Raw genomic sequence first — 71864 nt, 5'->3', positions numbered from 1 at the left:
ACAACAACAGTGAGAATGTGACGGTAGACTTAATGATTATTCCACAAGGCTCAGAAAGTCCAGAGGGAATGAATCTTGTGACAATAGTTGAATTATTGATGAGCTTACCATGACGAAACTTTGCCATTGATCACAACAGCATTTCCCAAAGAACAGCCTGAGGGAAGTGACATCGCTGCAATAGGTCAGATTCCGGGAGAGAACTTCCAACAATGCATGCTTTTTTTTTCTGCCTTCATGATTCAGACTTCTGCTTTCTTTGTTTGGATTCTTCCTCAGCATATACACACGCACACATACACACATCCATGCATGCGTAAACACCCCCACCCACTAACACTGCCAAGATCACCTGTCAATCACGGCTTTAAAATAATACCTTTTCTGCACTTTTGCTGATTTATGGGCCGAACGTCAGATCTTTGCTTCTGACTATGAATATTAAGTAGTAATATGGATCACGCTCTAATTATATAATTGGACTTTACCGTATTTACTAAATCCAATATATGGCACTTGATCAAGCGGAATGCCAATACTTTTCAAAACATGGGTGGGGGTTATCGTTTGTTAAAATAAGACCGTGGCGACTCACCACTTATTTTTCTTCTGTGAGCTTGCGTTTACTGTCTATCAAAAATGTTTTACTTTTTTTTTTTTGCACTGATTACGTATCTGCCCTCATATCTGCATGCATGGCTTTACGCGGAGGCTATAAGGGGTGCTGTAAAACGCATCCGATCTCCGGCCAGGACACCCCCCCCCCTCGCACCCACCTTGACACTCCCCTGCAATTGATTTATTTATTTCAGTTTAAAAACATGAACAACTTCACAAATAAGTAGCTATTCGGTTCCAATGCAATTACCGTACTGTTCCTGTGCTTGTGCTGCAGCTGTGTATGTTTGTAAAGGCAGTTCGGGGCAGGCCGAGTCTTTTTGTGACTTACAAGTTTTCACACATCACTATGTTTGGATTTCTTTGAATCATTTTTGATAATGAATACAGAGGAGAGATTTGGCAGCTAAAATCATGTGCGGAAAAATGAACTTATATTATCCATAATGTAATCTTTTTGGATTCATTTTGTCAGTGTGTGTAAGACTGATGTATCCCCCCCCCCATTGCATTGGGTAATGGCATATGGCTGAGCTCTATGAAATCTGCCTCGCACAACGTTATGGTTAAAGCGAAATTTTAATTAAATCAGTTCATTTAAACATACTATCATTTCATTAGTATCTTTTTAGAAAAGTGTTTTTTCTTTAAACACCAATTTACAGTGTACTATATTTGTACATTTATACAAATATACATGTATATTTGTATATTTTCAATATTACCAATAATCCCATGCGGCTACTAGACTCTCGTGAGTTGTGTGGAGCCATTGTCAATACTTAAGCGACGTGACTACGTTTGGTTTCCTGACGGATAAAGGGTTAATATTCTTGTCATCGTTCAATGTAGACATTGAAGCATTCATGCATGCTGAGAACTAATCTAAATATTGACGTTAGCCGGATACAACCGAGAGGAGCTGACATGGCTGTTAAACAGGTAACGGCAAAGGACATGGAACCGGTGACCGTATCTGATTCGTTTATTCATTCATTTGTTTGATAAAGTGGTGCCTGTTGGGAGATAAAAACGGTGTGAATGTTTTAAATGTTGGTTCTTCTGCTGTTTGTGACAATTATGATGACCAACAGCTTTGGTCCGGGCTATTTGGAATCAATTTTTCAGTATTCTGGTTAAGGTGTGTGTGTGAGGAGTGGGGGGGGGGGGGGGGGGATTTTGGATCAATCATTGAGCTAAATTAATGGTGCATCCATGTGCACCATCATTACCATGTCTTAATGTGTTCTGCTCTATTGATTGGAGACGTTAATTGGCTGATTTTTTTTTTACATGCCCTCACAGGTCCTCAAATACATCACATTAATTGATGTCACATTGTTTGCACAGTAAAAGTAATGGTAGTGTTTGACTAGTAGTATGACAACTACTGCCACTGCTGCTTATTCCTCCTTCTTTTTATTTTATGGCAGACTGGATACATGTGGCACCTCACAGGTTAGTCGTAGTATTTCTTTGGACATCCTAAACACGTGTCATGTGCTGCATTGGTCATCTTGAGTAGACCACACACAAAAAGAGCAGAAGGAAAACATTTTTTTCCCCCTCGTCATGTGTGGAATCTGTCACAGTTAAAAAAAATTGGCTGGGATGTTGAAAATCATGTGTGTAGCCATCTTAACCTCCCCCTCCTGAAAATAACTGACAAATGTCAGTTGAAACACTAATTAGATAGGACCAATTGACTTATGTATGTTCTCTCACACTTTTTTTATTTATATTATTTATTTTCTTTTCATATATATTATATATTTTTTTTTCTCCCTTTGGCCAGAATCCACACGAACAGCTTAACTGCCACTTGAGGTATGCACCAGTCCAAAAAAAAAAAAAAAAAACCCCAAAAAACACCGCAATGAGCAGTTTAATTCCATTTTAATTACTGTACGCAATCCTTATAATCCCCAACAGCCTCTGCTTCCACTGTTTGTATTTTGTCCCCCCCTTCCGGGTACACTCACCATTAATTATTGCTCATCTGCACATAGCTTGAAGTGTACTTCTGAAAGCAGTGTGATTTTATTTGCGAATGTTCATCATCATTTTCGATAACGCTTAGCATGCTCTATCCCATCTGACATCAGTTGAGAGGCAAACTAAACCCCGGATCCACGAGAAACAACTCATAATACACACATTAAGCACTAGGAGCAGGAAATTAAAAGATGGTCATGATTGGGAATATTGTAAACACATTTTGAAGGGTTTTGTAACAACGGACTTCTGACAGGACACTCGGTGAATACTTGAAAAACGTAAGTAGGGTATGACTAATCCATTTGAATAAACATTAAGGGGTAACAAATATGGTCGCACTGGATACGAATTCAAGCAAGAAATTAGCACGTTCAGATGCTTCAGCTCCTTTTTATGCAAGATGATCAAGTGTTAGATAGCCTCCAGCAAGGGTCACCAAAGGGGTGCCCGTGGGCAGCAAGTAGCCCCCGAGGACCACATACAGTTAAGTAGCCCGCGGGCTAGTTCTGCAATGGAATATTTCCTTGGAATGTTGTAGAAGTGAGCATGTCTAAATATACCCCACCTTGTTTGATCATTGCACAAAATCATTCACGTGATCAGTGTCTTCACCTGCGTTAATATAATGACCAGTCGTAATAATTTATAATTGAGGAATATTTTAGGAAATTTGTTATGACGGAATTATGTATCAAACTTCACATTAACAGAAGCCTAGAAGTAGCTCTCAGTTCAAAAAAGTTGGTGACAGTTGGCCTCAAGTAACAGATAAATGCTAAGTCACTCAGTTGTCCAATCGGATTGGGCTAGTGACATCGGCAAACTGCTTGCAGCGAGAAAGGGGGGTCATAACACGATTACAAATTTTATTGTACAAAAAGAGGACTCAGTAAAATATGACAAAAACCAAATATGATTAAAATGAGGTGATTTTTTTGGATCCACCCGCCGAGCCATTATTTGCCATTTTTAATGCATTAGCCCATCCTTCAGAAAGTTCTTCATATTAGTTTCTTTTTTTAATTCCACTGTGGTTCATAGATACGCAGATGAAGCGAGAAAGGGAGTAAAGCAATACTTTTTCTGCATGCATGTTTCCTACACACAGGCATTTTTCATCCTCTTTTATTGCCTTCTAATGTAATAAAATACCACATTAGCCAGCAATGTACATAAGCAGCAGTCAGATTCCAATTTTGCCCACAGAGTAAATCACTATGAGAAGTGTTTCTGCCAAGCTTCCTCTGAATGATATTGCTGCAGAGGGTGATCCCGTTAAAAAATGGTTATACTGGCAAAGTGTGAAACACGTGTCAGCAAAATATCCCAAAACGAGAACCGGAGGAGGCATCTCGGTGTGAGAGGAGAATCCCCTCGGCCTGCGTGGAAATGACATTTTTATTTTTATGAAGAGCCATAAATCCAGTTTACTTCTGGAGTCCATCCTCTTTGCAGGTTTGGGGTGAGAAGCAGATGACACCTTAGGCTAGTTGCTAATCAATCACAGATTGTAAATGAGGCAAGTGGAAAATGTACCCAATGGCAGGATGAAGTGGGGCAGTTGACGAAACTGCGACACAACACAAACAAAAACCTCGAATTCCCCAAATGTTGAGTAGTTGCAAAAGATAAAAATGTGCCAACATCAGTCTACAGTGTAAAATTAAAACAAAATCCTTCTACAGTGGAAATTTTCCATTGAGCATTTTGAAGTATCAACAACTTGCAATTCCGCCACAAGTGAAATAACTTTTCTCAAAGTCGATCGACCAACAGATCAAAAATGGGCGTTGGGGTATTAGCTTTTCCTCCATTCCGTACAGGCCTTCATATGTATTTGCCCTTTTTTATGTGTGGAGGATGGCATCTTCACAGGTCAGCTTCGACTATATCACAAATCGGTACCGTTGACACACGGCAGTTAATCTCAATTCAACTCAACTGTATTTATAGAGCCCTTTAAAATAACCACTGCTGTATAAAGAGTGCTGTACGTGGAGCAAATGTAATTATATACAACAATAAACAATAAAACAATACATTAATAACGAAGACAGTAGACATCACAAAAACAGTAAAACAAAAAATTAAGTCTGAGTCATGATGAGTCAAAAGTCAAAGAATACAAATGAGCTTTGAGATGAGAATATCGACAATAGGACCTTAAAAAGAACTCTAAAATGTTTCGAGAGCCAGTGAAGGGATGCCAGAGTAGCTGTTATGTGCTCCCTCTTACGAGTACCGGTCAAGAGGCGAGCAGCAGCATTTTGGACCAACTGGAGACGCTTCATGGAGGATTGTCTGACTCCAAAGTCAAGTGCATTACAGTAATCCAGCCGGGATGTGGGGATGTGACGAAGGCACGAATTACTGTTTCAAAGTGCTCATGAGGAAGGAGAGGCTTTACTTTAGCCAGCTGCCTAAGACGAAAGAACTGTCAAACGGCAAAGACTTAGATGGCCTGTGTGGAAGAAATATTTCTATTCTCTCCTAAACCCCCCCACAGCGATTCTCGATGTAATTTTTTTCCCCAAGTTTTAGTTTTACCAGCAAGTTATTTGATCTTTTGCACATTCATGAGCTACAGTAAAATGCGGAAGCAGTTGATTCGAAACCACAGATATATTTGTGGGTAGAACACAAGTCACAATTTTAATCGTCTCTCCTTCAAATTTTGCGTGTCTGTAACAATACTCAAGGTCGCCCAACTATGGTGCAAATCTTGTTCTTCAATTTGGATAATGGCTTACATTTTCCCATGGACTCCTTATCATTTAATAATGTGCCCCTGGTGTACATTTTTGAAATAAATAAATCCAAAGGATCTTTTTTTTTTTCCCAGTGTATACATACCGGACAGTGGTGTTTGCCAATTTTAAATTAGCCAAGGAAGATCACAACAGTCTTACAGCAGCCCTTTAAAAACAACAATCCCCAAAAAGTACATGCAGGTATGCAGAAATAATAATGATCCTATCCTAATTTATACATGAATTTATACAAAAGGTCACATGCTTCACTTAAACTAAATATTGAAAATGAAATTGGTAGCGACCGGAGTGATTCTTTTTGGATTCACGGGAGACACTTGAGAATTAACGATGCATATTTTAAAATGTCAAATGAATTAGGTGAAATCTCCAGCTCATATTATGAGTCGCTTGCTAGTTTAAAGGGCGTGACCCAAAAGACACGCGAGTGTCAAGTAGCCGCCAATGTTTGTGGCACCTTACAAGAGGCGTTGTCATCCATCTTGAGTTCGAGGTGACAGCACGCTCTGAGCCTGAATGTTTGCATCTAATCCCTCCTCCTCACACCTCATCACTGTGGCTTCCACAGACCCCCCCCCCCCCCCCCCCCCGCTATGCTCATCCATCAAGGACATAATTTGTACATGTGACATTTCATCATGCCACCAACTTTACGATGGAGAATAAAAATATAAAGGACAGACGGGAAAATAATCAGTCTGACACGAAAGAATTTCACGTCAGTAAATTCTGCACTGTAAGTCTTAAACAAGCAGTTGGCATGCTTTGTATCTGGCCAATAACAAGCTTACAAGAATGACTGTTTGGGGTACTTGATGACGTCATTAAAGTACGAGATTGTCACCACACGCATTTTACAGAAATCGAATTGTGAAAATTTGAACAGTCTGCACTGGAATTGTGAGGAAAGGCAATTTCTACTATCGGGAAGTGCGTAATTTTCCAAAGAGTGAGGCGAGAAATAGCAATGAATGGATTTGAGCAAGCAAGACACCAACGGCAAAGAATCCATTTTAATCACACAGACACTAAACGGTTCAATATCAGGGCTGCAAGTAAATAGTAGATTCTTTTTATGAATCAATTAATCTGACAATTAACTTTTTGGGTTAGAAACATTTTTAATGTGCTTCCTTTTACTAAAAAAATAAGAAAACCTTTATTTGCCTCACAATGGAAAAATTGAAGGAGAGAAGTAGAAGGACAAAAAGTAGAGAATATAAATGATAAAATATGAATATAAGCATATTCAGAATGGGTGAGTGGGGGTGAGTCCAGGTTTTCAGGTCAGGTCTGTCTATTCAATAAATAGGACGTTATTTCAAAAACATGTTTTTTTTTTCCAAAAATTCAGTTAAGGATTTGTTTCACCACGTGTCACAAAATAGCATGATAACACATTTTATCCTTTGATTCCAAAAGCAGATGTTGCAAATGTCTTTGCCGAGATATCTCTGTTAACAGGCCATCTTTTACTTTATGGAGAATGATAGAAAGTAGGCGATAGGCAAGACAGAAAAGGGTCGACCATATTTACACTGCGGGGGTCGAGGTAATTGAAGTGCTGGCGGCTCAGACGTGACTCAAAAGACAAAAAAAGACAAATTAAATACCTCCATCCACATCGCATGGGAGGGTGATGGACTCTTCCTCACCAATTCACTAAATTTCCTCAAAAAAAAAAAAAAAAAAGCTTTTTTGTTTAATCAGATTGGTCAAGCCAATAACGATCAAATTGTTCGATGCTTCACTTGGTCAAGGCAACAAAGGATACCTCCAGTCCCTGAATGGTATTAAGTCTCATGCATTAAAGACATATCTATTAAAAAAAAAACAACAACAACAAAGTGCCTATTTCCACATTTAAGAGGCTCACCCTTGGCACACCATTCAACCATCTCATTGAAATTAGTTAGAGTTGTGTAGGCTTTGCATAATGCGGTGAACCAGAGTCACACAGATTGAAAACTCACATTGACTTGAAAACAGTACGTCGTCAAAGGATGTGTTCCCTCCCCTTTGTCAAGGCCATTCCATTTTTTCGCCTTCAAACGTGACGGCGTCAGTCTGTCTCTTTCCTTCCTTTCTCATTTAATTTAAAGTTTCAAAGCGAGCTCAACTTTTTCTTTCCTCTTTCCAACCATCTCTCATCCTTTCAAAATCCATCCATCCCAATCTGCACGCCTTGAAAGCACCTGCTGTTGTTCCCATGGTGAGAAGGGTCAGGGGGGCATGTGAGCATCTGTGTGTGTGTGTGTGTGGCCTATTTTTAACAATGTGCCGAAGACAACAACTGACAACCTCACCATCAGCAAACCTTATCGGAAATTCGTGTCAAAAGGTTTTCCCAAGGGGAAAACTAAACTTGGAAACATACTGTACATTTATTTGAAATCCAGCCATAGATTTCCTGTTGTGCTCAGCCTCATTAGGAATGAAAAAAAAAAAGCGCCAATCCCGCCTGAACTGGTCGCCAGTCACTCGTGTGGCACGTACAGGAAAAAAAAAAAATCAGACGTTAACAATCACACCCACGGATAAACTTCATAGTAAAAGAATTGTCCATGTTTTTGCATTGTGGGAGAAGATTGAGGAAAATTTAAACAGCTCGACTCATTTTTGAAACGTGAGCAACCACACACATCCATTTGCCAATCTGCTTTATCTTCACAAGGGTCGCGGCGGGTGCTGGAGCCTATTCCAGCTGTCTTTGCACAATAGGCGGGGGACACCTTGAACCGGTTGCAAGCACACAGAAACGAACAACCATCCGCGCTCACACTCACACCCAGGAACAATTTTGAGTGTTCAATCAGCCTGCCATGTATGTTTTGGGAATGTGGGAGGGAACCGGAGTACCCGGAGAAAACCCACGCAGGCCTGGGGAGAACATGCAAACTTCACACAAGAAGGCCGGAGCTGGAATCGAACCCGGTATCTCTGCATTGTGAGGTCGACGCGCTAACTACTCAATCACCGGGCCGCCCACCACACACATGAATAGGAGGGGAAAAAAACAGCATGCGTGTGCCTACTGCTCAGTGTTTTGTGTAGTCGAGAAAACCGACCTGGCACCCCACATATGTATTGAATAGCTACACCAACAAGTGAGTATCCTCCCGACAAAACCACGACAAACATATGAAGTTCATATAGAGTCAGAAATTATGTTGGGTGCCTGCAAAGTATATTGAAAGAAAAATAGCAAGTGCCTACATCCTGCGATGTAAAGTTCTTTTGTGTAGGAACTATGAAATCGATTTAAAGTAACTACAGACATGCAGACAAGATTCTGTGGATGAAACGAGGTTTGAACTCTTTTGGCTTCAATTTAAAACCGCACGTGTGGAGGAAATCAGGCACTGCTTTTTCCCTGCTCTCCTGCCGGCACACAAGAGAAGAGTCTCCTGGCTACTGTTGTACAATGACAGTGCAACCATTTAACTGATTTTATTCTTTTTCTATTGGGAGTGTGGAGGGGGGGTCAACTATGCTTGATTGTTTTTGTCAAGAAGGAATTGAGCAATACTGTACTGAGGAACATTCTAACGCTTCAATTGGTCTGAGCCTGAAAAAAAAAAGCAATGATATTTACCGGTATAATTTTTTTTTCACTCAGGAAATAAATCTTACAAGGACAGATTTTGACAACATTTTACTAGCATATATCATTGGCGTCAGCCGGAATACACGGAGGTACCAAAACTGTCAACTTGGAGCAAACGCAAGTGATATCGTGCATAAGGATGAGATTACAATTACTGCATCCCCGGTGCCCTCAAATTTGTCAGACTGCTTTTATGTTTTGCTCTCTCTATGACCAATAACATCACATAATGTGGAGACTGTAAAATAAAAAACTTTGCATCCTCCTGTATGCAAAATGTCAGTATAAAGGGAGCACTTAGCTTGAGTTAGGAATTTAAAGCATTTTGATGGAACCCGCCAGGCATTTCTAAAACTCTCTCAACCCCGAGAGGACCTCTTGTAAACATTCCAGAAAACATAGCCACAATCGTTCATAATAGAGAAAAAGAAACATCAATGGGTTTCCCCCAGACCTGAATCAGTGCTTTACAGGTGAAGAGAAGGAAAGAGTTTAACTTACCGACTTACTGCCAACAGCTTTAGATTAGATCCGGCAAAAAAAACATTTCATTTCCCTGCTGAAAGAGAAACGTCCTTGTCTATTATCAAAGCAGTCTGCCGGAGCAAGTCAAAGAGTTTCTTTTTTCTTTTTTTTTTCAGCGAGGTCTACAGCCCATTATAATGTCAAATACCCACCTTGCTTTTCGTTGCGTGCGCTGTGTCAAGGCTGATCTCACTCAATAGAGCGACATGAATAGCACTGTAGAAGATGACATTTAACTCGAAATTGAATTACAAAAAAAGTTATGTTTTTCCTTTCGCTCAAACTTAACCATGAAGGCAAGTGCAGGCATCAGTTTAATTTATGGCTTACTGCTATGGCCCGGAATCAAGTATTGATACACTCCAAAGGCTCTGTGGTCAAACAATTGATCGGAACTTGAAAATAAATGGTGAAAAGAGCTCAACGCAATAGCAGGACATGACAATTTACTTTGCTAAAAATTACAAAAACAAAAGCTTTGCAGTTGTTAAACATTGTTTGAAAGCTGATTTATCTTGATTGAGTCTACAGTGGATCCCCTGAAACACAATGTTTTTCCCCCCCCCATTAGTTTCAATAAATTTTGACACAATTCGGGAACGAACTGTGGCGATCGTATCCCGCAAATGTAGACTCAAACAAAAATATTCATTTCATAACAAAAGTGCACCGACCAAGTAAGTATAAAGGGAAACCGCTGGTCAAAAAAAAAAAATCCATTAACAAAAAGCGCTTACAAAGACAAGATGCTAGAGTCCAATTACATGATACAAAAACAAGAGTGAGAACAAAAGACAAAATAATATAAATACAAGCGAGAGACTAGAGAGCAAAAACGGCAATGGCGAGATCGAGAGGTCTAGAAAACAACACTTGAGCATGAGGACCAAACCACGTCAATAATCGAACAGAGACAAAGGATTTCCTTAAATACTTGGCTACCTTGATAACCAAATAGGCAGCAGGTGTGCATGCTGGAGGGAAGGCCCTCCACTGCCACCTGCTGGAGACACAAAAGAACAGGATCAGGACTTTTTTTTTCTTTTCAAACATGCTGTTTTCTTTTTTTTTTAAATTAGTTTTAGTATTATTATTTTTTGTCTAGTGTAAGAGTAAAGAAAAAGATCAGTAAGTATTGCATAATTAAGTAAACTTTCACTGTCAAGCGACTGTTTGACTTCCTTCTTCTAAAAGGATGTTTATCAAAAATGAAATAAAAGCATTTAAAATGAAACCCTACAACTCATGTATGACACTAATCGACAAAAACAAAAATGACGGACATTTTTGCGTGTTATCAACAACGTGAAGTTTCAGTTAGTTTTCTTTTTTTTGCAAGAGCTATTTCATTTTTATTTTATTTTGTTATGAATTTTAGTTTTTGTTATTTTGTTAATTTTCATTAACACAAGCTGAGCCGTGATTGGTCATTACGTGAGTGAGCCCTGAGCAACTATGAAGTCATTTTCAGACATTTGCGGTTCCGCTGAATTTCAATTAATTCTTCATAGAAAAAAAAATTGAAAAAACATTTGAGAAAATAATGTTCGATGCCCATAAAGTGAAAAGTTTGTGCTCCAAGGTCAAAGTCAAATGAGTTTTCTCACCACAAAAGGTTATCTCAGCTGCTCTTTGAATTGAAACCTGCGTTTTTAATGGCTTGTTCTGAAAATCTAGCACAGACATCAATATCCCATCAGGATTAATTGGGATATCTGGTCCACCCACTTGTCATGTGATGGGCATTGTAAATACCACAGACTAAAAACCCTCATTGTCATTCTAATCTCGTCTGACGCATCACAGTGGCTCGATGAATCGTGACTTCCAATGGACACTTTTGTGTTAGGGGCAAAAGAACGATAAATACAATTTTCTTTCATTTAATTGAAATGCTTCTTATTGGTCGAAATTGGAAAAGATTTCAATACCTGTATGAACGTGAGCATAAGGGTGCAATATACAATAATTGAGCATCACCGTGGCCACCCTGTTGAAATGCACCACGAATATTACAATGGAAAAATGGTAACCCTTTTCCGAGCAGAAAAACACAATTTCAAGCAACTCAGTCATGTCTGTGTTTGTATCAATACAATTGATGTGTGACAACTCGGAGAAGAACTGCTTCAGGCGAAAGCCATGACGGAGAAATGAGATCAATCCATTGTGGTAATTGTCTGATGATAAATGATCTGCTCCGCACACTCAATTAGCTTTAGTTCTCAATAACCATTAGGTGAATCCCTCTGTATGTTAAATAATGGGCAGATTTCTATTGTAACCAAATGGTTCTCACGCTCACAACATCATTTTTTTTTAAATTCTGTTCAGTACTAGAAAAATGAAATGCTTTTCTCATTATCTTCTAAGTTGCAGTGAGTTCATGGCAGATGGTAGGAACAACCTTTGCATCCACTTCTTGCCTCTCATGCAACAGAATAAACCATTGCTTCCTCTGAGTATATGATCAGTATTTGTTTGTATACAATGGTTGGATCTCTAGATCGGTAAGCTGAGCTCAGCTTGCAATAGATAAATAAGTCGACCGACTCATATTTGTTTTCATTTGTTGGCTTTTTCTGCATTACTCTAATCGGTTAGCTTTAAGTTCCACTGTCAAAATCCAAGACCGTTTAACTTAAGGGCCCGGTATCGTTAGCAGTTTAGCTAAAACAGAACAGTGATTTTGCCATGCTTAGCTAGCAAGTAGCATGATGAGAGCCAGCGGTCGTTCCGGTCTGGAAAGAATCCAACATTTCTGACGTCAACCAAAAATGAATAGTTTATAAATCTGTGTCACTTAAGAGTACCGAACTAAATCGTAAACAATGAAAATGGAGATAGATACTGTATGTACAATATGTAATATGTATTCTCTCTCGAACATTGCTAAGCATCAACGCCTGCCTTCAACCAAGTGCTCAGAACAAAGTGATGTATGTATTGGGTATTCGGCCAGAGTGAGACAGGTCCGCAAATTCGCGGAAGCCACAATATCCGTCTTTTCCTGGACAAATGTTCGCTCTGGCATTCATGCTAGTAAACAGTAAAATGAGACTGTGGCAATCCACCAGATGTACAGTATCTGTTTGAAAAAAAAATCAATGCGCACCAGAAGAAAACAGTGTACTGCATACAGATCTCCAGCTTAAGGTGCTTGGGGTTTAAAAAAAAAGTTGACATTTACAGCATGAATTTGCCTTCACCGGCCACATAAAATTATGCGGTGGGCCGAATCTGGCCCCAGGCCTTGAGTTTGACACTTGTGGTATAGACTGAGGCCGTGATACATTACTGATGTATCTATGATATGCCCCTGCGTTTTGGAGATAGCATTTTAGTTTAAAAAATACACACACACACACACACACACACACACACACACACACACACACTTTAGAAACAAAATAGTTTCATTTGTGTTGCTGGGACACTTTACTTCAGTAAATCAACACAACTCGTCCTTGTCACAAAGTCAACACTGCAGCCTACCACCACAGTGCAATAAAATTAAATGATGACATATCAGCCCATCAATATTATTTACACAACGGTTTATCCCAATCTGCTGTTGTCATTATTTTAGCATGCATATCAGGAAAGTCAGTTGCATTTGCCTTCATTGGGACTTTGAAGCAGTTTTTTCTCATCATAGCTAACACTGTAAAATGTTTATCAAGACGAGAAGGAGCAGGCGCGCACACCAACATACAGCTGGTATCAAGGACAAAAAGGTCATCCAGTCTCAGCTGTGATTGTGAATAGGCGTCAAAGGGGTAACTAACAATGATGGCAAAAAGGCTTTTTCAAGGATATAGTTTAAGTATACAATGACTCGGGTGCGTATTTATTGCCGAGCATATTAGCGCACATCGCAGAAGGCTCAGTCCATCTGTTTTTTGGGGTCCCTCTTTGGACAAGCGGGGGTTTGCATCACGAGCTTTCATTGATCACTGTGCCTATCCATTCATCACTAAAGGGCCATTATGCTACCTCCATCTAATGACTTTGTTTAAACGCCAATCTCTCATGACTGAACAAATAGCTTGTGTCACTTTGTGTGAGCACTGCACACGTTGTGTATGCTACAGTGAAAAAAAAGGACGATATTTTCTGCACTATATAAGGCAGTTTGGATTATTAAGCGCACCGTCAAAGAATGGTCTATTTTCAAACTTTTTTCACATACTGTATTGAAACACTGCATTATAAGGCGCACAGAACAGAAGCTAAAATAGTAGCTGCGGTTGCGCTATGGATCCACTAGATTGAGTCACGCTAAAGGGAAAACAATACAATTTGATTTATATAGAGCCTTCCATCCACAAGGGGCTGAATATCCTTAGAAGTCTTGCTTGTCTCCTTCTTCCTTCATTTAGTCAGTAGTTAACTGTGCTTTGCTTATTATCTTCGTTTCATTCTGGTAGCTTTTTTTTTTTTTTTTGGCGAATGCACATGTCAATTTCTCATGTCAACTCCTTTAGGTTACAATTGGTTCCTGCTAAAAATCACCACTAAATGGGATAGGAACACCAACACGGAAACAACTCAATGTGGAATATAAAGAGAGTGTAAGAGGCTTTTGGGAAAATGAAATGCTTCTAGGTGCGCCATATGAGTGTGGAAAATACGGTAATCTGTATTTTGTTTTAGTACAATTGCACAATTGACAATCATTAAGTATCGCAACAGACACTTGGAATTTTTTAAAAATGTATTCCGGCACATGCTTTAAGTGAAGGGCCAAAGTTTGATGGATGGATGGGTGGGTGCATGTATCGATAGATCGATTGATAGGGAGAAAATTGAGTTCTTCCAGAGTTCCAGAGTCTTTGCCATCTTACAGCCTTCATCAACTGTACAAGTAATATTTAGGTCACATTTTTACAAATTCATACAAATGTAAAAACAAGTTTAGCACTGTACTAATGTTGGATTGATTATTTTTAGTCATCATACATTCGCTTATGCCTGACATGATAAATTGATTATGCTTGCAAAGAAGAACGCTTATGCTTGCAATCATTAATTGACTATCCTTGCAATGAAGAACACTTCTGCTTTTAATAAGGATACATTCTTTATGTACTCACATTTTATCCATTATATACTCACTTTTATAATCAAGAATGCTTGGTGCACTGTGTGGAAGTTTAGGGACGCAACCACCTTTCCGAGGACGTGGTTGGGAAGAGATAAGTGTTAAGACTAAACAGTGAGCAAGGGTAAACAGTGAATGGAGCCATCAACACCAGCTGCGGCGTGATATTTTTGTGACAATTGCACACATGTACGTAATTTGCACTCACATACACACACATAGTCAAACAAGTTCAGTGTGTGTTCAACAGCCCCCACCCTTTAGGTTGGACACACCCATGTAGTAGCTTTCCTAATAAATGAGGAGGTGAAGGGGGAGATCGTTAGGGTTACGTGCCGAGAACTGAAACCGAACCCTTCTCCTCGTTCCCTCCTGGTATCAGAATCGAGTCTCCTGTCTCCTCCTTTTGTTTATTCCTGAGTGTCAAATTGGACAAACCTGACAACTAAATAGACGAGATCATGTGTGCTCTCAATTGTAGGAACCCTTTGTTTGTGGGAACCAGTGGGCAGAGAGAGAGAGGATTTACAGTTTTCTTTTGTTCAATCCACATTGACATCTCTAGTTGTAAACACGTGAAAATAAACATTACATCATAGATAAAAGTAGATAAGCGTTACACCCTTTCCTGCCATCATCTGAATTTCATTTATGAGCCAATGAAATCCCATCCATCTTGCAACACTTTGAAATTGGCACACAGAGGGCTGAGCCTTCTGGCCACGTTCCTGTTCTGCGCTTATTTGCCGTTAAATAGGTTGTTAACTAAAATATGTCAGGGTAACAAAATAGCTACATCAATTTTGTGATGACGCAAATGGGACAGCGCGGTTTAATTTCACGAGAGGACGACCATCTGTCTTCCGGCTTTCCCTAAAAATTAAAGAACTCGACTGCCACCTGGTGATAAATGACAAGAATTGCATCATGTTAACGCGCTTCCTGCTGTTTGAAAGCATGCCCTTGTTCACATTGATTTATTGACACCAAGTACCACCTAAAATTGAAGTCGTCCAACTTTTTACACCAAGTACCACCTAAAAGAAAAAATCGCTCTTTAAGAATCAAACTTGTGATTTCGTCATTTAATTATTTGGTCAAACTTCTTATTCCAGTAGCCCTTTGCAATAATCAAATGCATTAGGAGGTTCACCAAGGTCAGTGATAACTGCTGCAGGTGTAACCTTACTGCTAAATTAAAGATGACGTATACTTTATCAAGAGAAAAACCATACATAAAATGCAAATTTCTTGAGAAACTGAATTGTGGTTTTTGACCGTGACTCCGCCCCATATCAGTATCGTACGTACAGACCCTATAGACAAAACGTGGAAAGATAATAATCTCAAATAAAAGGTGTTTAACAGCCGCCAGCTGTCAGAAAACGTGTAGCTTTATTTAAACCCAAAACCACGGGGAAGGAAAAAAAAAGGCTCCTGGATTAAAAATATTGTACCCATCATTGAATGATCATAAAAACAAATTTTCAACTAACAGCTGGGATGTTCCAAAGGTATTATTGTAACTTGAACACATTCTTAGTAGGTGTCTTGAATAAATCTCAGGCCAACTGCTTTCACAACATGTTTCAATCACCAGGCAACACGCCACCGTATTTGGTACATTGGGACGCTTTAGAGGGGAAAAGTGATACAGTTGTGATTGAAGTGGCTACACAGAGAACATATGGAAACATGATTTAAAAAATAAGAAGAGCATTTAATATACTGTATGCATTCTGTAGTCACAATGTAGATCAGTTCAACATAAAACAAAACAAACAAAAAAACGCACAACCACAGTCCCACCTCTCTTTTGGCAAAGTCTCTCAAACGAAACAGAGGTGGAAATGAAGAGATTGGGAATATTTGGATGAAAAACAACATCATTCTAAAATGAAAAGCGATAGCAGAACTCAAAACATGGATAAATTAGGTTCAATACACAAGGGGGGGGGGGGGGAACAATGTGCAGAAAACTATTGTTTGGCCCACTGTGTTGTGTGCAAGGTGAACCAGCTCAAGACACAAGCAGTCTCATCAGAGGAAATGTCCTGTGTTTCCGTCCCCCAAAAAAAAAAAAAAAGCTGAGCTGGCAAGAAAGGATACTATTTACCCAATCCTGCCAGTGGGTGTTGCCGTTTTACTGAGGGGAAAGAAAACAAAAAACAACAAAAGCACTGCTTTTGCTTTCCTGCCCCAACACACAAGTCAGTGCTTGTTGGACAATAAAAATACTTGCATTAAAAAAAAAAGGTGAATGTGACCAAAAACAAAAACCCCACAACAGCAGCAACTGACTCAGTCTATCTTAACTGCTGCGTAGATCTTCCTGATGAACATGTAGGCGGCGTAGAAGCCGATTGTGCCTGTTAGCAGCCAGAAGGACAGAACCATCAGGGTGGTGTAGCCAAAGTACAACAGCGACGGGATGAACTCCACAATGTCGAGCTGTGGAGGAAAAACCAAGAGGGAATACGCTTTCACATCACTTTTTTTTTTAATCTCATGTTTGTCTTCTTGTTTTACGGAGGTCCGAGCAAGTGACGTCGCGATTTCTTTCCAGTAGGTAGCAAAGCGGTTTATTTAATTGAGGAAAATGGGTGGGCTGTTTAATTGCGATGATTATAGCATATCACCACTAAATTAATATCAGTCAACTGTAATATAAGACGCATGTCATATATTTGTGTCAATTATCTGTGTGATCTACAACTATTACATTTCATCTAGAAGGTCGCATTTGTGCAAGTGTCCCAGCTACTTCACATGTCCACCATGATCTCATGTATTGTTATACCTCACAGTCCTTATGTGAACAGTGTTCACCTAAAGTTCCTTTTTTTAAATGAGTGTTAGTTTTCTTCTTTGCCTTGAATAACATTTTGGGTAATATAAGAACTTGATTTTAAGTACAGTATCTAAAAAGTGGATACAGTACTAATGTTCTAATTTTACATATCTGACGGCTTGAGGTTCAACTCCAAAACCCAATTCTAAATTTAAAAAACAAAAACTATATTATATATATTACATTACATATTAAAAAAAAACAAACAAAACAACAGAATCTCAATTTCCCTCACACATGATGAGAATTCCAGAATGGTGCATTTAGTTCCCACTCAGACCATGTGAACGCAAGTGTGAATGGTTGTCTGTCTATGTGCCCTGTTCATCTCTTAAGTTCTCAACAACTTAAAGTCCAGAAAATGTGAGTCTATTCCACCATCTGACACTTGCTCAGCATACTGTGAAAGAAGTGACCTTCGCGTACAATCCTTGGACTGTTTTCCAATCAAACGCAAAGCACATGTAGACAAACAGGCATTCACATTTTCAACTATGGACAATTTTGTGAACAGGGAGAACATCCAAATTGCACACCAGCGTTCCAACGGATATACAGTATTCAAACACCGGAGTAGTTGAGCTCCTTGATAACAGTGTGAACTTCTACCTTGTTGACAAAGTAGAAGACGGCGTACACAAGGACATAGAACGCTGACCCTCCTGAAACCAGGAACGTTCTCCACCACCACCGGTAATCCTTTGTGCAACGTTGGCAGAAATAAAAAACACATAAGATTAAAGCAGGTTACGGCAACAGCCAAATCTGCCCTTTGGCAATTCAAAGATGATGAAGAAAACAAACTAATCCTGAAACATGAATGCTGAAATTTCACAAAAGCTGAATATTTTTATAACAACACAAGAAGAAAAAAAAAACAGGAGGGGCTTCTGGTTAATTTCCACAATATAACAGTATCTGTAAGTTTTAAATAAATGAAACAATATGCTATACAATATATTTGAAATGATATTTGGTGTAAAATATTGGACATGTGTTAACAAAGAAAAAATACTTTTTAAAAAGGACAAAAGAACAAATCTCCATACCTCTGCACACAGTTGGAAATAAACCATGACAATGCTGATCTGAGAGCAGGAGACCACCAATATGATGAAGACCAGAAACAGGAAGCCAAAAAGATAATAAAACTGATTCTCCCAGATGGCCTAAAGAGGTCAAAGTACACATGGGCATGAATGTATATTATTGCAAGCGGGCGCTTTGCAACCAGTAATATACCTACTGTCGGTAGGGGCGAATAAACACACTAAAATGTACATAACAGAGAGAAAATTGCTTTTCAGTGTGTCACAGTCATCACACTCACACTGAAAATGAAGAAGAGCTCAATGAACATGGCACCAAATGGCAGGATCCCAGCCATCAGGATTCTAATGAAAGAGGGACACAAAAAACAACCCAAAAAAGGGCATGGTAAAAAAACAGGCCTTGAATCAGCCATCTAAAAGGCCAAGATAGATTTTTTTTGGAGTTGTTCAACACTCACCCCACAAACTTGTTCATGTACCAGCGTTGCTCCGGGACCTGCCGAGGGATCTGGTTGGTGCGCACGGGGTTGTCATACGGCTGCTTGCGGAAGCCAAAGTAGTAGCCCAGGTAGACCAGGGGCATGGAGATCCCAAACCACATACACAGCAGAGCCAGCATAGTCGTGAAGGGCACCTAAATCAAAGCACAATCAAGCTGCGATTGGTCGTTTTGCTTTCATGTCGTATAAAGCCACTGTCAATATCTGGCATTTTTTTCAAAGCGATGCTAACAATTCAGTATTATCGGATTATGCAGATCTTTGGCCTACTTACCGCCCCAGAAGAGTGCTCTCCCCAGATGAAACAATTGAGGATGAAGCAGATTCCAAACACCACAGCTGGATACAAAGTTGCCGTCTACGGGAGAGAACACAAATCAGAGGTCCAAAAAAAAAACAAAAAAAACAAAGAGTTTACAAATTGGTCCCAATTCGTGTCCCAAAAGCCCCTGTACACTTCCTTTTTTTCTGTTTTGTTTCAGGCATTATCCGGACAGATATAAGGCCATCAGCATTGGATAGATAACACAAGCAGAGTTTTTTTTTTTCCCATACAACTATAAAATCTGAATATAGAAATCGGCCCCAGGACAAAGTGTCATGGTAAAGTTGGCACCCACGTTCAAAAAGGTTAAGTGGCTCTCATCTACAGACACTCACACAAAAGGCTCCTTTCCTCCACCGGTGGCCTTTCAGTGTGCGGTATAGTCTTCCGGCAAAGTAGCCGCCAAACACACTACAAGGGCGGGGATAAACAAAAACAAACAAAAAAAACACTTCAACCCGTTTCTCTGCATCATCATTTTGAGGATTCACGAGTCAACAATTCTCACCCCATAAACATGAAGAGGAAGCACGCAGTAGTCATCAAAGCTCCTCTACTCGAAGGAGACAACATGCCCAACATGGCAACAACTACACGGCACAGTGGAGAAACAATCAATCGTTACTCAAGAATATTTCTTGTGTAAATTGAAAAACTATTTCACATAATCAATCATTTGTTATGCAAAGAAGGGTTTCATTTAAAAACTAAGGATGTTTGCCAGCTATTCCAAACAAAGTTACGTAACATATGTACCTGTCAACAGAACTGATGGTGACATTTTCAAACGGGTCGGATTACCAATAATGAAGTCAACACTCACAGATGACGATAAGGATCATGCAAAAGAGTTGGATCCCTGAACCCAGAAGTGAGCTGAGTATCATGGGATACTGAGGCGGTCTGAAGACATCACCATGAACATTCTTCCATCCTGACTCTTCCATTGTGTCTTCCTGATTTGTGCGAGGCAGGGGAAAAACAGTCACATGGCTACAGCATCCTGGTCGAGCAAGCTGAACAATCACAGTGCCCCAGATACTTACGATATCGTCCTCTCGGTTGTAATTTGCAATGTCCTTCCTTAAGGTTCTGATGATGATCATACTCAAGATACCTGAAAGGGTAAAGACATAAAATTTAAAGCACTTGAGTGAGGTGATTTCGGGAAGGAAAGAAAAGTTTCATCATTTTCACGAGGAATAAGGCATAAATGTTGTACCAACCCAGAAAAAACAAATGCCCATTGTATCGTACTTTCTACACTACAAGGCGCACTTAAAGCATTCAATTTTTTCAAAAGCTGACAGTGCACCTTATAATCCGATGTGCCTTATATATGGATCAATATTCAGATTTCAGAACATAGTATTTTAAATGTTCTGTGAAGCGCATCGTTACATCTGCAGCGGTTGTGAAAGCTCTCAATTAAAGAAGCTGTATTGTACTGTATTCCTTTAGCGTAGCTCCATTCAGTGGACGCATAAAGCAACAGCTTCCACTATTGCAGCTTCTATTCTATACGCCTTATCATGCAGTGCAGTTTAGGTATGAAGACTGTTTTACAATAGCCTATTCATTGAAGATGTGCCTTATATTCCGAGGCCGCTTATAGTGCGGGAAATACGGTATATGTGCATTTATGACCCGAGATGCACAATGATTTCTACAATGGGGCTGTTTATCCAAAGCAAACATTTGTGCAGAATTTGACAACCTTACCAGAGAGGAAGAAGACAACCACCACAGAGTTGACAATCGAGAACCAGTGTATCTGAACGTCGCTCATGGTCAGGTACGTGTCCCATCGAGAAGCCCATTTCACCTCACTCTCCTGCACAGGTTACAAGACACACGGATGTCTTTATCATCTATTCATTTATCTTAGTGTAACCTGGGAAAGTTAAGAAACTATTAAGAAAAAAAGTGACGAGAAGTTTCTTTCACGGTTATTCAGGACATTAGTCAGCGCATTAGCAAATTCTCAGTTAAAGTTGTTATCGTTGCAACCGTTACTGATTTTCTAAATGACTGTAGTTTCAATATCTTTCATGGTATTAGTGATGTTACGAGAAGCACAGAGGCTCCGATGCATGTTTTGAGTCATTAAGGGGGCATTGCTGAAAAGTGTGTATTGGACCTTGCTTGGTTTGAAAGGAGAGTTCAAAAGAGAGGACATCTTAAGTCTTGCTGGCTTTTGTACGATATGACTGCTTCAGGAAGTGCTTCCGCTGTCGCCCGGAGATTTGACAGCAATTGAAACCTTTCAGCACCATACAAATGGTGTGTTTTTTTAGAGATGTGGTCAGTTCAGTTGGGACAAAGATATCATAGTTTGTAGTCTAGAGTTTGGAGAGTGTAAATGACATTTAATTAAATTGAGACATAGCTTGCAGAGGAGAGACAGCGAGCACAGTGCAACTGTATATTGGTCAAACTACACTCTTAAACCAATGCCATTTTCTGAAATTGACTGAAGAATATTATAAAACCTGCCATATTATATGGTACTACCTTTTGGGGATAAAAACACACAAAATACATTTTTAAAAATATTTTGTATTTTACACTTTTTAGTTAAGAAATTATACTTTGATGTGTTTTTTTTTTAAATCATTCTTTGTCATAGTCAAGAGCCCCAGCCAAAAAAACAAGCTCCACCCAAAAAAAGCATCAATTCTTCAGGCGGAGATCTAATTGTGTGAAAAAAAAGTATCGGGTCAGTTGCAGTGGTAGATCAGATCTGAAAACTTTAAACAAATGTGTTCCGTTTTCCAGAAAACTCACAACAGTCACTGACCTCCCAGTGCACAGAATACGTGAAAAGGACCTCATTCTCCTTGGTGGGGTCAATCTCCAGCGCAGCAGAGCTGCTGGCGTCTGGCAAGGTGCAAGTCTTTTCTTTTTGCACAGCCATCAGATCTGCGTATACAGGCCAGGTTCTCATGTAGATTCAGACATATCAGTGCATCGAGAAGTGCTGACAACTACCTTCCACTTGCACACTTTGCGGTACGACCTCAAATCGCACCACTCTATAGTTGTGCTGCTCCCCCTCTTCAAGCTTCTCCTTGTGGAAGTACAGGATGAAGGAAAGGTGGTTGTGCAGATAAAACTGTGAGGGAGGGGAGAAAAGGCGCACAGGATTGGTATGTAATGTAAAAACCAAAATAACTGCCATTATCATATTTGGGTGTGGTGAGGCTTGTCTTAAACCACAGTATTCAAAGACATTTGATTCTCTGTGGTTTTATTTTTCTTGTTTTGGTTGTAAAGTGTCCTTGAGTGTCTTGAAAGGCGCTTATAAATGAAAAGCATTATTATCATTATTATTATTATTCTACTCTCAAATTTTAGAAGGCTGCTCGAGAAGTTTACTTTGATACAACAACTACGCAGAATTGACTGTTTTCATGTGCAAGTGCACAGTACTATATTAAAGGTAAACAACAGAATTGGAACAACTTGCACAATTGTTGCCATTTTAGCAGTAAGAAATGCATGCAATAAAACCCCAGAGAAATCCAATAACTAACCACAATACTCTAAACAAAACAAGTTCAGATAAGCCAAACCGTACTTAAAAACAGTCCTCGGCAATCTGAAAAGCAGATATTACCTACCTTGTTGTTGTCCACAAAGCCCAGCCGGTAGCCATGTTCAAACTGGACATCTTTCATGTCTTTCTTAAGCTCCTCTTCTGCTCCTGCTTCTCTATTGAGATACACCTCCAACCTGGTGGCTACTGGCAGATTATCTGCAATTCTAAATGAGTAGAGAATGGCGTTGGGGTTTGGTTTGGTTTGGTTTGCGCAGTGGGAAACATTTTCAAGTCCTCGGATTATGTCACACACTACTAACATCATGTCCAGATGCTGCAAATCCATTGGGCGTATTGCAGAAAATGTGTTTCAAATCAACATGGAGTTATTGTAATGAAATGGCGTGTCGTCATCCCGTTTACACTGGGAATGGCTGGTTCTGGAAATTAATAAGAAATACTCACAGATGAACATAATACTCCTCCTGTATTCTCTCGGCAAACAATTTGCTCTCTTCTTTGCTGAGTTTTTTCTTGTCGCACACTATCTCGCACTTCTTGTCCTTATTCATTTGTACATTGAAGGGCGTGTTTACAATACGGTCCCCACGCAACACCTCACCTGCAAAAGATAAATGATTTGGGAGAGTTGAAACATAAACGCAAGCTTACTCAAGTGTAGGGAGGCCACCGCTCTTACCTAGGTTCTCTCCTTTGTAGACAACGGAGGTCGGCTTACAATACGGCAGAGAGTAGTATTCATAAGGAAGCTGGGTATGAGAGCTTGTCATCTTCACAGCCTGCCGACCAAATTAAAGCAGAGCAAACACAACCAGTGATTTCTTCACATTCAGATTTACAGCAACGTAGCACTTTTGACCACCCTGACTTGCAATGAATTAGCTAAATTAAAAAAAAATTGTAGTCATGTTACCCAGGACACAATGTCAGATTTATCTAAAAGTGACTTTTAACTGGTGAGTAATTGGATTAGGGCTGTCACGGTTTAACCTTTTTTGTATCGATTTATCCTATTGAACGGTCCATCGAAGTCAAGTCAAGTCAACAGTAGTATTTATAGAGCACTTTCAAACAGCCATCGCTGCATACAAAGTGCTGAACATGGAGCAATTTAACATGCACAATAAACAGTAAGACAAATCGGTAATAAAGGCGGTAGAAAGCACCAAACAGTAAAACCAAGAACAAATCTAAGTCATGCTGAGTAATACAAGTGAGTCTTGAGGAGGGCATCGAAGAATCAGATGGCTTTGCACCCCCCAGCCCTTGTTGAAGAATGTTCCACAACAAGTCCCACATTCCAGCCAGCAACACACCTATGCAAATAAAACTCAGCTTCCAACTTGTAGTCGACCAACACCATACACTACGTTCCACTTAGCGATGCAAGCTTAACAGTCTGTTTTAACTGCCCATGGTAGTTTCTAAATGCGATCTACTTTAGAACAGATGCAATGGAGTGCAATGTTGACTCCTCTGGAGACAGGCAACCACATACCGATAATGAAAGGTAACATCCGTGTATGCTAGACTCCACTTCTCAGCTACTACCGGTGACAATCCCAGATAAAAATGGGTGAATTGTGTCATCAGGGCCACCTGATGTAAAAACCGCTGTGATGACCCCATGTCAAGACATCATTGACTACAGTCACATCTTTCACCAATAGAGGGTGCTAGCAGACTGACCCCCGCCCCCCCAAGTAATTTACACTCACAAAACAAACCTTGGGACAAATATTTGTGGCGACCTATTCTTGTGGTGACTTTTTAGATGACTTCTTTCCCAGCCCATAATTGGACAGATGACCTTCATTTTTCCATTTACTTTTCCATCCTCAGGAAAATGAAGACGTATGTCTAAAAAAAAAAAATGCTAGAGTTGAGAGTGTTCCTACCTTAATATCTACAATATCCCCTTCATGGAAGTCCCGAGGAGCAACGCCAGGAACGTAAAAGGGCAACACCACAGGCACCAAGGACAAGAGCAGCAAGGCCCACCACGTCTCCTGTAACAGTCATGTCATGTAACGTGATATGGCGGCTGATCTCAAGAATCAAAACAAATTTACCAGCGGAAATTACAGCTTGTGGTTGTTTTTGGATTGCTTTCACCCTGTGTTGAAAGCTGGTTCATATACACGTGCATTGAGAAATGTATTGAAGTCTATAAAACAATTTACATGACAATTTAAAGAAAATGCATTCAAGCTATTGGGAGAAGGTTCACTATGCAACATATCAGTGACACAAAACACACTGTCAACACAACAAAGGATTTAATCAGTGGGAACAAGGGGAAGGTCTTTAACTGGCCTAGTCAATCACCGAACTCTAATTTTTTAAAAAAGCATGTTTTGTTTTTTGTCTGTTTGTTGTTTTCGTTTTAATATGGTTGAAAAGAAAAGGTTATATGGTTATACTCCTGATTGGTCCTTACAAGTTATGTATTACTTACTCAGTCCTGGTTATTTTAAATTGAGCTAATCTTACGCAAGATCAGATGTATAAAGGACTTGTATACTTTTTTCTTTTATTGACTGTATGGACCTGTGAATTCACAATAAAAAAATAATTGAAAAAAAAGCATGTATTTCACCTCCTGAAGAGGAGAGTGAAAGAAAAAACACCCTGAGGAAAAAAAACAAGAATTGAAAGAGGCTGCACGAAATTCTAGACTTTTTCCAAGACATTTCACTGTATTATTTCCAAATTCATAAATTCAATGCTTTGAGACTTTATAACCACGGGAACCCTGCACACAATTCACAACGCGTTCCAAATACGAATGTAGATTGTATTTTTCTCTTGATTTTCCTAAACAGTAAATGCAAATGACAGCATACTTTAAGTCATCACTGTTTGAGCATGGACAGGCAAATTTTTTACTCTTTCATTTGACATCATACCGAGCACTATTAGAATAAACATCAGGAAATTTGAAGTGTCAACGGGGAGGGTGACCACATTTTCCAGGCATCCCCCTAAAAAACTGTGTTTGTGTTTGTCATATTTTATTTCCTTAGGGTTTGATAGTAATAAACTGTCTCAAAATAGCTTTTTAAGAAATTTATAGTCCAGCACAGGACATAGTAAGACCCGACCGATATGGACTTTTTTTGAAGCAGATGCCAATTTTTGGCAGAAAAACAAAAATACCAGTTACCGATTAATTAGTCAATGATTTTCAAAAATATACTTTGTTGGTTCACTCGTGTTGACACATTCTTAACTCTCTGTGCTGCTTCTGTCTCTTCATTTTACCACCCTCAAACATTCCCATTCACAATGATCTATTTTTATTTAGTGTGGTCCCAATTCAGATTTTTGAATCATTGATAAACAGACAATGGAGGTGTCATGTCAGTGACCTTCATACTGTTCAACCCAAAAGGACGGTGCCTGTCAACATCCAAGACATTGATTTATGTTTTGGTTGGCTCTGGATGAAGGTTGACATTCTTTGCTCTGCCCCTGCACTCCTTCCCTTATCTTCCTGCTTGATGACTTGGTTTATGTGCTGTCTTCTGTCTCAACTTATGCAAGCCTCCTGCTGTATTTTTCTTCTGGAAAGCAAACCGTGGAATTAGACTGAGCACTGTGGAGACATTTTTTTTAACGAAAAGAGCAGGTAGTGGGGAGCATTCTTGGGACATTTGCGGTTGGGTACACAATTATATCAGGGGTGGGGAACTCCAGTTCCTCAAGAGCCTTATCCTGCCTGTTTTAGATCCCTCCCTACTCCAACACACCTGATTCAATTGTTTATGATCGTTTCAGGCCTCTACTGAGCTTGCTGGTGAGCTGATCATTTAAATAAACTCGTTTCGGTATAAAACTAAATTGTGGTCTACTTGATGTTCTAACTAGGGGCAAAAAACCCTACATCCACTGTAGGAGAACTATGACCACATTTGTCATTTTATTGTAGACGAGTGCTTTGTATTTCTCAGGTGTATAGCTTCAGTGTGGAAATTTTTCATTTAATGTAGAATAACGTGTATCTTAGCTCACTACATTTCCAAGTAGCTTGCCCAACACTGGTTGTTGGATCAACGTTCGGCAGCAACTCCTGCACTGTCAGCAACGAGTGATGCAGCCTGGAATGATACGGAGCCCAAGTTCTGCAGCCTATTTTTCTCTTTAATTATGTTAATCAATGAATGAATGATAGTTGAATAAAATCATCCGAGGCCTCCTCTATATTGTCAACACAGTCCAATTGACCTGACAAATACATTGGATCCGTTTTTGCAGCCACGGAGGAAGCTATGTGATGTTAGCCAAGTACCAGGAAGTTAGCAAGCGCGTCAACACGAAACAACAGCTAAATCACTATTCGTTTTCAAAGTGTTATGTACCAAGTAATATAGACACAAAAGTGACCCATCAATACCTTTCGCCCGTTTTATAATCGGAACATACATTCGGGAATGTGTGATTAGAAGAAAAAGTACTCGTTCCTCCACTCACCATCGCCGTGGCCGCCATTTTGACAACGTGTCATTGGTGACGTCATAGAATGCAATATATGTTTTTTTTAAAACCAGCTATGTCCGGTTCAAATTCCATAATCAGTGACAGTTTTCACCATCACATATTTCTACACTTTGTTATGTTCTGTTTTTACAGTTGCTTTTTCTTCGGTACGGACAGTAATATTAGTCTTGATTTATTTGGGGATGCACATTGGATAGTATTCGATTCATGAGTTGAATGTTTTTTTTAATGAATCAGATCACTTCCCTCCCTTTATTCCAAAACATATAAAATAATTTTGACATTGGCAGCAAAAAAAAAAAGTCACAAACATAAATTTATTTTGATTCTTGACTTGATTCACTTAAACTGGATTGGCCCGTATCATATGAATGAGGCAAAAATGAAATACATGTTGTAGATGTTTGCATCATTCAGTGTTTTATATTGAACAAATAAAAAACATATTCAGTCAACTTTTATGTAGGACTGCTGAAATGTGAACATATTTACTGTTGAGAGGCTGAAATTACAAGGATTTGGACAATTGTAATTTTAATGTGGTGTCCAATCAGTTAACACATGATCAAAATAGTTGTTGGTTAATTTAATACTCGATTAATTTTGATTAATTTATTCATTCTTGCAACTCTTCAATTTTTATAGCTATTTGTATGGTGACATTGCTATTTCATGTTCTGACTATTTTCTGATTATATGTATTTGTCTCTGTATACTTTTCTGTATTAATTTGCTCTGTAAAAAGTTTTTAAGAAAGAAAATTTAATGATGAAACTCTCAAGCGTCTTCATGTAGTCAGTAAACTTTGTTTGTGGCAAGTTTCTTTCATTATTTCTGCCAAAAAGTAATTTGAGAAACATATCTCCTTTCCTTTGATAAAGTATAGACAAGGGGAGTATATTATGTGGGTCAAAGGTTGCATCCTTCCATTCTCTGCACCACTCTTATCCTCACTTGCATTGGAGGCGATTTTTGTCACATGGCAAGCCAGCAAACTGCTTGGAGGCCATCCAGTGGCTCACTGACAGTTGTGGAGAGACAGGTTATGGGCCGATAGTTGGATGGGACTGCACCCTTTGATGGATCCTTCATGATCAGGATCGTTCGCCCTCCGGTTAGCCTTCCTGGATGAGTCCCATCCCTCAGCAACTGGTTCATTTGTGCTGCTAGGTGCTCATGGAGTGCCGTGAGTTTCTTTAGCCAGGAGGTGTGGACCATGTCCGGGCCTTGTGCTGTCCAGTTTTTCATATCTGAGACTCTTTCATATCTGGCCTCATTCTCTTTCGTGTACCCCTTTAGGCGACTGGACAAGGCTTGGAGCCTTTGTTTGGCAGTTTCGAGTGCTTCAGGTATGGTCATCTGGATGTACCTCTCAGGTATCGGCCTTTTCATCACACCTCTCTGGGCCTTCGTCAATTGACTCACATCTTTTCGAGCCGCCTTGATCTTAGCCTCCAACCGTCTTTTCCATGGTAGGTAGCATATCTCATGGCTCCCATGGTTGCTCTTATAGCCAAGCATCTCTAGGATCACTGATGCTGAAGTGTATATCAACTCATTGATTTCCATGATTGTTATGGTAGGGATCGCCCTCAGTGCTCCATTCACAGTTTCCATGAGACTTTCAGATGGTCCTTCACATAGCTGTATATCAGGAGATATATATATATATATATATATAAAAACTCACCTGGCAGAAATAAATGACTCCATCCATTTTCATATCCGTTTATCCTCACAAGGTTCACCGGTGTACTGCATTCTATCCCAGATGTCTTTTGGCATTCAGTAGGGTACACCCTGAACTGGTTGCCAGGAAATTTCAGGGCTTGCATAGAGGAACAACCGTTCACGCTCACAATCACACCAAGGGACAATTTAGTGTTCCATTAACCTGCCATGCATGTTTGGGAATGTGGGAGGAAACTGGATTTCCTGACGAAAATCCACACAGGCACGGGGAGAACATGCAAACTCCACACAGAAAGACTAGAGCTGGAATCGAACCCTGCACCTCTGCACTGTGAGGCGGATGTGGTAACCAGTTGACTACTGACTACCAATAAATGCCTCTTTAATATTCAAATGTTATTCAAAATGATTACGCTCCCTTGAATTGCCACTAACAAAACAAGGGACCTTAGGTGAAACATAAAAATAAAAAAAGAATCTGGGCTTTTGATTCTACATATGGAATCAACATTATGTTCATGATCACTTCTTTATAAAAATTCCAGAAAGACCATTGAAAAGTCATTTTTATTGTTTAGTATTTCTCTTAATGCAAGCAATTTATTTGACCTTGACATGAAAATGTTATTTTTCCAAAGAACAAAATGAAGGCTAATATAGTACCATAGGGCACCAAGTTTTTTTTTTTTTGCCCAAATGAATAACTAAATATTAATTTAAACGTGAAAAAAACCTTCATCTATAGCTCAAGTAAAAGAAAGCAATATATAATTTAAGCACGGGACAAGGCACAAAGAAAAACAAATGTTGAAAGCCAGCACTTAATAGTTTTAGATTTTTTTTTTTTACTTTTGACTTTGCTCACCAGTATGCAGTTGAATGCTCAGTTTCAAATTAACAGTACAAAGTGCTTTGTCAAACCTAATTAAGTGTGTGTTGGGAAGTGCTTGGTGTGGTAAATGGAAAAAAAGGCCTCATTCTTTCTAAAATTTGGATCAATTAACTATCCTTTCAGCTTTCACTACTGTTTTTACTATTCATAATCCCACATACCTTTGTAATCTATTTTAAAAAATGGTGCAAATTGCAGTCACAGGCAATTCTGGAGACTTTGACTTTTGACAACACAATCGCCGAAGGAATCAGTCAAACTGGTGCGTTTGTTTTCCCCAAGAAATTTCGTCCACAGCCTGCTGTGACATCAGGTTATTAAGGGGTAACAGATGAATGTACACAAGGACACATAGGAAAATACTCTCAAGATTTTGTACAAATACTACATCATGAAATGGCACAGAAACAATGACTCTGTGAATCATGGTTGCTGCTGGTACTGGCTCTCTGTGGCTGTGTAGAAATCCTCCAGGACACTCTGCAGGTAGTCAAAGGTTGGACGGTCATCCGGTTTGTTCTTCCAACACTCTAGCATGATGTCATAGAGTTCCTTGGGACAACTGTCCTGACGCTGCATTCGGTAGCCCTTCTCCAGGGAACGGATCACCTCTGGATTGGTCATCCCTGAAAATACAAATCACTCCATGAAATTCACCATTGGAATTTGTTAAATAACAACGCCTTGAGCATTGAGAAGCATTGAGACGGACTCCTGTGGATTGGTTTGCGACGGCAATCAAATCTCACGACGGATTTATCGCATTGTCAAACATTGTATGGTCGTTCGATGAAGGCTGCTTCACAACAGTGATCGCTCTGTCCTACGTTATATCATCCGCAAGTGGAACTCTTTTTGCTGTTCCTTATTAACCTGCGCACATTGGTCTCTTGCATGGACTCCAGCTATGTAGATCATGCCCCCCACCCCGCATCTGCACTGAATTTAAAGGGAAGCTAGTCGGCTGTGTTCATGGCCAGAAGGGCGCAAAAGCCCTTTTCGAAGTGCACACATCTTCAAAAATAGCACAAGAGAGAAAACTCCACCCGCTGTTAAATGACTTGAATGATGAATTGTGATATTGATGGTGTGTGTGTGGGGTGGAGGTGTTTGGGGGGTGGGGCAACAGCGTATGCTGTATCAACACCAAAGTTGTTACCTGGGTACGGTGTGCGTCCATAACTGATGATCTCAGTCAGCAAAATGCCAAAAGACCAGACATCTGACTTAATCGTGAAACAGCCGTAGTTGATGGCTTCAGGGGCGGTCCACTTAATTGGAAATCTTGCTCCTGAAAAACCATAAAAGAATATTTCAGCTCATACATGAATAAAAAAGACGAAAATTCAGGCAGCTCATTGAAGACAAAATTAAATCATACTGTAGCATGTCGTACCTTCTCTTGCTGTGTATTCATTGTCTTCGATGATGCGAGCGAGCCCAAAGTCAGCAATTTTGCATACTAAAGCCTTATTGACTAGGATGTTGGCAGCCCTCAAGTCTCGGTGGATGTAATTCCTTTGCTCAATGAAGGCCATACCCTCCGCTATCTAGGAATAAACACGTCACAGTGGAAGAGTAAGAACCAACACCTTTGCGCTGTGTGTGACAAAATGATCACAATTTAAGTTGCAGAAGAGACTTTTCAGTTTCTGTTGGCTTCACTTTGTTGGTTTACCACTGCAGTGATACAGCATTACACAATGTGTGTTATGGTACAAATAGCTGTCTGTTTATTAGAATCAAAACAATAAACTACAAAGGATTTTTAGCAAGGTATTGAAAAGGTTCAACAAATCCAATGTAAGCCATATTCACATTGCAACATTAATGTGGATGTTTTCTAATTAGAGGGCTGAAGCTCTGAATGAGACTGTGTCATGTTCCTGTCCTTGGCCTGGCCAGCAGGTGGCACACTGAGCAGACTTTCTGGCTGCCAATCTTTCAATTAAGGAACTGTGTATTTAAGGACCAACAATCTGTCGGCTGGTTGTCGGAGTATTGTTTATGCCTTGATGCCTCATTGCCCATAGACTATTCTTGCTATAGATCTTGTCGTGATTCGCTTTTGAACTCTCGGTACCAATGGTTTTGTAAGTATTGGATTTTATTTTGTGAATTGGCTTTCTCTTACCTGGGCACAAAAGTCGATCAGTTTGGGAAGTGGGATGCGACTGCCTTCATCACTCTTGAGGAAGTCTAATAAACTACCTGCATGCATGATCACAGGCAGACACCATAAGTTCAATCCATGTAAACTGGGCTTTTAAACTTTCATCAGCAGCCGTCATGAGAAAATTGTCATCTTGATTCCTCTATTCTCAGCAGCAACCCCTGCCAGTCTTCGGGCAACAGGTGGGGTACTGAACTGGGTGCCAGCCAATCGCAGGGCACACATATTGATAAACAACCATTCACACTCACAATCACCCCTGGGCACAATTTAGAGCGTTCAATCAGCCGACAGACAATTTAGAGCATTCAATTAACCTATAATGCATGTTTTTGGAATATGGAAGGAAACTGGAACATCGAGAAAAAAACCCACGCGGGCATGGGGCACATGCAAACTCCACACAGAAAGGCCGGGGCTCGGAATCGAAACCCATGACCTCTGCACTGTGAGGCGGATGTGCTAACCAGTCGACCAGTGTGACGCCAAAAAATGAAACATGAACTTTTGAATTACCGGTAATTAAGAGGACTCATTTTGCACGTAGGCACTTATTTTGTTCATCTTTAAAAGGGCATTATTGACATCTGCTTAGAACGCTCTTGGAAATTCCTGACCTTTGATATAAACATGCAATGAGACAACACACACGCGCGCGTGCGCGCAAAAATAGAGGCTACGTACAGTGGTGGACAAACTACAGCCCGCGGGCCGGATACGGCCCATTGGTCTTTTTAATCCGGCCCGCCGAAGATTGGTGCACAATTAAGGTTTGATTGCATTCATTTCGTTTGGACTCGTAATGACAGGTATTTCAACACCAGGTGGCGCAGTTACTTCAAGTTGCAGAGCACAGGGGAAGACGAAGAAAGAGGGAGTAATGACCATGGAAGGGAAAGTGATATGTATCTGATTAAATGAAGTGGGTAACAAAGTACGAAACATTCGGGAGATGCCTGGAGTTGGAAAGACTCAAATCTACGAGACTTTGAAAAACAAGGAAGCGATTCTTACTCGGTCTGATTCTGGCAATTTCCATGCTCAGAGTGAATTACTTGTGGCTCGGGTAAATGAACATTTCCTAGAATGGTTTGATTGTTATCATGTTAAAAACTTTCCGCAAACTGGACCGCTAATAAGAGTCGGAGAGCAGTCAAATGTGTAGAGCGTGAACAACAGGGGGCTCAGTACACATCCTTGAGGAGAACCGGTGCTGAGTGTGATGGTAGAGGAGAATGTTACATTATTACTGGCATACAAAGACATTGTGCTACCTTCTTTATTTTCTATTTCTATTTCTAACTTTTGGCCGGCCCTCCACAATATTTTCTGCTTCTCATTTGCCCCCCCCCCCCCCCCCCCCCCTGGGAAAATAATTGCCCACCCCTGGGCTAGGAAGTCATTGTGATGAAGAAACCTGACCTCTTCAAATCAAACAAAATTTAAATGATAGCTATCTGTAGTCATTGGTTATGTAATACAACGGTGCTAATGCTAATGTGCTGAACAACGTGCTTGTTGCGCGGGTCACTGTCTCTCCTGCTTTTGTTTGAACTACAATTAAAACCATGTTCTAGTGTGACAAGATTTACACATACCCTTTTCCATCAATTCAGTGATAATATAAATGGGCTCCTCCTTGGTGACCACAGCATGGAGTCGCACCAGTTTGTCGTGCTGTAAAGTCTTCATCAGGTTGGCCTCAGCCATGAAGGCTTCCACTGACATGCTCCCAGGTTTCATGGTCTTCACTGCTACCTTGGTGTGTTTGTTGTATGTAGCTGAACACAGAACAACATTGAACGCAAGACACTGAAATGCCGCCCTCCAAACAGACATCACCACAGAGTCGGCAAGGTGCTTGGATGTGTTGTACCTAGCCAGACTTCTCCAAATTGGCCAGCGCCAAGCCTCTTCTCCAGCTTAAGCGATGACCTTTGGATCTCCCAGGCGTCTTTCTCCCAAGGCTTCTCTGGTTTAGGACTCAGGCAAGGGTTGGTCAGGGTCTGGCAAAGGCCATCGCCTTGCTCTGGACGGAATGAGAAATTGATTTACCCGTACAAGATCTGTTTCAGTATATTTAGTTTTTATCATATGAACACACACGAAATTTGGGTCAAGAAGTTTTATAGTTCAGCTAAGGTCAGATGAGAGAGCAAATTGAGCATCGTAGTACAACAGATATTGTCACCACATAAAGATGGTGTTTAGATCGACTTCCCCAAGATCAAAATTTAGGAAAATCCTACTCACTCTTGTAATGCTTGACCATCTCTTGCAGGGTACTGAATGTGATCCGGGGAGAGATGTAAAATCCACCATTGTCCAGCATACGGATTTTATAATGTTTAACAGTGTCACCAGATGGGCCATCACTGTCCCTGACGGACAGGGAGAAGCTTCCTGTGAAAAGAAACCACAAGACCATTCATGCTCATGCATATATTTTTTAAAAATCATCATGTTTGTCATTTTCATCTTTTGTGGTTATGTTTGACTTGGGTTTGACTTCACAGTAGCTTAATTATCTTTTTTGTGCCTTGATAGTGCAACGTGTTTGGTTGCAGTTTGGTTATTTGCCGTTATTTCCCTTTCTGCTTGTTGTGTGATGTGGGCTCATCAGTGCTCCTCCCCCGTCAGCCAAACAGCTCCCTCCGCCGCTTAACCGACTTTTTACACCACTGTGAGCATTTATAAAAACAACTCTTCAATTTCTCCTATACAAGGTAACCAAAACCGGACTCCTTGTTGGCCCAGCAGAAGATGGGATGGGCTGAACGGTGGCTCATTTGGACGAGTCAGGACTGGTCCATTAAAACAGGCAAATTTCACCGAGGCTCAAGAATAGAGGTGAAATGTGCTATAATGTTTTTTACCTTTTGAGGTATTTAAAGCATATCAGACACGACACATACTGCTTTGAATTGTGAGCGCCCCCCCCCCACAACATTCTGACACATCTCCCTACATGCCAAAATGGAGGCATATTGTCATCATCTTATATTAATAGAAGCAATTTTTATTATTATTGCTTTAAACATCTCCTCTGGATGTTGGCTGTCTGCTAAACTGGGCCACATCCTTAGTTGAACAGATCATTCAGTTCTACCCTAGAAATGAAATTATTCATAAAAATAACAATCAGAATTCTGTTCCGTTTTCATGTTTTCCAGGGGAAAAAAAATATAAAAATGACTTTGAGTATTATTTTAGGAGGGTGACAATATGCAGGACTTCGGTATAAATCAAGTTAGTAGTCAAATAAGTTTGGAACGTTTAGCTTTGGTAGAAGTTGAGCTGTGCGATGTTTTGAATAAACTGCACCATACTTGACTCACCCTTGTTGGTCTCGCTGTCTCGGATCATGAACGATCCTACTCTGTTCCCAGGGGCCAGCAGCTGCCTCTCGGCATCTCTCCTGCTCACGCCCTTAAAGAACCACCTCAACAACAGGAAACAGCCATTAGAGCAGAAACCACATCTCAATCCAAAAAATGTTTCACTTTCCCTTCAAGCTGTGTTTTGTGCTTTATTTTACAGCATTGCCATGCTAATTTATTCTGTTTAAATAAAATCACATTTGAGCTTCCCAATCATGAAAAATGCAGCTTAATACAAAGAAATGCATGCAGTTTTTTCATTTTAGGTCAAGAAATATCAGGAGAGGGTCTTTATGATTTTGTCACATAAAGTGACATAAACCACTATTTGTAATACTCTAACAAACAGTTTGTAAGTAAAGATACCATGAATAGCCTTACATGCCCTTGAAATAACATAAACAGACCCTTACTATGTTTAATTAATGTCTCTAACTAGTGTTGGTTGTACTGTATTTATACTTTTGATTCATAAAGTAATCTTTTGATTTTGTATTGCAGGCCAAATTTGTCATAGGCTGAACTGCATCCTTTGTTTTTAGATGAAAAAAAAAATTGGATTATACCTGTCTCCATCCCAAATCTCTGATATTAGTATTCATACACAAGCAGCCCATTCCGGACGCCGCTTCTACTCTTCTATTCAGCTGTGTCTTGATCTGACATTCGGAATTCGAATAGATGGGTCTTATTTTCTCAAAAACAACTGTCGTTGACTTTGTTTGAATAGTATCACTTGATCATGTCTCTTCGAAAATTTCATACAGAAAAAAAGCATGCATCATTCCTGCTGATATCGTATCAAAGCGTTATTGGTATCGAAGAGTACACTAGGTTGCAATATCGGTATCGTATCGGAAGTGAGCGAGTTGTATCGGGACATCTCTATTAATTTTGTGCTCTTCTGACTCATTCTATTAAAAATACATTTGTCATGTGATGATGAAACTGTCAAAATGACCTAAGGACATCAAGGCAATTAATTGATATGCTGAGAAAAATAGAACTGTTGGCAATTAGACTTTAATCTTCGGATGTGTTCCTTAATATTAGAGACCACAAAAGTTGCGCCATGACAGCAAAAGACACATTTTCTTCTTTTCCTTGTTACAAACCAGATCAGCCTTCTAATGATGAAGTTGTTATTGCATTGTAAGGTCATAGTGTTACTTGTGTAAGTCTACTTACTCCTCCGCCTCCAGGGTGTCTTTAGCAATATAATTGCTGGGGATGAAGCCTTCTTGACCTGTCGAGATCGACATCGCTCGCCACCACTCCCCTGATCTAAACAGAGAGACAACAAAGGATATTCATTGAATGAAATTTGTTTCGATGAACGAATCAAGCCAGAAAGCAAATATGTATATCACTGGTGACTCTACTCACTCCTCCAAAATTTTAAGTCGGTCTCCCTTCTTGAAGCCAAGGTCTCCATCATGAATGGCATCATAATCGTACAGTGCGATAGCAATGGTGTCCCCTGCGTCAACATGGAAGAAGGAGAAAATTTCGTCTGTGTATATTTGAGTGCTCATAGATGAATATCCATCCTTCGATTTGTTTCATAGCAATGTCAATACCGCACATACCACCACCTGCCACCCTCAAGCTAAAGTATTTAGTGTCCTCTACTCCTCTACGCTTAAAACCTGCCTCTGTTAATCATAAATGGAAAGGGAACCGACGGTATTTATTATCATTACAGACATTTTATTTTAGCTGTAGTCCAGAAAGCTAGCAAGTCAGCTATTTCAGTCTTCCAACGAGAAAAATGTGCAATGGAAAAAAAGACCTGAATCTGACTTTTGCCCAGTATAGCATATAACAGCGTTTTGGTTCTGAAATTTCGACACTATCTGAAAACGTCAGTGTCACTACACACATCCCTTGTTATCGAGTGAAACTTATTTTTAAGGGAATTGTATGACAGCTATGAATGTTAAAATCCATCCATCTTCTCCACCATTTGTCCGCATTGGGTTACAGGTAGCTTCTGGAGCCCATCCGCCTCATGTGAAATGTCATTTGTCTCTTTAGTTGTAAAACGTCAGATTATGGTGATAGTTCCCTATTTCCATTATTTCTTACAGAAACAATGATACGATATTGAGGTGGCCAAAAACATCCAGAAAAAAAGAAATGACATTCAATATAAGAGGTTCCACTGTACTACTTAATATTAGGCACTTGTCAGTCATGTGACTGACCATCCCGTTTTAGTGCTGAGATCTTTGCGACGATGACGTAGGATACCATCCCGTGGCCAAAACTATTCTCTTTCCTTTGCGTGTTGAATTTGCTTGCTTGTGTGTACTGCCCAACATGGTGCCGAGCAACGTTGCATAAGTGCAAGGTCAGGCAATGTGATACATTGCAGAGGATGCAAATACAAGTAGTGGAGGGTGACGATGAAGCAGAAAAAGAGTGCAAAAGAGGGTTGTACGAACCATCTGTTAAGTTTGCATTGGAGGGTGTTTTGCTCTGTGGACAAAAAAAAAAAAAATGAATACATAGTAACACATGAAACAAACATAGGTACAAGCACATATTTGACAGAGAGGAAGGACTTATTCTTACCATCTTTAAATATCTGAGCCTTGTTGTTAGGTTTTCACTTGCTCAGTATATAAAAAGCAACCAGGAAGTAAAACTCGCTGTGTGTGCTATATCATGCTGCATCTAAAGGTTGAGTGATCTTGGCTGTTGCTTAATAGTGAGGTTTTAATCACGCATCTCCAGCCTTTTTGACGCTCTGCTTCTGCTTTCGTCAATTCTCCTTTCTTCACTTTGGGTGAAAGACAGGAAGCAACGGCCAGGGGAACCACACTTATTAAATAGCAGCAGTGCACTGCTACCCAGTCCTTCCAATTGTCCAAATTCCCAGGACCGAAATCTAACCATTCCTAATTTGCAACCCAACAACAATTTTATGCAGACTTTTTGTCATATAACGACATGTATTTTTAGGATAAAAGATAAAAGTGGGCAGCGCGGCGGTTCATCATGTCCGCCTCACAGTGCAGAGGTGCAGGGTTCGATTCCGGCTCTGGCCTTCCAGTGTGGAGTTTGCATGTTTTCCCCGTGCCCGTGTGGGTTTTCTCCGGGTACTCTGGTTTCCTCCCACATTATTGAAAAAAAAAGTACAATCTTTCGACTGGACTGGTTGGATTTTTTTTTGTAAGTGTTAATTTTAACTCCATTTCTATCATAGTAACTGCTTACACTTTTAGAATTTCCTACCGTGGGATCTTTGACGTAGTGGGTTGTCTGTGAACTTTTCTGCACCTCACTCTTCCCTTTCTGAAGATAGTCCCGGTCCTTCTTTGAGCCTACACAGCCCATGGTGACGTCCTCCTACTTGAGAACGAGAGCAGAAGAGACTTTCAGACGTCATCAAAGAATTCCTTTGTAATATCTTTTTGACAGTTTTGTTGTTTTTAAATGTTACCAATAGCTGTGGTTAATGTTCATGGCTTGTAAGATTGTCAAAATGCTACTTGAGTATATCATGACTTCATATTACTCTCTTGTTCTGGAGTATCCATTGAGCTCCATCAGAGCACATACTGTACAGCATGTAAGATGCCTATTGGAGAGATTTTTTTAAACCATCCCTGATTATACAATACTGTCTTGTATGTATCGCCAATATGTCTAAAATGTGACTGGGAGACATACAACTAGAAAATCACAAGATACGATATATAGAGGACAAATGCTCCTTTTGACATTTATGCAGTCAGCTGACTGCCCATGCGATATCTGGAGTGCAGTTTCACTTGATGTTTTTATTGACTGTAACTGTGTAAGAACAGAACCAGTCAGCTCAGATACTGTGGTCATATGCATTTTTGCATACAGCCACACTGAACTGCTTCGAGGCTTTCGGTCATTGTATTGAGATGAGAATACAATATACCAAAGGATGTGTGTGCGTGCGTGTGTGTGTGTGTGTGAGTACACCACCATTAGAAATCTGTGTAGCCCAGGGGTGTCGAAACTTTTTTTGTTTGAGGCCCAGACACAGAAAAATGGAAAAAAGTTGTTACATTTTTTTTTTTGTCATGCATGCCTCTGAAAAATAGATGGCGGGCTGGCAAATGGCCCCGGGCCGTAGTTTGAACACCCCGGATGTAGCCCCCAGTTAAGCCCCATCCAGCATGTTATGTGATATTGTAGAATATATTTAGGAATTATTTTCTCAGCACCCCTATGTATCGGACAAGTCCTCGTTTTGTCCCGGGAGAGAGAGAAAAAAAATCCCAATCGCATTTGTTAGTAGTTTGATACAAAAATAAAATTCTGACAAGGTGTTAACAATTGAGCATGACTTATTTGCTTTTGCAAGAGAACTACAATGTTTTGACATTTTTGGTGAAAAGTTTTGTTTTACAGTATGTGTTAAAAGTTTTGCAAAAATCGGCAATCGTTATGAATACATAACTGAAGCCCTCAGAAAAAAACTGTAATTGTTGGATATAAATATACAAAATTTGAAAGGTTTTCCTTTCTGACAAATTTTGTTTTGACAAAATAACCAATAATGACAAAAAAGATGAGTCACATATCAACGGGATAGTTGCTATGCCAAGAATGTTTCCTCGATTCATTCATTTTAATAATGAGCATTGCAATGTCAGTCCTGACACATCGGTCCTTGTTTTGTGCGGGGTCTCGTGGTTCTATCCATTTACAAGCACAGTTGGTTGACTTTAAGGCACATGGGCTGGCACTTCCAGCCGTTATATCGTCAACAAGCAGATAAGTGGGGCTCTCTCGAAATAATTTCAAGAATCATCCACCACTTCCTGTTGCGTCAAGGGATATATCACTTGTATTGTATTGTAAATTGATTGAGAGATGATTTAATCCTATTCTGCAATATGGCTATGTTCCTTCTAATATATTGTTTAGCTTTGTACAAGTGTTAGCTAAAACACTGACGTTTTTGAAAAATTGGCAAACGAAAGCATTTTTGTGTCAATGTGTGTGTTTTGTTGAGAGAGAGATCATGTCATAAAATGGATGGTGAAAATTGCTTTCAGATGAGTTTAACCAAGGAAGACCCACCAAGGAATAGGAACTGGACAAATGATACATGAGGAAATTGAAGTGAACAAGGAAAAAAAAAGAGGAAGAACCGTGTGTGAAATTAAATGAACTTTAAATGAACCCACAGGGGTGAACAGGTATGTTGTACGTAAATGACATGAATGGTGTAGAAATGGAACGAATGACTGGGTGACTGATCTGTGGAGCATGGTTGAAAGTGGCATATTATCTGCATGGTTGCAAATTCTTCAACATGTGTGGAAAGAATAGAAGTTAAAAATGTGAGTGACTGATGAATTAACATTGAATCAGTGACTTTGCCCACTTTAAGATAATCAATAATACTGGTTATGATTTATTAAGTCTGTTTTTTGTGATGGCCCGGTGCTCAAGTGGTTAGGGTCCACCCCAAAAATGGGATTTGGAGGTGACAAATGGAGCACACTTAAGTAATTTGCAAAGCAGCAGCACAGGGCGCCATGCTCAAATATACCTTCGTCTTATTTTCATGGCCAAGAAGTGTTTTTAAAATAAATATTATTAATAGAAATAATATTTCATCCAAATAATTATAAGATAAGATAAGATATCCTTTATTTGTCCCACAATGGGGAAATTTACAGCCTCCAGCAGCAAGAATGTAATAAAGTAAAAGGACGAAAAGAAACTCAAACAGGGATATGAGCTGCTGGAGAGGCAGCCACTCAGGGGGCGCCATCATCAAAAATGAATTCACTATTGTTCATTCATTCATTCATTCATCTTCCTAACCGCTTGATCCTCACTAGGGTCGCGGGGGGTGCTGGAGCCTATCCCAGCTGTCTTCGGGCAGTAGGCGGGGAACACCCTGAATCGGTTGCCAGCCAATTGCAGGGCACACAGAGACGAACAACCATTCGCACTCACACTCACACCTAGGGACAATTTAGAGTGTTCAATCAGCCTGCCATGCATATTTTTGGAATGTGGGAGGAAACCGGAGCACCCGGAGAAAAATTCACTATTGTGTTTAGTGATATATGACACAATCGGACTCATGAATGAATTCGGGTTGGATCTACACCGTCGTAAAAATTAGGATCCCCTGTATGTACAAGCTTTGAAATGTAGTGGCTACTTTGCTCTATTCCCTTTTATTTTCTGTTTTGATTTCTCCTGGTTCCCATTTTGGGCAGCAAACTAGAGTTTTGATGCTGGGTTTAAATTGCACCCTCTGCTGGTTGCGATCTTATTGTGAAAGTCATTTCTTCGAACCAGCAACTGGAAAGCATAACTCAGTTGATAAGGGGTGTGAAACTTGTTTTAGTCACAGGTCACATCGTAGTCATGTTTTTTTTCTGCATAATGATCTAATCTTATTACATACAATACAGTATACATAACTGTTCCTGTTTTTGATTGAATTTGCAATTATAAACCACAAAAGCAAATATAAATCTTTAAAAAAAAACTACAACTTTCTCTTCAATTATATTAAGAAGGGATTCGGTAAAAAAAAGTAACATCTCTTAAAAATGAAGAATAACTGCATTTTCTCTGCTCCAATAAAAATACAAAAAAAAAACCCAACCCTGTTTGGGCAGAAAAAAAAGTCAAGACTTTATTTGCTTTAGATTGCCCATTTGCTACAAACTGTAAAGTGATTGGGCCGGCCTGATGTGACCAGCCTCTGTTTTAGAGGTTAGATTGATTTAATTCGAACCACAAAATTGATGATTGAATGAATCACATGTTCCCAGGACACTCTCTTTGCACTGTTTCATGGAACAAATAAGAAGCAATGTCTTCATGATTTATCAGTCGTCATTAGTTGCTAAAATGTTGAATGAATGACCAATAACGAGGAGTTTACATGCTCCTTTGCATAATCGTGGAGGGTATTGAACAAAATTTTGCCTAGAATGTTATAGTTTGAAATACAGCACAGACACTTAAACAATGATTTGGCCGGGGTATGATGTAATGTTGGCATTTTTTTAAGAAAGGTTTTCACAACACACGGAGGACCGCTCCCATTTTATATGAATAAAAATTATATATATATATATATATATATATATATATATATATATATATATATATATATATATATATATATATATATATATATATATATATATATATATATATATCGGATTCCTTTTTGATATATATATATATATATAATGTGTGTGTATATATTTTTTTTTTCAAAAAAGGAAGGAAATATATATTTTTCAAAAAGGAATCCGAGGATTAAAGCAGGTCTAAGAGGGACATGACTCTAGCCTCCTATTGCATGACATATTTATTTGTGACAACACACGGAAACAGTGCTAAAAACACTCAAACTTCGTGAAACATCACGGATAGTACCGACGGACCACGGATAATTTGGGCGCAAACGGTGTGAATCTTTCCCAGCATTAAAAAAAAAAAGTTAAAATCATCAATCATTTCGGTGCAGCTAACGTTTCGTTTATGCTAGGATAAAATCAAACTCCTAACCTAAATTCACTCAGTGTGTTTTTGATCACAACAAATTTTTAACAATGTTTATAATTTCGTTTTTAGGACAATTTGGAATGCTTGGCTCGACAGTGATGTCACAATATATAAAAAAAGAAAAGAAAACTCACCGCCGTTTTAAACGAGCACTCCTATGACGAGTAGTTTAATAAAATTATTCTGCCAGAGTCCCGGGTCTGAAATTATTCCTCATTTCGTTCTAGCAGCTTCCATTGCCAATGTGCTTCAAAATGAGGAGCACAGCAACTGCGACTTGGACGAGGAAGTTGGGAGTGTGCTGCTGTTAATCTTGAGCGAACAGAGAAAAAGGGGAACCAGCTCTCCGAATCTTCCACTTTTACATTATTTGTTTGATTTTGCTTTCGTTGTATTGAACAACACCGCCGTTTTTCACAATGCACTTTTTCTTGCATTGAAAACATGTTTAAAATGTAGCCCATATACAGTAGTTAATGTCGTCATCTCTATTCTTATGGTTTAATCCATTAGAGGTCGCTACAGAGAGTCGTCCTTTCCCATCTAATCGTCCAACTACGTCTTCCAGTGTATACAGTGAGTATGAACCCTCTCCTAGGTCCTCCTCTCCCTGTTGAACTCACAATAATAAACTCACAATCTTTTTGCTGAACGTGTCCGTGCGTTCAAGGCCCGGTCTCTCTAAATTTGTCTCCAAAACGTGACTGTACCTCTGATGAGCCCATTTAAAATTCAGTTCAGTTTGGTCACTCAAAAAGAGAACATTAACATCTTTAGCTACCATACATTATGGCTGGCCGCACCAGTTTTATGAACCTGTCCATCGATCCATCCATTTTCTAAACTGCTCATGGTTCCAGGTGTGCTGGAGCCTATCCAAGCTGTCTTCAGGCAGTTGGCAGGGGACACCCTGAACCGGTCGAGTGTTCCATTAACCTGCCACACATCTTTTTGGAATGTACCCAAAGAAAACCCAGGCAGGCACGGGGAGAACATGCAAACTCCACACAGGAAGGACGCAGCGGGAATCGAACCTCTGCACTGCAAGGCGAACACGCTAACCAGTCGACCACCCGGCCACAATTTCTTTTTAACCAGGGGTTTGAAATAAAGCATCAAACAGAATGAAATGTTTGACAGGACATTGTGTGTGTGTGTGTGTGTGTGCGTACGCTCATGCTTTTTAATGATGCCTTGACAGATATATTGCCGGGGTCAAGCTGCTGTGGGAGCGAGGTTGCATGTGGATGGTACAGTGGCACAACAGCAGCTCATCAATAGCACACAAGAGTAAACCACCAGCTCTCAAGCATAATCCTTAATCAGCAGCCAGGATTAGAGATTCCCCTGAAATTTAGCGGGAGGGAGGTGGGGGAGGGACGATGGAGCTCAGGGTGAAAGGGGAATGAGGACACAAGTTAAATGAGACGAGAAAAAAAAGGGGGGGGAGCAGTGAAAGGTAAAATGTAAGAGTTTTAAAATTGTGGAAAGATAATAGAAGATGAGTCAAGGGATAAAAGAATTGTGGCTGTGCAGCTGTTTACCCCTGCTGATGACCTCCTGTTCCCTCAACCACACTAAGGCTGTTGAGTCAGTGCTGACCTGGGGGGTGTTAACTCCAAAGATGACGGTAAAAAAAAAAAACAAAAAAAAATGTACAATTTAGTAGTATTGTGATTAGCAATAGACAGGGGAATATTAAGAGTAATACACGCAGAACATAAGCATGGTTGCCACAAATAAAGTCTTGAAAGGTTTAATTGTGGGTGTATATTTTGCTTTTTGTAACATGTAGAAATATTAACCACTTTGATGGAACATGTGATGTCAGTATATCGTGCAAGGAAGCGCCACTGTCATGCGTGACAGCGGCTTAGGAAGCAACAAAGTATTCGCTCTGCATCTGCATTGTGTGTTTTCTTTAGCGTTGTGTGATTTTATTTTGTCACACCCATTCCAAAAGAACATAAAAGAAATGCCTTTTAATACATTCTGTTGCCTTTATATTAAGTCTAAAATGTGACACTATTATTATTATTATTTCTACCTTTTTGAAATACGAATAATCGACGGATATTGACCAAGCATCCTTGAATGGATTCTTTTTCAACCTCTTACCATATTTTAATAGACACTCTGTCAAAAACGGTGACCAAAAATAATCCATTGACAGGTGTACATCACTTATTAAAAAATAAAATAAGGGATTGGAGACTGGGTCACATCGGTCTCAGTTCCTCTGGACAGCAACTTTAAGGAACCAAAAGTCCTGATGATCGACTGGCTGAGAAACTTGATGATCAAATATCATCATGCCACAAGACTTTGCATAATCCCTTTCTTAAAATATGAATTGGGCTGCTACTTCTGCTTAGTAATTCCCATAGCATGCATTACGTTGCCTTTTATTTTGACAAAAGTTACCTGGACACCTCAATTTAGTGAATCCAAACAACATACAGTATATTAATCAGTACCAGCCAATTCTGGACCAAGTCTGAAAAGACGTTTAAAAACGTCTTTGGGAGTGAATGAGTTAAGTGTATAGGCAGTAAATTATAGTTGTAATTGACTGTATCGCAATAAACAGACGAGTAAACAACAGTATGTTTTCAATATACCTTTAATTGACTGAAATACAACAGGAAACCATTGACTACTCATCCACATCATGTTTGCTCATGCGTTTGGAAGGACGACCAGCTCAGTATCACAGCATCAGGGTCGCTCACACAAAGGCTAAAAACAAAGTGCGGAAAAATACAAAATTCAAATCAAAAAGTGCAAATGTTAGAGCGAACAAAAAAATAATGACTGCTTTTATGGAATTATAAATGACACGGCGAATAGACTGAGCCCGGTTGAGGTGGACGACAGCCACAGTGACATTGCAGCAGTCTATCATTAAACCAACATTGTAACTGTAGTTTTATCACACGCACCCTTCCGCATGAACAGATGCTGTCACAGCTGTAAGTGGAAACTTAGTAGTTGCAAAATATGTGCATGTTGAAAATGAAAAAGAGGAAGAGGAAGTTGTTTTACTCATTTTTTTCCCCCCCTTTATTGGGCCACCTTAAGCCTCTAAAGGCAACATGAGGGGGACTTCATGATCTAAAGTGGTGACACCAATGCCAGGAAAGTGAAATAGTTCCAAACATGTTTCAAAAACAAGAAGACAGTATGTACTGAGACTTTAAGGGGGTCTCAAAGCATAGAGTCGATACAACAAATTTCGATTTGTTGCGACAGATCCAAATGTGGTATCGAATTATTCTAATTAATTAATTATAATTACTGTAGGATATAAATACTAAAGTCTCCAAAAGCAAGATAGTAAACTCACAGATGCCCCTGATGCTGTGCCATCATTGGGGGAGTTAGGAGACTATGTGAAAGCATTGAGAGTAACGTGTGGGTAAAAACGTGCTTTACACGAAAAAGCCCATTCACCATTTAAGTGCATTTAATAGACACAGATGAGCGAAAATGACAAGTGAAAAATGTTCCCTATAAGCCTCGTTGCAACCACTCAGCTCCCAGTGAAACTTTCTCTGCCGTTATAGTGTTGCATAAATTACATGTGGTGTTATGAGTGTTTTCGGGCATTGAGAAAACAAGCCACAGTAAGTCACATGGGAACGATTTGCAAGTATCTCCAGAGAGCTTTACTCTTGAGACACTTGGCGACTGACGTGCTCTGTTGTCATGGCCAATATTGCTCATAGTCACTTAGGAGTTATTTGCATGGCTTTTGAGGACTGCTTTTAAATAGCTTTTATGGGTCTCCTTTTTTTTTTTTTTTTGATTTCTTGGGCAATCTGGCTCGGTAAGAGCCTACCCCAGCATTTGCATGCAATTTAGGAGATGGTTTCCAATGAATTCAAGTTCAACCCAAACTACTTTTAAAACTTCGGAATGTACTGTACTACTTTATGGATCCCCAATTGCGGGTACAATCTTCCTTTATCTCCTGTGATAGAGCTCCAGTCCGCTTCCGTCAGCTGGAGTTCTTTTCCGGAGCTCTTACTGTGATCTTGACCTTCTTTGCTTTTGCTATGACATTGAGGAAAGCGAATTAAAAAAAAATGTGTGTGGGCAAGAAGCTAACATTAGACTTGAGACTGATGCTCACCGTCAGTGTCTGAGTCTTGGTCCATTTCTGTGTCCACGAATAATTTCTTCCTCTTGTAGGCATGATTGTTTGCCTGTTCTGACACGTTTTCCTCCTCCTCGTCCTCCGCTGCTGCTTCTTCCTCCACTTCCTCCTCATCCTCCTCCCTTTCCTCCACCTGCTCCTCCGAGTTTTTGGGCTCGACGGCTGGCGGAGATGACTGCGATGAGACAGATATCATAATTTTCTTATTGAAATACTTGTAAAATCTGTTTCCTGTTGCCAAACACGTTCACGGTGAAAACAATGTTAACAAAAAAACAAAGTGTTTTTGTTGTTGTTATTGATGTTTGTGCATTCATGTATAGAACACGGATAACGTAAGGCAAGAGACAGACACACATTGGCAAGCAACAACATTGCTCACAGCATTTGGTCAAATGGTTCATCCACTTTTCTTCGGCACAGCGATGGGAGAAAGCTGATCATTTTAGAATTTAGTCACAACTCTGCGCAAGTTTATGCTCACCGACAACCAAATTTTTGACATGCCAAAAAACAATAAATAAAAATCAAGGAATGGCTGGTAATAGTTAATCGATCCTTGTCTCCCCCTAGTACCCATCACACACGGCGATTAACTCATTCAATACCAGCCCATTCTAGACCAAGTCTGAAAAGACGTTTAAAACGTCTTTGGGAGTGAATGAGTTAATAAGGAATCAACCACAATACAACTGTGGGTCGGAAAACCTGATATTGGGTTAATTTTCCTCATGTGTACCTGGTGCCCCTCAACTTATATTTTCATACAAAAAGATACCTTCAGGTCTCAGCATCACCTTACCTTGCCATTTGTTGATAAACCGTCTTGCATTTGAATAGCAGAATTCATACTCTCCAGCACGACTACTGTTCCAGAAACAAGACATGACTACGTTAAAGATCAATGCATGGCTCTCAACTCAATTATTTATGAACCTTGTTTACCTGGACGTAATGATATAGTGAGGCCAGGGACCTTCTTTCCATTGCTTTGCTCTGTCTTTTCATCGGCCTCTTTTTTCTGCTCCGCATTCTCTTTTACCACCTGCTGGCATAAGACATTGTACGACAGAGCAGACAATCTCCTGTCATCATTCACTGATTTGTCTAAGTACCTTCTGTTTGTGTTGCGTAACGTCTTGTTGTTGCGTGACCAGAGGTAAGGATGGCGCCAAGGATCGAGACGAGGGAGGCGATGCAGTTTGACCAGGTGTGGGAAGACTCTGCATCAATTCCTTGTCAGTTCTCTTGTTTACACCCTCTCCCTCTTGTGAGAATAAAGAAGGTTCATGTTTCGTTGTTTGGCTCGGTTTCGACTTTCCTCTGTCGGACAGATCGAGAGGACCATCGCCGAGATCTCTAAGCCCATCCCCAGAAACCCTTTCGGTGGTGGATGGTTGCGTGTCCCTCTTCTCCTGAGACTTACCCAGAATCCCTGTATGCTCTGATAAATTATTCAACCTAAATACCACGATTGGTTCTTTAATGGGGCCTTGGAAGCTGCTGTTTTTGTGCCACTGAGTCCCATAAACCTGATCTTGAATGCTGGAAAGGCTCGTGTGCTGGCCACTTGGGACCAAGTTTGGAAATCGAGGAAGATTTGATTTAGGATAAGGGTGCCTCGCCAGGTTTGTGCCCGAATTTGCCAGTGAAGCCCAGGCAGAAGATTCGGGTAGAGCCCAAGGAAAGGGAACAGGGCTGCTTTTGATTGGTTGAGGGCGACAGGGGACGGGGGCTTTGATTGTATGTCGGGTTGGATTCACATCAGCATTGGTCGTCCTCAAATGAAGAGCTTGAGAGGGAACTGGGGGTGCCTGGTCCGGGGCTCCCACGGCGTGAGATCTATGGGAGAAAGTCACCCATTAAGGAATAAACCCCTCAAAAAATTGTTGAACCGGGTGCAAATTATTTGAGTGACTTTGTCAATAAAATAATAGATTTTGTCCTACATCAATTAATATGCAGTTAATTAAACAGTGCTATCCTGCCAACCACCATAAAACTATTTTTGTTTGGAGTGTTCAACCAGCCTGCTATGCATGTTTTTGGAATGTGGGAGGAAACCGGTGTACCCAGAGAAAACCCACGCAGGCCCGGGAAGAACATGCAAACTCCACACAGGAAGGCCGGAGCTGAAATCGAACCCGGCACCTCTGCACTAACCACTTGTCTACCAGTCCACCCCAGAATGGACTTTTAATACAGAAAACATTGCTGCCTTATAACTTTCTTGCACTCTGTCTGCCCAGTGATCCAAGTGATCAAGGCAGACTGCAGCCCCACTTTTGAGTCTCGGATCTCTCAAACGTTTTTTTAGAGGGAATTTCTCCATTACTTCATCGCCGAGTGCGTGTGTAGTTCAATTAGTCCATTAATGTGTGAGGGGAGTTTGTTCTAGACCTGCTCCATATGTAGCTTCCTTTAGACAACTTCTTTTGCGAATCGGCAGGATATACTGTAAGTCAATTTTAACTGAAGTGAATTACCTCCTGTCTCCATGTGTCACACTGCTTTCTGTCTTCCAGGGCTGTGAAGTGAAAGTTGAGAGAGCCTTCAGGCAAGCCCAAAATAAACAATTACTTCATGTTCATGTCAAGAATACTATGCTTTATTTATTTATTTATTTATTATTCATCAAATATCTTGCCTGCTAACTTTCTGTATATCACATTGAAAAGCAGAATGCCGTGGCTGTCTTATACTTCAGAGTTTGACCCAAATAGCTCCGCTTGTCCAATACACAACAAGGCGATAATAAACTCAAAGAAGAGAAAAATAAGGTAGGCAAAAGTGAGAAACCAAGCTATGAGAAGAAATGTATTTATATCCTTATCACCAGTTTTATAAATGTAAATAATTCACTGGAACTAACTGTATGTAGAAGGGGTCAAAATGAAACTTACAAAGTGGCTCTTGCTTATTGCTTGGAGCTGTCTGAACTCTGACGGAGGCTCTGTTCGGTCAAATAGAAACCGCCAATAATTTAGAACATGGGGGGGGGGGGGGGGGGGGGGAATAGAGAAACGCTTCCCCTGACTGCTGGGTCATTTTTCAACCTCACCATCAGCCATTTGGTTTGTGTCTGTTTTCACTGCAACATTGCCATCTACTGGCTGGTCGGAGGTAGCCCTGCCAGTCGCCATGGTGATGAGAGACACAGGTCCAGATAAAGGTGAAAGGTCAGGGGAGGTGTTTGGTTTTGCCTCCAAAGGTGTGTGGCTGCAAGATGCAAAGTCATCGTTGAATCTGTTGCACACATCTTAAACAAGCTCTCTTGTTGTCACTGTATACTAACCTTAATGCTTCTCTGAGATGATCAATCTCATCTCGTAGTCTCCTGTTTTCCTTTTTTAGGGCATTAGTCTCTCCAGCTATGACACAGTGACAGAGGGAATCCAAGAGCAAAAAAAAATACAGCGGAGTTCTAGATAGTTTGAATTTTTCCAGTTGCATTTTTTCCCCCAATAGTTTGGTTTGGTACTATAACTTCAGGTGTGACTTGTATCGACAGTATTAACATTAGAGCTCGGATTTGAACATGAAATTCCCTGTTTTCTAATCGTATTGACGGTAGCAAACGAGTTCCAGGTCGATTCAAAACTTCTGCTTCTAACTATGGACTTTTTTTTCTTTATAGTTTAAAATGGCTTACCCTAAATAGAATCCCGCAACATGTTGTGGCAAAAGGTAGATTCCAAGTAGATTCAGTTATTGTGTCTTTTGGTGCAGTATAATAGTGAGCTACCTGGGGAACCGGTCCCACATTCTTTGCCATGACTAATTCTTGTTTTTCTTCCCTATTTTTCTTCTTCCATTTTTCCCCACTTCTTTTTAGTGAATGGCAAATGCATTTGGTGCATTACCGCTGCCATCTTTATTTTTACTATTTACAGCACAGTGTTTTTTAGTAGGGCAGCCCGTTAGCCCAGTGGTTAGCATGTCAGCTTCACAGTGCAGAGGTACCGGGTTCGATTCCAGCTCCGGCCTCCCTGTGTGGAGTTTGCATGTTCTCCCCGGGCCTGCGTGGGTTTTCTCCGGGTGCTCCGGTTTCCTCCCACATTCCAAAAACATGCGTGGCAGGCTGATTGGACGCTCCAGATTGTCCCTAGGTGTGAGTGTGGTTGCGAATGGTTGTTCGATTCTGTGTGCCCTGCGATTGGCTGGCAACCGATTCAGGGTGTCCCCCGCCTACTGCCCGAAGACAGCTGGGATAGGCTCCAGTACCCCCTGCGACCCTAGTGAGGATCAAGCGGCTCGGAAGATGAATGAATGAATGAATGTTTTTTAGTATTACCAATTTGCAATGATTGGCGCTTATTTCCCACGCAAAAGCTTGAGCTCCTGTATTAAAGGACTCGATATACGACCGTGCTTGAGACACATTTCTGGTCATCATTAATGAGAAAGACTACCTAGCAGTGTGATGTGTTGGATGGTCTGCATCTGAGAGACTTCAAACTCCTGCTGTCTTCTCTTGGCCACCTCCTGAGTGACTGTGCATCTGTCACACAGGCCTGCCCTCAGTCTGCGAGTTGCATCGCACGAGCAAAGAATAACAAATGAGGAGGAATTAAAAGAATGGAAGCTAAAGGAAAAAAACAGATGTATTGCTGCTTGTCCACTCAATTTCAAACCTTTATTCAAATGTGAATAAAACATGTATTTTGTATACCTGTTCTCAAGTGTCTTGATATTTTCAGTGAGTATTCGCTGCTGCTCCTTCATCTGTTGATTCTTTGTGAACAGCTCCTCCATTCGCTTTGTATCACTGAAAACACACACACACACACACACACACACACACACTCACACACCACACACACTCACACACACACGCACACACACACGCACACACACACACACACACACTCACACGCACACACACGCACACACACGCACACACACACGAAGTCATATCGTAGCTTTTTTCAACTGATTTGGGCGATATCAAAAAGCATATCTGCATCCTGACAGGGTTGTCCTTGTACATTGTACGTTGCACCCCATCTCCTTGTTGTTACTTTCTCAAAGCATCATTTATTTCAATGTTCTCGACTGTTTTCCTTTCCATCCCAAGTACAAAAACGGCGACTCTTCAGGCTCGTCCGTTCTGTCTCCCTCTGGTGGACATTATCGTGTTCTGTCTCTTCAGACGGCTTAGTGTAACTTGTAACTGTTGTGTGAAATTTATTGCTCTCTACTCATGACAAAAAAAATATTTAGGGGCGGGGGCGGTGGGTCTCGGACTGGACCTGTTTGAACAAGAACTACCTTGAGAGTTGAACACAACAAGAAGTAACAGGTGGTGTTCACAGCACAGTTGAAACGGCTCGACTCATCGATAGCTCATCTTGAATTGTCATCAATGTGCTAACAAGATTTTGTCTACAGACAAAACTGTGAAATTGAAGCCTTCACTCACCAACCCTTCTTGTTGGACAATTCTTGCACCTTCATCTGCCACCCTGAAAGTTAAACACAGCACACTCAATTTTTAGGTCATTTGAAACAATTGTGCCTTTTTTTAAACTCATAAAACATCATTTATTTCCTCATACCCTCAAGTTCTCGCTCATGGACCTCCCTGAGTTTAAGAAGCAGCTCATTGAAACTCTCCATCGCTCTCACATTCGCTGTTGCGTGTCAGTCTGGAGGCAGAATGATTATTTTTCAAGGATTTTACAGGTAAACAGCATACATACAGTATATATATGAGTTTTACCCACTTACCTATAGTGTCATGTGGTTATCTGCTGAGGCATCACTATTTCTGACGACAATACTGTCACAAAAGAAAAAAATTATTAAGGCTATATAGAAATCAGTACTCACACAACTACAAGAGCAAAATCACTTAGCTCCAACAATTTTGCTGTAAATATGTATTTCCATATATATACTATTTATACTTTGGGAATTTCTTTGCAAAGGTGATATATATAGGTATATGTGAATAAATCACATTTTTTATTCATGTAACTATATTAATCAAAAATGACTTGGTAAGTTGTCAGTGTCTCCATATAGGTTGTTCCATGTTCTAAGAGTTAAGGTGCAGTGTTTTGCATGGTAACCTTATTTGTGAACTTGTGTGAACATTCGGAAAATAACATGAGATTTCAAATATTATGCTCAGCGTTTCCCCCCCAAATTCACAGCAAATCTGATTTGACCTGCATCCAACGGGTTGTGTTTGCCCTTGGAGGTTCTCACTGCAGTATTCTCACTTGTATTCTTTGGCGTTTGACTCAGCATGACTTAGATTTGCTCTTGATTTTACTGCTTGGTGCTTTCTACCGCCTTATTACTTATTACTTATTACTGATTCGTCTTACTGTTTATTGTATATGTTAAATCGCTCCATGTACAGCACTTTGTATGCAGCGATGGCTGTTTGAAAGTGCTCTATAAATACTGTTGACTTGACTTGACTTGACTTGCAGTCAGCTAATTTAGTGTTTTATCTATCAGGCAACAATGCAAACATAGTTTAAGAAATTTAAAAAAGCCACTCTAACACTAGCATGTGCTTTAATGCTAACTAACAAAACGTTACGCCCCAGGACCTTGTCATGCACCTTTGTGCATGCACTGCACCACATTTTGGTTGTCAAATTTGGTTGTCATATTGACGATGATGACAGCTGGCTGGACCGGTCTAGCTAGGCCTGGGAAAGCAAATGTGAACTTTGTGTATCAAGTACACAAAAGTTTTTTTTCCCTCCCAAATGAGTATGTGTCAGCAGAACTATGTGTGCGGGTGGTAATTTACAGAATGTCTTCATGCAGGAATGAGTAAAATTACCAAACTGGCACACCAAAGGCAGAGGGTAACATGGAGGAGCGAATATGACTTTTGATATCATTTCTCGTGTTTTACAATGAGCTTGCGGACTGCATGCAGTGTTCTTACTCAATTCACACAATGGAGCACTATGTGGGTGAGGTGCTAGTTAATTTCCAAAACTGCCATGGTGGCCTTGAACAAGACAACAAGGACCAAAGTGATCAGAGGTGGCATGGGGCCGCCTTCTTGGCTCTCCATTACATTGCTTACGCATGATCCTGATTGTATACGTACAGAGTCAAACTTAATCTAACAAGACCAAGACCTCTGCCAAGGCCTGACTATTTAGAAATATGGTTACAATAAGTGTATTAAAATGCAAGGAAATTTTCGTAAGTGTGACCTTATTTAGCTGTTTGTTTAAATTTAAGTGAGCAAGATTATGTACCGGTAAATATAACTTAACCTTGTTCCGCGAAGTTTTGTTTCTGGCTGGTGTAGACTGTGAATCTATTTGCATCATTAGTTTTTTTTTAAATCATATAGTTTATTTTGTAGTGTAATACGGTCCTGAGGTCAGGTCAGCAGACTTGGGTCAATTAGTCGAGCCCAGAGTTGAAAGCAAACATGGTGCATCAGCATTTAGATTCTATGTTGCACAAAAATGGAATATGCTGCTGACAAAACTGAAGTTAATTCCAAATGTCAATTCTTTAAAATTGAGGTTTAAAACGATGCTTTTCCTCCCATACCTACGATTTTGGTCTTTGAGAGCACTTCTATAATCATTTCAAAATCATGCTCCTGCAGTAATTTTAGTGAACTGCTTTTTACTTCTCTACTTTGCTTTTAAATGTCTTAAATTATTCTGTTTTAATTGTCTCTATATTTAGTGTTGAATTTCCTGTTTAAACGTACATTATTTAAATGTTGATTTGTAACTACAGTATGTGAAGCACATTGAGTTATCTTGAATGAAGACGCTTTGTCTTCTGAATTTATATTGTTAATGTACACAGGACTTTTTTTAACTTTTTGTTAACAGTCTGGCAAAGATAGTGCCAAGAAACACGCAAATAAACATGTATGTTAGGTAGACAAAAAACTAAGCATTAATATCAATATTTCACATTGTTGAATGGAACCTATAACGCATCCACACCTATGAATACATTTGTTTCATGATTCTGTATTTTTGTGCAGGTTACAATTGGTTTTGTCATAGTTTTGCTTCCTAGTGTTCTTTTGTCTTCCTTGTTTGGTTTTGGTCCCCCTGTTCTTCTCATCCAGGTCCCTAGTGTTGGCTAATCAGCTCCCTCAACCCTTTGGATCTTCTCGAGGTATTGTCTCGTCTGTTTGCTTGTATTTAGTTCCCAGGTTTCGGAGCATGTCCTGCGGCTGCCGTCAGTCCCTGCTTTGGCGGTGCACGTCCCAGTTCCGGCGCCGCACTTCATGTGGCCGCCACCCATCTGAGTTTTGGCGCCGCATGTCCTGCAGCTACCGCCCATCCCTGATCTGGTGCCGCACATCCTGCAGCCACCACTGGGTGACTGGGATGTCTGGGGTCCATCCCTTGAGATAGGGGTACTGTCATGACTCTGTTTTTGTTTACGTTACATTTGCTTTTGTTTCCTCATGGGCTTTGGTCTTCCTCGTTTTGGTTTTGTTTCCATCTGTTGTCACCCGAGTCCCTTGTGGGAACCAATAATCTCCCTCAACCCTTTGTCTTGTCCAGGTGTTGTCTCGTCAATTTGCTTGTATTTAGTTCCCAGGTTTCAGTCAGCCTGTGTCGGAATGTTGTGTTACTGTTATGTTGTTTTGTCGTAATGATATGTTGGATCAGATCTGAATAAAAAGTACAAACCACTACGGATTTGTACCACCTACTGGATACATGCGACTTTAGAAACAAAGTGTCGTGAAACCTGCATTGAATAAACTGCTCTTCACACTCAAAATCATTTAGCAGCTCTAATAACAGCACAACTATGCAGAAAGTAGGAATTTCATATTTTCTTCCATTTCCGGTTTGTGCTCTGCATACTACTTTCATCATTTCCGTCCAATTTGAGCGCCGATTGTCACACATCATGTGTACTCTTGCAAAAAGTACAGTATGACTCCAGGGGTTCGACTTTTGTGCTAACAACATTAACACAACAATGCCATGCAGTGGGAGGCTGCTTCCCTTTTCATTGCAAACGCTGGTAGGTTAAGTGTAAATTTCTAGATTGGTTTATGTCACTTGAATTTTTTAGTGGGCTTTGATAATCGTTAGCAATGGAAATGTACACGGACACTTTAGATAGGCAGGCAGGTGTGTGGTATAATGTCTTTGATATGCGATTAGGATCCTTATTGAAACTTTCAACTGTCATGTTTCGGTTTGTGACCAACAGGTGGCACTGTAGAACTCCCCCCCCCCCGCAGCTGCACACCTGTTGGTCGTTAGGTAATTAGTGGCTTTAAACGGACTCCCAGCCTGAGCACTCATTGTTGTTGGTGCTCTTTGCTGCTGTCATGTTTGTTTGGTGGTCTTTGCTGCGGTCATGTTTGTTTGTCATGTGTTGGTCATTGCTATGTTTTATTTTCAGTCATGTGTTTTGTTTGATACTTTGGACTTGGTTTGTTTTGGATTTAGTTTTCTCTATATTTTAATACAATTCTTCAAGTTCACCCTCCTCCAACCTCCTCCACCCTCGACCACCACCCGCAACATGACACCAACTAAGGGTGTGGAAAATAATCGATATTATCGATACATCGATGCGCGCGTGCGCGATGCCAGTGCATCGGCTCATTCACTGGGTACGACGCGATTCACGGGTGAAATTGAGATTCATCACGATGCATTGGTGGGTATCGGTAAAATCCGATTCAAGCGCCGTTTTATTCATGTTAAACGTCACCTATCTACCCTTTCCTAGGCGCAATGAATGCACCATCATTATTTTGCGTTGTGTGTTGAATACGGACGGTAGCCGCGCGTCACATACAGTCCAGTACACAACTAGCGAAACACTATGGAAGTTCGCGCAAGCAGCAGCGAGCAAACTACTGTATTTAATGCTTCCACAACATTCAAATCTTATGTTTGGAAATACTACGGCTTCGAAAAGAAAGATGGAAAGATTGATAAAAGCTCCGTAATTTGCAAAGAATGTCGCACGACGAAGCCATACAACGGCAGCACCACAAATATGCAGACCACTTAAAACGATGGCACCACATCACCGACAAGTTTCCCGCCCCCTCCCCGTCCAGTTCCTCGTTGGACACCGGAGAAACTCTTGGCAAACCAGGTCAGGATCAGAAAAAAATCGCCTCTTATTTTGGGGGTCCCCTTGCAGCTCATTATGACCATGCAAGGAAAAACTATATATGGATGACTCTTTTGGACATTTCATTTTGACACTCGGTGAGAGTGGTCTGTATACGCTGCAATACACACAGCAGCTTTGAGGCTGTGACTGCCACATTGTTTCAATCGTATTTTTTTCCTGTCCTATGGAGATGGATATTTCATATAAGACACTCAGTGAGTAGTCTGTTTGTGTTTACACTACAGCAATAGCTGTGAGTCTCAGGTGCCAAATTGTTTACATTTTCTTTGCACAAAACCCAATTGTGAAAGGGCTTAAATAAGTTGTTTTACACGTTCTACTGTTTATAAGGTATAAAGTGGTCTACTTTTTGCAATACCATACTGAATTCCATCTTTTTTAAAACTTTTTTTCTTTGCGTATTTGCATCATGTTTAATTGCACAATATCACAACAAATTGCACTGTATCGTATCGGATCGCATTGATTTGAAATAAATGTGTATCGCGTTGTATCACATCGTGAAGACGGTGAAACGTATCGCATCGTGTCGCCAGAAAATTCCATGTATCGTTTAAGTATCGCATCGCTGGTTGTGCATCGAGATGTGTATCGAATCGTCCTCAGAGCTGAGATTCACATCCCTAACACCAACAGCAAGACTGGCTTGCTGACTTGCAAGTAGTGCCCAGCGTGACTTATTTCGATCTCAATTATTATATATATGTGCATGGATACAAGTCCATGCAGAATAGTCTTGCGGTGGTAGTCACCCAAATCAGAATTACAGCGCTTCGAAGTTGGCAAATGAAATTCACATGTTCTCATCAAATGTACGTTCAAGAATATTTGTTATGGACGGGCGCTTGACAACCTATTGTACAAGTGGCAAAACGTTCTTAAAGGTGTTTATTTGTCACTGTAAGCTGGTTGTTGTTCAATGCAAAACTGGCATTTAAAACAATTTATTAAACAACAAACATCTGCTAGCTAAATGCTATCATAAATTAAAAGGCAGACATGTCCATCAAAATTATAAACCTTCAAACAACACGCAGGTACCAGTCAGGTGTGTTGTATACTTATCGTCTTGTGTGATAACTATTCACAAAGAAAAGGGGAACAACCGCACGTTTGCATTTATTTGAAGTTCTCTCCAGAATCCTTCAAACCAATGGCAATATATGTGGCTTGCAAATATAGCAACAACTGAGCTTCCGGTAAAAAGTAGGCCTGCCTCTTTGTCAGTCGCTTTACTTTTGGTTGGGCGTCGTATACCTGGTTTGTGATGATTTTCTGAAGTCGAAAGAATCCTTTTCCTCCCTTTCCCCCCAACTATTACAGCCAACAATGACACATGTACAAGGCATGATGAATTGTTAATGGGCCTCGCCTTTCAAAATGTCCGCCGCCAATGCATTGTGAGAGATGCAGTAAAGGCTGAACCCCTCAAAAGAAACCACAATAAAAGAAAATAATTATGTTTGCTTTTGGTTTGGACCAAACAAGTGGACCAAAGAACTTTTCTGGTGTGGGGGGGAAAAAAGCCAATACAACAATAGAGCTGTCGTTTGATATGGCGTAGGACAAAAGTGTCAAACTCATGCCTGGGGGCCAGATCATTTTATGTGGCCCACAAAATCACATCATGTTAACTTCAGTTGAACCAAATGACTGGAATCAAATTATCAAGTGTAATAAGTAGCGTTGAGATTTCACTTTTTAAATGACCCTTTTTACCATAATTATCCAAAATTTGTATGGTTTCGAAGGACAGCTGTGTCAAGAAAAAAAAGGCTATGACATAGAACATTTAATGTTTTTTTTTAAAAATTAGGACCCGCAAAGACCCGCTGGGAATGACTTTGGTAATTCTGAAGACGTATTGCAAACCTTGAATGTTAGTTTCTATTTAGATCAGTGAGCTTCACACTCCCTCTTCAACAAGTCGGGATATGTCTTGCTCATCTTTCTGGTGCAAGAGAAGACCTGCCTGTCTTTCTGATGATCCAGCACAAACACACAAACAGACATGCACATGACGCTGAAGCAACATAATGACCAGCGCATGCCTGCATGAGGTATGAATTGTAGATAATATTTCAAAGGTAAACAAAAGTACACATCCCAACTTGACCGTGGCTTTTAAAAGTTTCGATATTCTAACCTCATTCACCCTGGATGCATGGTGGAGTGGGGTGGGGGGATGAAAGCCCTAGTACCGTACAACGAAATGTGACTTCTCCTCTTCTGAAATCATTGACCACCCATTATTGATAACATTCGAAAAATGCCCAAGCCAGAACTGACTCTATTGAACCTGCACACACATGCAAATATGGGCATGCATGCTATTGTCGATTGAGGTTATGGATAATTCCTGCCTTCACACCTCCAAAACAGATATTGCCACCTGTGCTACACACCTGCCGGCAAAGGGCAACACCTCAGCACCCAACAACTCACCTCACACGCTGGGGCGATGCCCTCGGTCGGCTCCCCTTCTTTTTTCCCTTTACGCTCCAAAGATGGACGGAGTAATATGGACACACAGAGAAAAAAAAACGGCGAGTGAGATTGTCTGACACCCTCCCATCCTTCATCTCCCCACCCCAGGAAACCGGTCCGAGCGGTTGTTCCCTTGAGGAACACAAACACTGAGGCCTGGGCAAGTTCTCCCTTGATATTCCAGTTCTGCTGAAATCTCACATAACTGGCCAAACTGGTCTCATAAAGCCCTGAGGTGATAGAGAGACGGGACCAATTGGGTAACTGGTGCAGGTCATTGCACATCCCTGTTGTATGCTCGACGGTAGATTGACATACATTTTCAAAAGAGGTATATTTAGCACACTATTCTCAAATATAACAAAATAATATGTGTCCACGATATCACAAATTGGAAAAGACAACATAATAAGGCAATTTCCGGATTCCGTAAAGTAAATTTCCGATGACTAACTTGACTGATCTCACTTCGCATCACGATGCCTCACTCCATAGCATCCTTTCATGAATGGCAACCTTAAGTCTTGTAAACAAAAAACAAGACAAGAATGACAAGAATGAGGAGTGCAGACCTCTGCCAAGGTAACATTTTCCTAAAAATTGCTGCTTGGATAAAGATTTAATGAAAGTATGCCTTTCCTTTCTTTTTTCCTAGTACATTAGTTTTTTTGTTTTTTTTTTTTCAAAAAGTTTGACCTATGTGTTGTTATTGATAACGATTACATTTCAAAAAATCCATCTGTTGTTGAACCTAACCCCAGTTCAGAAATCGGACTCGATATATTACATATATTATTGTTATATATTATTATTATAAAAACATGATATGCTAGAGAAAATTCGGAATCAGTGAAAAAAAATCTAGAAAAAGTTACTTGCATGTCTGATCAAAAACAATTTGTACAAATTTGTTGACCAGTCGAATGATCCAGTGATGACCAACTGACAACTCATAGTAGCAGTTCCTCGTCAGGACTCCCGAATCTCTCGATAAATTGGAATTATAATATCGATTTTTTTTTACAGTGATGTATAATGATCCAGTAATGACTTATAATACAATCAGTGCATACAATGTATGAAACTGTAGATATGTATCCAGTATTATTAGGCCAAATCCCATTGGCCCTCTTCCCTCCACATGCAGATGATAAGAAACATTAGGACAGGGGTGTCCAAAGTCGGTCGGGGAGGGCCGCTGTCCTGCCTGTTTTCCAGCTCTCCCAGGAGCAACACACCTGATTCACATCATCAGGATTGTTCTAAAGCTGCCCCGGAGCTGGTTGATGAGCTGATCATTTGAATCAGGTGTGTTACAGCTGGGAGAGCTGGAAAACGGGCAGGACAGCGGCCCTCCAGGACCGACTTTGGACACCCCTGCATTAGATAAGATAAGATAAGAAAACCTTTATTAGTCTCACAATGGAGAAATTCCCAATTCACAGCAGCAAAGTTATGAAAGGAAGACCTCTGTTGTCATTTTTGCTAGTCCTTCTCTCTTTTTTTTAAAATTAAATAGACAATCCATCCATCCATTTTCTAATCCGTTAATCCTCACAAGGGTCGTTCGTTATTATAATTCATCACTGGATCATTATACATCGCTGTAAAAAAAAACCCCGTTCTGTTTTGTTTGTTTAATGCGGTAAGAGTAACCTGCCAGCGGATGTCAGTGCCGCCAAACGAAACACTTTCTCGATGCGTTGGCTTTTACATGGTGTAATAACACCTTTCTTTCACTAGAGGGTCCGAATACCCTGCAAAAATAGATGATGTGGACGAGACCGACGAATCCTTGAAAAGGCTTGTTGAAGCTATTGATTTTGTTTTGGTGGTTCACAGCAGTGAGGTGGCTTGTGTAGGGTGACCCCAGGGTGAATGAACAAGACTGCTATTGATTACCATTGCATTGATTTAATTGAACTAATTAAAGAGGAATGCGTTGCAAAACACTTTCCAACATTCAAAGGGCAAAAACCACATACGAGTTTTCAGTATTAGACTTTCAACACATCGTCGCGAATGGTGCCTTTGTTTCGCTTGTGCAAAGCACAGTCTTTGTTTTTTCTTTCACTTCAAGACAGTCATTAGATGATGCGAGAAGTGCAGCTGGTGAAAAGCAGTGAAACAAAAGGAACACGAGCAATCGGTACGCTGCGAGTGCACAATCCTATCTGAACACGTGTGTGTTTTACAGGGTGAGTCTGTCTCAAGAGCTGTGGTGGCATGCTGTCACACAGACTGGTCTGTAAGCGTGTCATTGTGCAACATATTGTGCGTGTGTATGCTAGAATGGTTACTTTACCTATTTGCGCTGTTACAGTGTGCACAATTTGGTTCAGCAGTGACACAAGTATTACTATTATTATTATGTTTACCGTTTTGTATATTATTGAAAAAAGAACAACTTTTATCATCACTCTGAATGACAGATTTGATGCTGAGCTACTCAAAAGCCCTAAACTGCCCCCTGGTGGTTGTGTTAGAAATGATGAGAAGCATCGGCCATTGGAACTATCGATAATTGGAACAGTTAGCGGCCAACTGTTAGCCACACTAACCTTTGTTCCTCTTTGCATTTTCCAGCAGTCTGGATACTCTGTGGCACCAGTCTTGGTGCTTTTCCAGACATCTGGTTTGGGGGAGGAGACTCACGACTGTTGGTGGATATTTTGTTCCATGTGTGCTGTCCTGTGTTGTCTTCTCAAGTATGCTACAAACCATCAGAGCTGTAAACACACTTAGTGATATTTTCCGCATCATGTGTGGGGTCTTTTTTAATATTCAGTTAAGTTGTTAAAAATTGGTACATGCCCTGCTTAAATGTACTTGCAACAAATAGTAATATTCTAAGTCTGTTTAATAAAATGTGGACTGTATACCATTCATGCTGTCATAAAAACAAGAACACAAGAGATGAATAATCCTTAGCATGGGGCTGAAAATTTGGTAATCTTTTTTCTCCACAAAGAGAGATAGAGGCTCTCAAGGACTGGACTTTGGCCCCTGTGTTATAGATCCTCTAAAACTATCCGAATGCCCCTGAGGTCATACAATTAGGAATTCAATCATAAATTTCGTTTCAGTCATAGAAAATCTCCAAATGTCCGAGACACTCTTGGCAATAAAGTTAATCCTGTGATGCCTTCAGATTCTTGAGGATTAACTCTACATATGTGCTTTTGTGCAACCCTTACAGTATTTGAAAAGAAAGGAGAAACTACTTCGAGAACATACACCGAAACTCACATTTGATGCGGGAAGCCTCCAATGTCACGTTATTAAGTTAAGGTCGATTGTTTTACTTTTTTTCCTGTGCTGTGTTTTAATTTCCGCTATACTTTTGGCAGTGGGCAGTGTTACACTTGTATGATAGATTACAAAGATGTTTTATTTACAATGGGAAGATTTGTCTTGTAATATGAAGACGTCAGAGGCCGAGCAATATCTTGGAAAGTATTCTGTTCACCCTCAGAGGTTCCACTGTACTGCGTCATTTAGTTCTAGGTCCTGAAAATGTTGTCAATCATCAACAACAATCAACCCAAGTAAAAATGTTCTAAATTTCTATGTTAATAGGTTGCTTTTTACTTGAAAAATGTGTGAAATGTTATAAAAGTGTCATCAATATACTTTCCATGCCAGAGCGTGTACTTAAGAGCTTAAGTGTATTGGTGCATGATTTGAAAAACAGTTTATTTCATAAACCGTATTGAAAAAGAGAGGTAGAGATCATTGAGATTGGTGGCCTCACACAAACGTGCTGTAAATTACGACACTCACGGCCCGAAGGAATTTGAACTTGTACACTTGTTATGATGTTCATGCAGGCTCTCTTTGTCCCCCTCCTCTCCTGCAACTCTTATTTATGATCATTACCTTGACCTGCTCCAGCCTGCACATGCTTGTAAATCACCACCGTCCTTCCCTCTTGCCCTCATGCTTACATAAACAACATTTAACACATCTATCGAGCAGGCTGCACGCCTGAATGAGGGCTCTCATCAGAAAGACATCTTTTGGTTTGCTCGGTCTATGAAAAATGGGGGGGAAAAAAATTGCCCACCTGTAAGAGTAACGTGCTTTCAAGCCCATTTCCTGGTTTCTGAACGCACGTCAGGGGTGATGTGTCTTTTTAAATCTTGAATAGATTAACTCAACAAAATGTAAGATTGAACTGGTTGAACGACCATGTCAGCCCTGACAGAATTTCCAATGACTAGCTTTGCCATAGAAAGGCACAGTGCAATTCTTCCTTGAGTTCAACAAATTATATATACAGTTTAAATTTATGGGTGACACGGTGTTCGACTGGCTAGCATGTCCGCCTCACAGTGCCGAGATGCAGGGTTTGATTCCGGCGGAGTTTGCATGTTTAGCCCGTGCCTATGTGGGTTTTCTCCGGGTGCTCAGGTTTCCTCCCACATTCCAAAAACATCCATGCAGGTTAATGGAACACTCTAAATTGTCCCTCGGTGTGATTCTGAGCACGAATGGTTGTTTGTCTATGTGTGACCTGCAATTGGCTGGCAACCCGTTCAGGGTGTCCCCCGTCTACTGCCTGAAGACGGCGAGGATAGGCTATTGACCCTTGTGTGGATAAAAGTATTAGAAGATGGATGGACATAAAACATGAACATTAGAATCAAGGTTAAAGCAAATAGTCACTTCAAAAACTCTTTACTGATTATGTTTTGCCTTGTGTTACTCTTCTCATTTGCATGTGTGGATTTTCCAGTAAATCCTGTGTTGTATATTCGTGTCATTTTAACGTTGGGCCGGGAAGTAGGATCCACTCCGGGCTAGTTGCCAGTTGAGTCATAGAGCCGTTTATATTTCCATTAAAATGTGATCATATAAAGTACGATTAAATGCATAAAGTTGGTGTTACACAGACAAGTGCAAAGCAGATAAGCGTTGAGCTTATTTTTTTATTTATCTCTTGACCCCGCATCCTGGCACAATAGCAGCCTTGTTCTGCCCACTGTCTTTCAAAGCTTAAATCATTGTGGAGCTCATGCGGAACGGCTACGTCATATATCAACAAAGACAGACACTTAAAGAAGGACGATCGTTGCTTTAGGCAGAGATTCCCAACTAGTATGCCGTGAAAGCCCTTACGCTGTACCGCGGGAAATGATCGAATTCCACTTCATTTGACAGGATTTTTTTTTCGATAACAAATAATGTAGCTTTGTTTAACTATCTCCGCCAGTGTCTTATAGTAACAGACAGAACAAATAAATGATCCTTTATTACATGCCAGAAAGTATCTCTTGACATGGTATCTACTTTTGTTGTTGACATTTTTGTTTGTTGGTGTGCTGTGCGATTTATCGAATTTAAAATACAGTATGTGCCTTGGCTCAATAAAATTTGGGAGTCGTTAGCTTAAGGGCTCTTCAAAAGTCTACCACTCAAGTGTGAGAGTCACTCTACTTTAATAAGTACGACTATATGCCAATATTTGTGAATTCTTGTTGCTGAGCATGATTCTAACTTTTACAGAGAACGGCGATAATATGGTGATTGAATGGCTGGAAAGAGCGCACACATACACACAGCAGTACTGTAGATAACGCATCAAAGCGGCAAACTGATTTACAAGACGCCATGGAGGGCCTTTAAAAATTACTGCTGCGTAAATGTTTATGCAGCTCGAAGCATGTCAGGCACTATGGGGAGGAGAGCATGGCTGCGCTGTGAACAAGAAGACACTTTGCAAATTAACAGCCTGGAATCAGACGTTTGCATTTCTGCTCAGGAGGAATGATCACGGCTTTAAATGCCTTTAAATCTTTTCTGCTTACTTAGAAAGGTCTGGAGGGTTTGACGCGAGTATTCTACGGAGGGCACTTTGCAGAAGTGGCAAATGGTATATTCAAGCAATGAGGAAAAAAAAAAGGACTTCTATGGCAAAAGCAGCATGTGCGATTCTATGGTTTCTATACTTAGAGCACTATGTCTAAACTATGTGTATATATAGTGACACCTAACGCAGGCACACATGACAACTATGGAGCAAATGAACCAAATACATCTTGTTTGAGTGTAAATGACCCACTGCCCTTAAACCAGCTATGACTCCAGTCAGGGACCTCATCATATAGAGGTGCAAACACGAGTCCTTTAAGCAAAATGATCAATCTCCAGTATACATTGCGAACTGGCTTTGAAAACTCACCCCTCTTTTTTTCGGGGGGGGGGGGGGGGGGTGATATTTGTCCCTCTAGCATCTGTGCTTTGGCTGTTGGTAGCGTTTACCTCATCGGTCAGCATAGTATAATGATGTCAGGCTCACATCGACGGGGGGTATTACCATTTGTGCTTTGGTCACATTCACATTCAATAATCAACTCAAAAAGAGGAAGAAAGTAAACTTCACTCCAGTTTCTGTGTGCACAGCTGAGTGGGTGTATTGTAGATTTATAGAACAACTAGGCTGATTTGAACATTCCCCCAGGTGGAAATATCAAACACATTTTCCATTCTGCAACTATCACACTATCACACACAGTTCCACCAGTTGGGGTGGGGGGCGAGGGGGCTGAGTCATTCCTCGGCCAGTAATGAGACGTAAACCCTTTTCACACCACCTATTATCGTTGGCATACTTTCACATTTGTCTCATGTCGCTGTCTGTATGAAGAGACCCAGAACGGAGGGTAGAAATGTCATAGCCTTTGGAGGTAGTATCAGAGTACTAACACCCTGTCATGATTCGCTTTGGGACCAACAGGTGGCACTGTAGGGCTTCCCCTGCAGCTGCACACCTGTTGGTCATTAGGTAATTAGTTGTATAAAAGGACTGCCACCCGACCACTCACGTTCGGGTCGTTGTTTGTTTGTTTGTTTGTTTCTGTGTTGTTGCTTGTCCTGTCTTGTTTGTTTCTGTCATGGTTCTGTTCCCGTTAGTTTTTGCCACAGTCGTGGTTTCGTTTGATACTTTGGATTCGTTTTGTTTTCAGGTAATTAGTTGTATAAAAGGACTGCCACCCGACCACTCACGTTCGGGTCGTTGTTTGTTTGTTTGTTTGTTTCTGTGTTGTTGCTTGTCCTGTCTTGTTTGTTTCTGTCATGGTTCTGTTCCCGTTAGTTTTTGCCACAGTCGTGGTTTCGTTTGATACTTTGGATTCGTTTTGTTTTCAGGACTTTGTTTTGTTTAGGATTTCGTTTTCTCTGTGTTTTAATACAATTCGTCAAGTTCATCCCGCTCCTCCCTCCTGCCTGCTTTTTTGGGGTCCACCACCACCTCGCAACGTGACACACCCCGATGACTGCAAGCAAGCTACATACCTTTTTTTGAGCAAAATCCCACAAAATTCAAGTGAGAAGGTTCTTTATCTCTGGTAAAAGTTGAACCTTCTCAAGCGTTGTTAGCTTTGGCGAATTCCTGTCACATTTTCGCTTCATGTATGGACATAAGCCCAGACACGCAGTCACCATTTCAGTTGATTTGTTTGTTTATCAGCAGTTTACAATCATGAAAAATTTGCCGACGTTGTTGTGCGACTCCCGCCGGCTTCCTGCCTATACCAGCCTGTTTCCTGTGTGCTTCCGCCACCAGGACGTCTGCGGACTTCCTGCTTGGGATTACAGTAATGTGTGACTGCTGATAAAAGCAACATGGCACTCTGTTTTTCTTCATCACTCTATTGCTATTTTTTTTCTTCTTTTTTTTTAACTCTCCTGTGCGTCACCACATGAAACTATTTTTTAAAAATTTATTTTGGTTGCACCCTTTCGGTGAGGAAATCATGTGAAATGGATGTGCGGTGAGCATATGTGGTGTATGCATTCATCTTCATTCCATGTAATAGAGATGGACAGATGGCCTCTGGCAAACGGCATATGTAACTCTTTGCAACACATGCGGCTTTCCAGCCGGCCAGACTGATGGACTGAAGACAGGCTGAGAGAGGTGGATAATAAATGGCTCTCTGATGGTCAATTTTAGGCACTTCTTATAAAGTTCCCTGCACCCCCCCATCATGTTCCCCTCTGCCTGGACAGACGGATTGCCTGGCCTTGGAAAGGGGTGAACATGCTCAAGTCAAGGGAGTGTTGGCGGAGGGAGAAGCCCTGATTTAAACATTGTTTCTAGTTCACGGCCTTTAGGTGACACTCATTCGTTCCATAGTATTAAACCTAAAGAACTGCTAACTTTGGCAAAATGTAGTATCAAAAGTCATCCGTGTGTTTGTTCCACATTGTAAAAAAAAACAAAAAGAAAAACAAAAACAGTTGAGTGAACTGAAAATATCAAGGCAACAAACAGTTTTGCTCATGTAATTGGCTTTCAACAACAAAATAAGAGTTTACAGAACTAATTGCCCCAACTTAGAGATATGTGAAAATAACTCAGAAAAATGTTTTTGGAGCAAACAACTTACATCATTGTTGTGCTAATATACTTACCATAAATGTCAATTATTTATATTTCAAAGTTGTTCAAACTTTTACAAGTTGTATTTTTACAGTGCTGTCACAGTGATTGTTGTTTGAGTTGACATCCCCATAAAAATATAACAGTGGAGATGTGACTCAGAACTAGAATTTTCTAACCGTACTCTCATCCCTCATCACGAAAAAAAAAAATGCTTGACCTAGGTCGGGATCTAGTCCCCTGTCCATGGGTGCTACTTTGTGGTTGTTCACTGGTCCTCAAAGATGGGTGAATTGGGTCTTTGATTCCAGCCTGTGCCCTGGTATAAATGTGCTGGGGATTTGGAATCACTGTTTTATCATTATCATTATTGATATTATTTTTTAAAAATCACTGGTTATATGCTTAAATACATTTAACCAGTGAGCACGAACCAACTCGCTCTGGAACGCTCTACCACAACACATCCGCAACTTTACTGACCTCCAATCCTTCAAATCATCCCTAAAAACTCACCTGTTCCGCTACGCTTTTAATACCTTTTAATCTTTTTTACCAATTTTTCTTTTGTTCATCCAAATGAACTTTTGTAAATTATGTATGCTTGTTTTAAATGCACATTTTTATCCTGTGTTTTTATGTGAATGTGAGTGAGATGAAAAGCACTTTCAAATAAAATGTATTATTATTATTATTATTATTATTAAATAGACATGAAAAGTAACATCTTGTTTTCGAATTTATATATCGGGATCAACTTTTATCTTAAGCACACGCTTGCCTTGTTTTGGCCTCATTGGCTGTCTTTCAAGCCATTTGTCTTGAGAGCAACCAATGAGCAATGACGTCTAAGCTAAGTCAATCAAACAGCATGAGAGAGTGACACTGTGGGAGATTTTGGGACTATCTGGCCTGTTTAGAGTCTCCCGCCGCACTGACAGAAAGCAGAACCCCCGTTGGGAGTAAGAAAAAAAAGCAATTAGGCAATTACACCACTGAGTCCTATAAGGAGCTCACATCACCCTGTTTTCATAGACTCTCTGTGGGTCGATAAGGGACAGCCACCGCCATGGTTGCGGTCCGGCTGACAAATGAGCACTGCAAGGACCTGAGGATGGCAAGTGAAGAGGGATGGCAAGCAAAGCAGGATATAAGAGAAAGGCTTTCCTGGGAGAAAGGCAGGAAGCAACTGGAAAGAGCGAGAAAGTGATGGATCAAGGAAAGGCTCAGAGGAGAAAGCCAAGGAATGCGTTAGTACAGAGTGCTCGGTGAAACAAAGCACCAGAAATGAATTGAATGTCTAAGCTTGACGGAGTGGCTTGAATAAGTTGATGTGTTTTCACGTGACTCCATGAAAACCGCACATTTTACTTCGATAAGCAATTTTACTTCTGGTAAAACAGTGCATAGGCAGGACCATGAACGATGAGGCACTCTAAAACATATTTTTTTTTCTTTTTTGAAGCAAATAGCGCAAATAAAATTCAGGCAAATGTTGGTGTGGAGTATCTAAAGGGTTGATCAAAATGAAAATCGGTTCAGTTTAGTCAAAGAAGATGATGTTCCTCCCATTCAGTTCAACACAGACTGACCAATAGACTGCCGCGTGTTTAGTTCTGCCCTTTTATGGTGCACTACCACGATTGGTAGCTCCAACGGGATTGGCACCCTGCGAGGCTGTATAGTATCCTTTCCCTTTACAATGTACATCAATGTTTAGAAAATACAATATATGTGGGCAAAAGAAGTATTTTGAAACGGGCCGATTGCACACATGTTTGACAGAATGAAGGCATGACATCATCGGTTGCAGATGAATGCTGCTGAGTCAAGAGAATCAAAGTGAGGTTGGCCATTCACCCGACAGAATCCTTTTTGTACTTCGTCAGGAGTACACTTGGGTGGTCCACAAGCATCCATCGCTTCTTCTCAAATTTTTTTTCTCCTTTCCTCCCACACTCCTACATATCTATCCAGCGTGTGTATTTTCAAGCCTGTCTATGCAAGCACTGCAGTGTCGCATCACAATTCAGATAGAAGCCATAAACACCTTCCATCAAAATTCCTTCATTCAATTTCTTTGGTCCTCTCCTCCGCATCCCATCATTGGACTCTGTGTTTCAAAGGCAAACTTTCTCCCCTCTTTAGTGAGAAATATGAGGTCCGCAAAGAGAATCTTCAATGTAATAAACAATTGTCAAGCGAGAGGGAAAGCAGAGCAAGAGAATGGGCCACTTTAAAAGCACATCAAAGGCTTGGTGTGAGACGAGACACACACACACACACACTCCGTTTTGTCCAGAAATGACTTCAAAGCCTTTTTAAGAAAATCCTAATAGTTTATGTTTAACTTTGTCACGCTTTAATGTTATCCCAATGCAAAGCCACAAACATGCAACCCTTTATTTCGCATGCAGTACATTTACACAGATGTTACGTATTGTATTATACCGGATGTCAGCGACCCCGTTTACTCCAAGAGATATTCCAAGATCTCTTGAACAGGTGGGACTTTATTTGACTATTAAATGGAGTGAGCCCGCGGTCGTGCAATGTCAACGGGCAGGATGTTCCAGAGGGTTGGAGCGGCGTAGGCAAAGACTCTGTCCTCCACTTTGTCATGGTGACGATGATGAGAAGGTTGCTAGTGAATGGTGGTAGCGAGTGGGTGAATGGCAGAGGTGGCCCAGGTCATTTGGGGGCCTTAAGCAAAATAATGCCATGGGGCCAATATTTTTGGCTTGTCATTTAGTGACAGTAGTGACATTAGTGCAACCCCTCCATCCAGATTTCACCTACTCATCAGACTTTACAACATGGCAGAAGATAATTAAAACTTTTAATTCCGACTGACTTTTGTAGATGGTTATTCAGAGCTGTGTGGCTAAAAAACATTTTTCGAAATAAATTAGCTGGATGCTAACTTAGACATCTACACAGGTATTGTACCAGTGTTCATCAATCTGCATTGTTGTTTTCAGATTAATAATAACATTTTTTAATTGCATTGTTATTTGGAAATTGTTATGATATCATGTGATGACATGCCACTTCATCCACTTTCCCAGCTTTCTCCTGAGCTATACAGCCATCTTCCAGGACAGGTGGACGTCCCGTCCGTCAAGGAACGCTCTCCACGAACCTTTGCTGGTGTATTCAACCCCACCCACACGATTCCTCGGAGGAGCCAGGCTGACTGAGGAGGAGGGATTCATCCCTCTGTTAGGCCAGCAGAGGAGGGAGATAAGTCAACTTCACAGCCTGTGACGTAAATCACATCAAGACATGACAGTGGGACGCTGAGCAGGACCGCTGATAAACCTCAGCATGGGAGGCACTGCTGAGGCACTGTTAAGGACAGAAGAAGAAGGAGGAGCGATGCCCTCCCAGGTCATTATTACTCCAACAAACTTGGAGAGGTGCTCAGTGAGGGGGTGGCATTGTTCCGTCTCTTACATCCCACACGTCTCAACCAGCAAATACTCTGATGTCATCTGTGAAGTGATCATATGGTTTGGTACGTAAATAGGTCAATGAGGTACTGTCAATGTCTCATTGTTCCCACAGCAATATCTAATTATCGGGGGCCACACTTACGATATACAGTTATAGTGC

At 40.5% G+C, this 71864-nt stretch overlaps 3 protein-coding genes across 11 annotated transcripts; all 3 read right to left on the bottom strand.

Moving 5' to 3' along the window:
- Positions 1-15999: 15999 nt before the first annotated feature.
- tm9sf4 (transmembrane 9 superfamily protein member 4) lies at positions 16000-27475 on the bottom strand. Of its 2 annotated transcripts, XM_052059778.1 has the most exons (18): positions 27387-27474; positions 24812-24922; positions 23593-23692; positions 23358-23514; positions 22975-23116; positions 22343-22466; positions 22152-22273; positions 21074-21185; positions 20398-20468; positions 20175-20307; positions 19860-19941; positions 19687-19762; positions 19301-19384; positions 18985-19160; positions 18805-18868; positions 18524-18643; positions 18084-18173; positions 16000-17074 (listed from the first exon to the last, which is right to left on the bottom strand). In XM_052059778.1, exons 1-18 carry the CDS (start codon positions 27402-27404, stop codon positions 16925-16927), a joined length of 1932 nt encoding a protein of 643 aa, XP_051915738.1. In that variant the 5' UTR covers positions 27405-27474; the 3' UTR covers positions 16000-16924. The 2 variants fall into 2 exon arrangements, with proteins under 2 accessions (XP_051915738.1, XP_051915737.1); XM_052059777.1 differs by having other exon boundaries at positions 20175-20468; positions 27387-27475.
- A 2178-nt stretch (positions 27476-29653) lies between these two features.
- Positions 29654-43624, bottom strand: hck (HCK proto-oncogene, Src family tyrosine kinase). Of its 3 annotated transcripts, none has more exons than XM_052059802.1 (13): positions 43221-43624; positions 38791-38907; positions 37998-38031; positions 36937-37030; positions 36739-36834; positions 35509-35612; positions 34424-34573; positions 34047-34199; positions 33769-33951; positions 32132-32208; positions 31394-31547; positions 31157-31288; positions 29654-30623 (listed from the first exon to the last, which is right to left on the bottom strand). In XM_052059802.1, exons 2-13 carry the CDS (start codon positions 38890-38892, stop codon positions 30421-30423), a joined length of 1482 nt encoding a protein of 493 aa, XP_051915762.1. In that variant the 5' UTR covers positions 38893-38907; positions 43221-43624; the 3' UTR covers positions 29654-30420. The 3 variants fall into 3 exon arrangements, with proteins under 3 accessions (XP_051915762.1, XP_051915763.1, XP_051915764.1); XM_052059803.1 differs by having other exon boundaries at positions 38791-38904; XM_052059804.1 differs by lacking the exons at positions 37998-38031; positions 43221-43624 and having other exon boundaries at positions 38791-38896.
- Positions 43625-45695: 2071 nt separating this feature from the next.
- On the bottom strand, positions 45696-59970 carry rbbp8l (retinoblastoma binding protein 8-like). Of its 6 annotated transcripts, none has more exons than XM_052059782.1 (15): positions 59822-59970; positions 52976-53027; positions 52804-52893; positions 52668-52710; positions 51918-52013; positions 51658-51830; positions 50541-50616; positions 50307-50464; positions 50149-50198; positions 49732-49796; positions 48361-49087; positions 48191-48293; positions 48048-48112; positions 47222-47420; positions 45696-47142 (listed from the first exon to the last, which is right to left on the bottom strand). In XM_052059782.1, exons 3-15 carry the CDS (start codon positions 52862-52864, stop codon positions 47087-47089), a joined length of 1872 nt encoding a protein of 623 aa, XP_051915742.1. In that variant the 5' UTR covers positions 52865-52893; positions 52976-53027; positions 59822-59970; the 3' UTR covers positions 45696-47086. The 6 variants fall into 6 exon arrangements, with proteins under 6 accessions (XP_051915742.1, XP_051915741.1, XP_051915743.1 ...); XM_052059781.1 differs by having other exon boundaries at positions 52976-52998; positions 59818-59963; XM_052059783.1 differs by lacking the exon at positions 59822-59970 and adding an exon at positions 59249-59356.
- Positions 59971-71864: the final 11894 nt, after the last annotated feature.

This window comes from Hippocampus zosterae, chromosome 2 (genome assembly GCF_025434085.1).
Source record: "Hippocampus zosterae strain Florida chromosome 2, ASM2543408v3, whole genome shotgun sequence".
Taxonomy (NCBI): Eukaryota; Metazoa; Chordata; class Actinopteri; order Syngnathiformes; family Syngnathidae; genus Hippocampus; species Hippocampus zosterae.
Note: the sequence above shows the minus strand (reverse complement) of the source record. Positions and strands in the feature narration are given on the sequence as shown.

What these genes read in the sequence shown, in the direction of transcription:
- tm9sf4 (XM_052059777.1), bottom strand. An exon ending in GCAAAGTGTGCAAGTGGAAG is followed by an intron (nt 22,274 to 22,342) that starts GTAGTTGTCAGC and finishes CTGTATACGCAG; the next exon opens with ATCTGATGGCTGTGCAAAAA. An exon ending in ATTTCCAACTGTGTGCAGAG is followed by an intron (nt 18,174 to 18,523) that starts GTATGGAGATTT and finishes CGTTGCACAAAG; the next exon opens with GATTACCGGTGGTGGTGGAG.
- hck (XM_052059802.1), bottom strand. Translation starts at nt 38,892, where the DNA reads ATGGGCTGTGTAGGCTCAAAGAAGGACCGGGACTATCTTCAGAAAGGG. An exon ending in GATGGTCAAGCATTACAAGA is followed by an intron (nt 34,200 to 34,423) that starts GTGAGTAGGATT and finishes CATTCCGTCCAG; the next exon opens with AGCAAGGCGATGGCCTTTGC. An exon ending in TGATCGACTTTTGTGCCCAG is followed by an intron (nt 31,548 to 32,131) that starts GTAAGAGAAAGC and finishes GTTTATTCCTAG; the next exon opens with ATAGCGGAGGGTATGGCCTT.
- rbbp8l (XM_052059782.1), bottom strand. Translation starts at nt 52,864, where the DNA reads ATGGAGAGTTTCAATGAGCTGCTTCTTAAACTCAGGGAGGTCCATGAG. An exon ending in CCATGAGCGAGAACTTGAGG is followed by an intron (nt 52,711 to 52,803) that starts GTATGAGGAAAT and finishes TTTAACTTTCAG; the next exon opens with GGTGGCAGATGAAGGTGCAA. An exon ending in CCAAGACTCAGACACTGACG is followed by an intron (nt 47,143 to 47,221) that starts GTGAGCATCAGT and finishes TCAATGTCATAG; the next exon opens with CAAAAGCAAAGAAGGTCAAG.